Here is a 60,948-nt window from a genome sequence, read left to right on the forward strand (position 1 = left end):
TCTGTTGCATTACATGGAAGAACAGATACTTTTTGTTGGCTAATTATTTTAGTATGACAAAACAAGATTTGGATTTCCTTTATTTCTTTCCTTACGAACTGTTGTCACTTGCTGGAATTGTTGTTTCAGAAGATGTTTATGATAATAATCAAATATTCAAACAGTTACGGATTAATAGTTTGATGGCTTATCTGGATGTTGTATCGTATGGTTCTTGGTTTAGGCAAGCCACAACTTGAGCTAATGGTCTCCAAAGTTCAAAAGAAAGATGGAACCAGTGCCAATAAACGTAGCCAGCAAATTATTCACCAGAAAAATAAAACAATGAGAAAGTGCTGCTACGGAAATACAACTCAAGATGGCCTACCATTCGCCAGGATGTGGTTCTTCAGTGTGGTCTTTGAAGCAGTTTGTAGTTCTTCACTTCTCATCTGATTGACGGAACTGCAACTAAATCTTCAACGAATTTAATAGCTCAAGATAGTCTAATATTACTATAGTTCATAGCTGCTTAGAAATTATCTGCTAACGTGCCTCGAAATCTTGGCCATTCCACTTTAACCAGCAAACTTGAATGATACATACTTGAATAATGCAAACTTGAATGTTGTTTAAGCTTGTTTATTTAATTAATCTTATATATATTTAACGAACATAAATAAATTCTTATCAAGTAGAACATCAAATTTGTTCACAAATGTTCAGTTCATTTGCAACCCTAACCCCATGTACTCAAGCTTATATTATTTCGAGTTCTACAGATACACAGGTCATCTTTCACTTTTGGATTGTCTTAGACGTTATTCTCACTGCCAGTGGTTCTTCGTAGACAGACTGTTGCCTAGATGTGCTTATAAAATTTCTCATGGTCTCACACTTGCTTTCGGTTGAAGATTTATGATTCAAGATCAACATTGACTGCGTGTTTGATTCTCTACAGAATACTTTTACGGATAAGAAAAATCAATGGGCTTATGAAGACTTAATCTGTTGCGTTGCCAATCTACATGATTCTCCAATTGTTCTATCAATTGGTAAGGAAGATCTCTAGTTGATTTGGTATTGTTTATCTACTATGTGGCAAGTAAGTAATCATTTACTAACCAAACCAAGGTATTTAAAACCTTAAAACTAAGAATGCATTAGATTCAAGTAATTGTTAATTGATTCTAATAATTACTTGGAAAAAAGTTTCATATTGAGAACTTATGGCAGATCCAGTCTATAGGAAGAGACATTGAGAGAGTTCACAGAGTTGGAACTAAGGCTACATAGCTTGTTGATTGGAAGCCAAATTGCATTTCGACACAGAATATTTTTCTTGATAAATATTTCAAATATGGGTAGTTTACTAAATAAAGGAAAGAAAATTGGAAAAAAAGCATATCCATATTGATATAAATATATTCTTTATTAAAAATGTCTCTAGAATTGATTTAAAATTCTTACTTCTTTTCCTCTTCAATGATGGCCACGAGTTATCTCTATTTTTTTAATGATTTTTTTATTTGGTTTCAGTTTAATTCAAATAAGTGGAAGAGAGAAAAGTATTTTAAAAAATTGATATATAATTTGATAATTGATATAGTTAAATACATGGCCCAATTATTTTTTGCTATAATTGGATTGAATCAAATTCGTTCAAAATCCGGTCCGACCTGAAGTGGAAAAACAAAAGAATCCGATTTGACTCAACACCGCCCTCATCTTCTTCTGTACAGCCGTAAAATCACATTTCAACGCTTTGTTAATCTCCATCAGTAAAGCCGGTTCATAGTGGTCCTACATCATCTAGCCAATACCCGGGGTTGGGTAAGAAAGTGAGTAAAATGAGGCGTTGGCGAAAGAATTTAAGAAGGCACAATTTAACTCATCAGGTACGTGCGTCTCCCTCGAATGGTTTATCCCGATCCAAACCCTAACCGGAGGATCACACCGGAGGATGAATCCGTTCGTTTCTCGAGTTCCATGTCCTTTTCCTTTTCCCGCGGTGGCTTATCCCAATCCAAACCCTAACCGTTGCCCTTGAAATTCCACCTGCGAGCGAAGAGAAGCGGCAGCGGGAGGGCCTCCGGCGTTCGACATGGAGGACTACGCACGCGATCTTAGAGCCGCGGGGGACCGTCCTCCTCGGCCTGCTGCGTCGGCGCCCCCGATCATGGAGCGGTTCCATGCCTTGCTCCGGGAGAGGCAGGAAGAGCTGATGGAAGCTACTGGAGAGGACCCGCCCTCGCCACCTTCCGCAGCTGATGTGGTGCCATGCTACGAGGACGTCCTGTCGGAGCTTACCTTCAACTCGAAGCCCATCATCACGGAACTGACAATGATTGCGGGGCAGAAAATTCAGTTTGCCAAGGAGATCGCGGACGCTATATGCACTCGAGTTCTTGTGGTGTGGTTTCTGCACTACTTTGTATTTGTTTTTTGAATTTACAAGTCCTACTGTAGGCCTAAGTAATTGTGGAATGCATTGGTAGTTCATTTACATGGTCCTTTCTGGAAATTTTTGGTTATAATAAAAAGGGAAGTGTAACCTTGTCTCAACTATTAAAACAAATTATCAGTGAATGTTTCATATCCTTGGACATCTTTTTTTTTTTTTTTTTGCCATGTATTCATATTTCATGACATATCGTACCTGGTTTATCTGTTTCACTTAAGTCTACAACTGTGTTCCATAATAACCATTTAGACGCTCAATTGCCAAGGGATTTATACTTGGGCATTACATGCAGGTACCGAGGGAGCAAAAATTACCTTCCTTATACCTTATTGATAGTATTGTGAAGAATATAGGTGGTGATTACGTGAAAATTTTTGCTACACGGCTTCCTAAGGTGAGCATCATGGTGAATTCACATTCTTGCTCCTTGACCACTATTTTTATCTAATTTTGTGATAATTTGTAATGAAAACCATAGTTGGACAATAAACCATTTTTCACGTGTAAGAGAAAGCATTGATGTGCTTGTGCCTACTGATTCTGTGCAGAAGGCCCTTTTGATATGTGTTTTCTTCTAAACTATCCTGTCAAACCTAGCTATTGCTTGCTTATATCAAATGATGATCAGAAACAGGAATGCCATTTTAATTTAAAGTGGATTTATATTTTTATTGAAGGTGTTTTGTGTTGCATACAAGCAAGTTGATCCTAATCAGCATCCTTCTATGCGCCACCTTTTTGGGACCTGGTCACAAGTCTTCCCATCTTCTGTACTTCAGAAAATAGAGGATGAGCTCCAGTTTTCTCCATCCGACAGTCGAAGAACATCAACAATCATAAGCAACAAGCCATCAAAATCCCCATCACCTCGTCCCTCTCATGGTATTCATGTAAATCCAAAGTACTTGGAAGCACGACGACAACAATCTGCTGTAAGATTAATTACCTAGTTACATTTCTATCCATGTCCTCATTTGTAGTTGCTGGCTCAAGTGGTTTTATATTAAGTACATTGTTCATTTTATCACTTAGAGGAGTGCTTTTACTCTTTTTGTTATGCATCTTATCATGTGAATGCCCTTGTCTAGGTACACCTCAATGTTGTCTAATTGAGGTCCATAATTGTCGTGAATCATTGTTTTGGTGATTTTGTGATCCTGAATCATATTGAATTGTGAATCATAAATTTCATCCAAAAATATAAATAAATAAAAAATACTTCTGCTGTATTAATGATGTGTTGAATATCCTATTTAATAAAGTACATTGTCACTGATATTATAGTGTAAAGTGTAAAAGAACTAAAGACCTATTGCTAGTCTAATATTATCAAACTTGTAATTATCTTCTGAAATATATGAAAAAAGTAACATAAAGACATGTATGTATCACATTATGATAGTCAATATTGTGATATGGATTTCAGGATCTTATGATCTTACAAACTAGACTGGCCTAAATGGTCTAGTTTCCAACTAGGATCTGGATTTGGATCCCACAAATTTTATGTTTGTTAACCATTCCTACATCGGGTTTTGATCTCAACAACCTTGACAATCACTGATTTTTAAAACTCAATAAACCATACCAAAGATAAAATAGTAATTTGGAAGCACTCACCTGTGCACTTGGTAGCTTTTGCATGTGCCACCATGTTGATGCCTTGATTACGTGCTCAACTAAGGAAGGTTAGTAGGTCATGGATTAAATTTTCTTTAGTCTTTATAGAGGCAGGCACAACCAGGCGATGACAGTGGGTTTAGTAACTGCATTTTCGTGTAATACCCTATCCTACCTGACTAAATATCCGCTTCCCGAATTGGTTTAATTACATACGATAAGCAGTTATTTGGACCTGTGGGTACTGGACTTAAATGGGTGAAATATGTGAATACCCACCGATAGCTACAATTTCAAGTAAACCTGAACTTGACCCAAATCAAAATTTCAAGTGGTGTAACTGGGTACTTGAAGCCAACTTGAATGGATAGGGTACCCTTGGAATTGTGTACCCGTTGGCATCCTTATGCTTGATAGAGAACATGCTCGCTCTTTGGCTTAGGTTGCTGACGTTGAGGATGAGGTCTGAGGTATGTGTGATGCTGAACTTTCTTGAAGAGTCAAAGATGTTCAAAGAAGCCTGGAAGATTGGTGGTCGAAGAGATGAAGAGTTATGAAGCACTGTGTTGAATAATAGCAAGCAACAAAGTGAATCTTTTAACCCTAGAAAACTATGGGAGTGATTTTTTCTATTATAGACGAGTTTATGTCCTGGTTTTTACACTGTATGTGACTTGTGGATCTGTCAAGTTCGTATCACATTAAACTGTTTTTCAACCCACTTTGATTCATCCATTTGTTTTGAATGGTTTAGTGCCTGATTCAAATCAAATTGTGTGATTCTAATAATAAACCTCACAATTTTTATCACCCATGTACTTTTTCCAATTGCATGATTTTGATTACACCGGTATATTTTACTCCATAAATTATTTCCTGTTTAATAGTTAACTTTGTGTGAATGATTCAAAAGAAATAACTCATTTCTTATTCTTACATTGGTATCATTCAAGCCACAATGCCCTAACCAATCGGAACTAGCATTGTAATGGTCACAGCATTTCAGCATTTAAAGGTGCGTTTAACACTTTTTTAGGAAACTGCATAATATAAAAAATTTGTCTTGGACAACAATCCTTGTGAAATTACTTGCCATTGATGTAATGCTCACAATATTTCATCATTTAAAGGTGCGTTCAGCACTTCTTTAGGAAACTGCAGAATGTAAGGAATTCATTTTGGAGAATAATCCTTATGAAATTACTTGCCTAATACTTGGATGCAACTCCATATAAATCACATCCAAGATAACTGAGTTTGAAGATCTGTTGGAAGCAACTAATACGAATTTTCACAAATTATATCGGGATAAGGAAGCAATAGCAGAAACCCTATAGGCAAAACAGCCTAAAAATGAGGTGTTGACCATAGTTCACCATAATACTGCATAAGGATGCACTAGACATGTATCATTGAACTATCCTATAAATATATCTCTTTGAGATCATCGGAAAAAGTTAGATAATTGGTAAATCATCCCCTTTTGGTCACTTGATCTAGAAGTTATATTATCACTAAAGAAATTAGATTGTTTTTTTATCCCTCAGTTTTTTTTGTGTTGATATTATTTGAATTTTTTTTGTTCATTATTTCCTTCAACTGATTTTTGTCACAATACAGATACATGCAGTGGACACAAGTAACAGTACACAGGTTTCTGATCTTCAAGTTGAACACTTGGAACGGCGTGTTTCAGAAAATTCTGATGGATGGTCTGGGGCAACTCAAAAATTTCATGTGTGGTTCACCTCCTACATTATCCTTATTTGTTCTAAGTCTATTAAAGGGGAAACTTGTTATATTACTATTTTAATATGGATTAATTTTTGGTGAAATTGAAGATTAGAGTTCAGCAATTATCTTTATTTAACATATGTTTTATCTCTCTTCTTGATAGATTTTACTAAGTCATCTGATTGATCTCTCTAGGTGAACTTTCAGAAGCCATATAATAACTACAACAAATAATAATCTCTGAGTCTTGAGAAGTGATAATTTGGACATGCATTTCTGGATAAGTACAGGAAGGTTCTGTAGTTTAATGGAGTAAACTTTAAACATTCTAATGTGGTTGCCTATAAAGACTACTGTGGTTTTCAATATAGTCATCCCTAAAGAGCTTGTGGTCTTTTATCTGAATGTAGTCCTTAAAAGTTCTAAGATTTGGAATTCTCATCGTTTTCGTATACTCTTTTAATGTACTTGAACATGTGCTCTTGTGTAAACCTTTCTACTATAGATAGGAACTCATCACGGTTCAATCTTTTGGCAGGGTATACCACAAACAAGACTTCCTACTGGTATACAAGTTTATGGACAGAAACCTATTGCACGCCACAGTGAATATGATTTTGATCAACCTGAATTGCCGCTCCATCACCTTGATACAGAAGGGGAATCAATTGCCCATTTGAAGAATAAAATAACATTTCCTGGATCTCCTCCAAGAATTGGTCTGAAAAGACCCATATCACCACCTATTCTGAGATCCCATGATGACGCTTCAAAGATGATTGGTGGAAGGGCTTCTTCATCTCGTTCTGGTGGATATGCTTCAGGAAGAGTCAGTGACATGAGTAGTTGGATGGATAGGAATAGACCATCGAGTGAAGAACCCCGGCTTTACAACTTAAGTAATGGCTACGTTAAACAGAATCCTAGAGACTTGATTGATGCATATGGAAATCCTAGAGGAAGAGTATCTGCTCTTGAGAAGTATCCAAAGGTTCGGCACCTTGATATGAATGACATAGCAAGTGAAGCAGCTGCGAGAAAATGGAAGAACACTGATGAAGAGGAGTATGTGTGGGAGGATATGAGTCCAACTCTATCTGATCGAAGAAGGAGAAGTAGCTTACCAGCGTTTGAGCAGACTCCTGGAAGCTTTAGCATCAGAAAGAGCTTTTCAAAACCTAATCCTGCACTGTTAGAATCAGATTTTTCAAGGCGTAGTTGGCCTGGCCATGCTCAGCTGCCTCGTGTTGATGATCCCTCTTATAATGATGATAGGATTGCTTCCATTGGGGTATGACCCTTGATCTTTCCTTTTTGTTCTGTTTCCTTTGGTACTTGGTACAATTGATTATTGGAAAGATTAATTCCAAGTCATATATCTTGTATTAATTCTTAACCCCAGTAATTGTTTTGCGAAAATTATTTGCCCCAAACATAAGTGGAGAATAGTTAGCTGACATCTATATGTAGGATTGGTCTACCATTGTTAACCTAGGTTGAAGCATTTTGGATTCGCGCTCTTAGATCTACCAAGTTACTGATCATAGCTCCTATCAGATTGGTTTGTCATAATCCAAACATGGTGTTTCAGAAAAACTTGCTTTGAAAATGTCCGCTACGATCCACTCCTACATCCCATTTAATCTTTGCGGCAGAAGTATGCATATGTACATTGGCAAAAGCATGGAGGGATTCCTAGCATCTGGCTCCACAAGAATGTGGATGCATGGATGAAAATTTGGATATGTGGTTTTATCTAAATAGAAATTGCTCTATGAACAGTTGATTAATCAGAATCTACTCTTTAATTAGGGTGTTCACATTTTTTTAGGTATAGCTTGTGGTTTATTTGCTTGGGTTGTGATTCAGAATTGATCTGTTTGAAAATTTCTATACCTTCAAGTATTCTGTCTATTAAGGTAGAAGATGCTTGGGCAATTTCTAATTGCCTCTTGTTTCCTGTACTATATTGTTCAGGAACAAACGGAAATAGTTTATTTAAATTTCTACAATAACTTGTGCAGATTGAGACACTGATGATTCCAACTGATAAACCTTGAAATATCTAAATTTCTTGTCATTTTTATGGTTACTAATAGATGCTATGCTCCTTTACTTTTTTCACTAGTTATTGTTGAGAATGAATTTAAGTATTTTAATTGACTATGTTGGGTTTGTATCTATTGCAGTTCCAACATGGACTAGTGAAATCTACAAATGCTTATGCAGATCGAGACACTACTTCCAACTGATAAACCTTCAATATTTAATTTCTTGCCATTATGATCACTACAATTAATAGCAACGCTATGCTCCTTCAGTTTTTTCACTCGTTATTTATTCACAAAGTTTTGTTGACTGGTTTGGGTTTGTGTCTGTTGCAGTCCCAACCTGGATTAGTGAAATCTCGGGATGCTACAATAAGTCAGATGGACATGCTGCCTCATTATCAGGAGTCTAACCATATTCGAGATGGTGGGAAATTGAATTACATGTTGCCACCACCTTCACAGCAGAACCTGAGCCCAAGGTCACGAAGCAAGGTTGCTGAAATGCTTCCTCTTGCAGCAAGGGGACTGACACCAGTGAGTGGTCAGAGACTTCTTATTCCAAATGACACCTTGCCTGATATTGAATTTCCAATGCTTAGATCATCAAATGATCATGCCGATCCCTTTAAAATAGATAATTCTATCATTGATAGGCATTCAGTCCAACGCCCATATTCACCTGCTCCAACAGTCTTGACTTCTGGTCATATATCACAGTCACTGCCTTTGCTTCCTATATCGCAAAATCAAAGTCCAAACAGAAGTTCACTTGATGTTCCAGAACCTAATAGGCCAACACTGATTCAAGGATCTCACTCATCTGTGCCCCAACGGCAATATGACCTAGCTAGCAGTAAGGACTCAGATCCATTTAGGGTGCTTACTTTGCATTACCAACCTCCTGGTGTACCCCATCTGAGTCAGCAAGGTAAGGAAAAGGGGTTCCCTATACCTCTACAGTCTCAAGGAACATACCTAAACGTTCTTTCACCTGGCCAAGCTAATGCTTCTTCTCACTCAGTTGGCCAGCCCTTGAAGTTGTTACCAACACTAGGACATGGGGTTGCTAAGGCTTCTGCTTTTCCATTTTCTAAAACATATAGTGCAGCTGATGCATCTTTACATGCTAGGGGTGGCCTTCTACCTCCTTTGCCTCCTGGACCACCTCCTGCCTCGTCTCAAGCAGGACCTATATCTCAAAGTATAAATTCCTCAACGTCAAGTTCTCCTGCTAGTGCATTTTCAGGTCTTATCAACAGTCTCATGGCACAGGGGTTAATATCATTGAATTCAAATTCTCAACCTCAGGTACTTCAAACTCTTAGTAACCGTCTTTTTCTCCTATTATGGATGAGCAACTTCTTTTTTGTTGGAAAATGATATTACATTTTTCATCTCTTTAGTGTAACTTTGTAGGATTCTTTGGGTGTTGAGTTTAATCTGGAACTTCTGAAGGTGAGGCATGAGTCTGCAATCAATTCCTTGTATGGTGATCTTCCAAGACAATGCACAACATGTGGTTTGCGTTTCAAGTGCCAAGAAGACCATAGTAGCCACATGGATTGGCATGTAACTAAAAATCGGATATCAAGGAATCGTAAACAAAAGCCCTCTCGCAAGTGGTTTGTGAGCGCAAAAGAATGGCTTAGTGGTGCAGAAATACTGGGAAATGATGTCATTCCTGGGTTTCTTCCTGTTGAGTCAGTTGCAGAGCAGAAGGAAGACAAAGAGATGGCAGTTCCTGCAGATGAAAATCAGAATGTTTGTGCATTGTGTGGGGAGCCCTTTGAGGATTTCTACAGTGATGAGACAGAGGAATGGATGTATAAAGGGGCTGTGTATTTGAATGCCCCAGATGGATATATTGAAGGATTAGATAGGTCTCAACTGGGTCCTATTGTCCATGCTAAGTGCAGATCTGAGTCTAATGAATCTGCACAATCATAAAGGTAAGTTTTTTTTTGTTTTATTTTGACATTATATTATAGTTTATATCAATAATGAAGGATAATGAGCATGGAATTGCTGCCTTTTTTTTTTTTTAGATTCTAGATGATTATGTGTGCTTCTTGATGTCTTTAAAGACTACTGTATAGATTTCACGAACACTAAGTTTGTCGACGTCGATGTTGCTTGTGCGACACACGACTGCCTGTGTCAGCCATTCCTTTGTAGTTTCCCTCCTTGTACCGCCATCATGGAGGTTCACTCTCCTCCCAGAGATCCATCGCGACCATGACCATGCTGGCTATTGTAGGTCGCAACCAGAAAGGAGTAGCGACCAGTCGATTAAATGGACCTTTGACGTAGTGAAAATTATTGAATTCGTTGATTTACGTATAAATATAAAAAATAATCTTCTACAACTTATTGATTCTATTGAAAAATACCAAGAAATAAACCATCAAACTCATGTTGGGAGAAGAAACGACGCTGGCATAAATAACATTAATAAAAACTTATCTTAAAACTCTTAAACATGCGTTAAATAAATTCAAAATAAAATTCTAATTTATAAAAGTCAAAAATACTCTCAAACTCAAAAATAAAAAATTATTATAAATAGTAAAAAAAATATTCGGAGCCTCCGAAAAGGCACTAAACGATGTCTGATAGGCTCGAAAATGGATCAGTATGAGTTTCACCCTATGTCAAATAGAGGTCTCTAAAAGAACTTTGATTAGCAATCAACCACACCTAGTTCTAATACTCGACCCGAATCTACAGTTATGACCTCTAAAAGTTTGCTCTGCTGAATCCTCATAAACCCTGAATCATAATTGGCCCAGTAAGAGTTGGCCTAGTTATAGTTTAGGCCCGACGAACAGGATCAACAAGTAATCGATCCATTGACCCAATTATGGGCCCAAGTAAGATCCGATTAGGACCCAGCTCGTGGGCAGGTCTAGCGGTTAGGGGAAAATCGTGGAAGAAAATCTCCATGTGAGATGTTATGTATCTATAAGCAATTAGGAGATAGTCATTGAAGAGATTTGCTATTTGTATGCCACATTTTCACTGACAAAATTGTCTATTTGCGGGGTGGTTAGGGCACCAAGAGGCGATAGCCGTTGAGAAGGATCACCATGTGAATGATGTATATATATCCGCTAGACCATCAAGAGTTAAAGTTAAGTATCGTTTGACGAATTCCTAGTTTCAAGATGCATCTCCCGAATTCGAATGAGTTGTCATTGAATGAGTGCTAAGTATTGAGAGACAGATCCTAAGTGACTTTTCCAAGCCTGAGTGAAATGTAGCTGAATGGTAAAGTGCTCGGGGATATGCTGACCACACTTAATACTTAGGTATGTTACTAAGAGATGGATATTTAGTGTTCGAGTTTGTTGACCACATTTAGGGTGCGTTTGGTTGAGGGTCATTCGTGATTACCTTGGTTATGTGATTACCAAGTAATCACATAACCAAGGTTATAGGGAATAAAACATAACCAATGCTGTTTGGTTTAAACCTAGGTAATGAGACAAAACCTTGTTTGTTTGAAGGTTTTAATACATTACTTACTTGAATATTTACTATATTACCCCTAGTACAATTATAATCATTTTTTTACAACTAAATTAATTTAATATTTAATTTTTTTAAAATTAAATTATTAATTATAGGACAATCATAATCATAATTATACATCAAATTATAACTTAATAAAAGAAAGATGAGCTTCATTTGTAATATAAAATTTATATTTTCGTTATAATTTGTTAATCTTCTTTATCATCTAAATTTATAGTTTATAAATAGAATTAATTATAGTTTATAAATAGAATTAATAAACGTCTAGTCTAATCAGTTCATCTTAATTATTTGGCTCCAGAATGACTTAATCAACTAGTAACAAAACAACAGCAATTTAACTCCAGCTTAAGCATAATTAGAGGCTGATTAATCAACTAAAGTAAATTAGTAATTTAGTTGTATCACTGGGAGAATATAGTTTGCAAAAGAAAATAAATTTATCAGTAAATCATTTCATATATGAAGTACAAATCATGAAACTATGTTGGTATGGAAAGATTTATTTTCTTCTCAAAAATACTAAACTTCCAAAGAATTTCAAGAAGCCTCTATGAAAAAGTATAGAAACAACCATCTTTTTGAAAAATCACGACACTAAGAAAAAAAAAAGTTGATTTGAAATGTATCTTCGTCAGACACTCGGTAGGATTTTTACGAAACGCATACAGATCAGACCGTAACCACAAAAAAAAAAAAAAAAATGGAGATCCTAGTCCTAAACATAATTGAGGATTTGAGCGGGCTATAATTTTGGATCTCTAGCTAAACAGGTCCAATTATGATCAGATCCCAAGCAGAACGAACAGATCGCATAACTAAATGAAAAGAATGGAATCCGAAAACGAAGATCTCGACGTACCTGGCTCGCACGCCGCTGGAAAGGGAAAGGATCACTGGCGACCATGCGAAGAATGAAGTCTTCGTATTGGATAGTACCGTCGGGGCCGACCTCCACCTCGCGGATCCACTCATCAAACTCAGCGGGCTCAAGTTTCTCGCCGATGCTGGTGAGGACGTGGCGTAGGTCAGCAACGGAGACTTTGCCGGTGGAATCCTTGTCGAGGACGCGAAAGGCATCGCGGAGCTGGCGGTCGAAGGGCTCGGGGCGGAGGATGCTTGCGCGTGGATCGAGGAAGCGGGGGAAGTCGAAGGCGTCGGTCAGGCCCTGGGTGGCGGCGATCTCCTTGAGCTGGGCCTGGGTGGGGTTGCCGCCCAGGGAGCGCATCAGGATGCCGACTTCCGATGCGGCGATCCAGCGCCATCGCCGTCGGTGTCGAACAGGTTGAAGGCCTTCGATGTCATATGTTTTTGCTCGGGACGGAGAGGAAGGGCTTCAAATGTTGTCGCTCGAGACGAAGAGGAAGGCCTCGCGGAGAGGAAGGGCTTCGAAGAATGTTGTCGAGACGAAGAGGAAGGCCTCGGACGGAATCGCCGCCGAGGGAGACGAGGCCTCGCTAGGTTTCGGGTTTCGCTCGGGACGGCGGGCTCACGGACGATTTTCGCGGACGGCTCGGGGTAATGGGGTAAACGAAATTACGATAACCCCGGAATCCAGCATAACCTCGATTTTTCTTGGTTTTGCAATTCCGGGTTAGATGCCCTGATTTGCTGACGTAGGCTGACATGTCAGGAATATAACATTACTAGGGAATCATCGATTAACTAAACCAAACAGGGTTTTAGTTGATAACCTTGGGTGGATAACCAAGGTAATCATGGATTACCCTTAACCAAACACCCCCTAGCAGTCCTAAGATCCTCTGTGAAGAGATAAATTGAAGAATTACAGTTGGCCACGATGGAAGAGAGTATTACCTGAGATTCAAATTTTTACCCTTTTCTACAACTCTGTTCTGTCATAATCAACTCAGCTATGTCCCAGAGACAATTTTATTGATCTTATGAACTATATAAGTGAGGCTTATGCCTTGGGAGTTAGAGATGAATTTCAAAAAGCTATGTCAATTTAAATAAGATTTTTCATATTTAAAATATTTTTTCAAAATGTAAAGAAAAAATATAAATCATTTAAATTTTTTTCATATTTATTTTTGGATCCTTTAAAACATTTGAGAATGGAATACAGCCTTGCTCTATTAATAATGAGTTTAAGTAAGGATGTCAATGAGTCATTTTTGAGTTTCATTCAAAAACAGTTAATCTATATTACCTATTTTAGGAAAAACAGCTAAACGCCCACCGTGGGGCTCGAACCCACGACCACAAGGTTAAGAGCCTTGCGCTCTACCAACTGAGCTAGACGGGCAATTCAACATTATTTTCATTAAAATGATCTAGTTTAATAGACACAACTATCTAGATAATTTAACCTTACATTTATGAATTCAAATTGTTTTCAAAAGGATATTTCATAATAATATTGATCAAACTGTTATATACATTTAAATTATTTAATAAATTATTATATTATGTTTCTCGAACCTTAGAAAATTATAAGAGACTGTATAAATTGTATTTTGACCAAAATTATTCTATCATTATCGAACCGGCTAAGTAAAAAAATAGTCATAAGCATTTATTTTTTTAAAATATTTTTCAACGAGATATTCCCTTTGAAGATTTTTTTGTTAAAAAAAAATTGTTCTTCTCATTTTTGGATAGATTTTGTCTTTCAATGATCCTAGACTTGGTCAATAGAGAGTTTAGTAGATCCCTTGACTTGATCAACATAGAAATCATGTGACATGATCACGGGCGAAGCCATATTCATGCCTGCTCAGACTGTAGCCCGGGGGCTCAACGGCATTGGAAAGGATATAAACTCCGATTTACTGTGGGAGAAAAAAAAGAGGAAGATTAGCCCGGGTGACAGTATCAAAATTGACGTTCGTGGCCCATAGCTTGGGATCAGCCTAGGTAAAGAGCCCGAGCTGGCTCCACCATTGGACATGATCTAGGACTTAGTCAACATAGACTTCACGTGATTTGTCAACAGTCTCGACTGATCAAGTCAAGCTAAGTCGATTAGATCGGCCAACCTCTCGAGTTGTTGGCTTCTCGAGCATTATCGATCACTGTCAAGCAATCCAACTTCCCAACCTCCCGAATTCCCAAATAAAATGACGCAATGGTTATCATGACACTAGTTACAAAGAGATATATTCTTTAAAGAAGTACATCTGTTGAGTCTCCCTATATAAGATATAAGAGAGGCGAGATTAGTCTCTCGGAGGTATCACCAAACAATCTTACTTGCTAACCTCTTAAGTTTTTAACTTTTCAACCTCTCGAATTCCTTGGCAAAGGAACACAGTGATTATCATGGCAGCTTAATTTACAATCCATCATAAATTTTACATACAAATATATAAATGGGGCAGGAAAACCAGTAAATAATGGTTTCATGCCAACTCCCAAATGGGAGACGATACCACAAAATTTAAAGAGTAAAAATGAAAGAAAGGGAGGGAACTGTTCTTTGTTCTTCTTTTGTTTCCTATAAGCATGGCGACAAAGACTCATGATTTCCAGATACTATTCCACCATTGATTCTGACTCCACAAGACGACGCAGAAACGTCAAAACCTATGGACAACAACCCAAACATGTGACTCATGAACTTGGAATTGAGGAAAGAATGGCACACAAGTTAAAGATGGAGGTTTGTGCTCACCTCAGCTGGGTCTCTGAGAGAAAAAGCAGCATTTGTTTCCTTTGCAATCTTTGAGACAAGAATGCCAAATCCCTGTCCTCTATCACGCAACACCTAGTTAAAAGAAAAACAGATGTAATTGTTTCTCTGTTGGCTGGACGACAAATAAGGATAAATGCACGATCACACGCACCTTGAAAGCATCTTCATCAGTACGATCATCTCCAATGTACAAAGGCAATGCGTCATTGCGGTTATTTAATCCTGGATGATCATGTTTCCATTATGATGAGCTGAGCAGCACAGATGAAGATAATTTTAGATGGTATTTGGTAGAAAAGCATACCGAGAGATTCTAACAAGAACTCAAGAGCCTTCCCCTTGTCCCATTTAATTGTCGGTCGAATCTCCATAACCTAAAGTTTTAGGAGCAATCATAAAGTCATACACAAGGAACAGCGGATTTCCAATTCACAGAAATGAAATGTGGCCAACTTTTATGTGTTAACCTTTCTTCCATGAGTAAGCCTCAGTTTGGGGTAATCCTTTACAACAGATCGGACTTTGTCAGATAGTAAATTCCATTTCTGAGATTAAGATGGCAAAAAACTAGATTAATTTGTAAGAAAGTTGCTGGAGAATCAATTGTCGCAGTGGTTTATCACACATTTACCTTCTCTTCGACACATCGGAAGTGAACGGAGAGGCAGAATTTATTGTTCTCCACTCGTGATCCCGGAACACTACTTGTTGTCTCGACCAACTTCTTGTAGACCTTGAAAGAGAGAGAGAGTAGAAACAACCAAATTATCGCTTAGCCTTGCGGTAAAACAAATATTTCTTTTCCTCTTTGAACAAAATAGGGAGAATTTTTAACCAGGATCCGGGAATGAATAAGCTCACCTCATCAATCATGGGAAGGTATTCACTGGCGGGCTGAAACAGAACAGCTTTTGTCTGTATCACCAAGAAGATAAAATAAGGATCCTCCCTCAAAGAAAAGTTAGAAAGGTACTCGGTGAACACAAGAAAATAGAGAGGAAAGCCACCTTAGCTTTCGTGTGCTTGTGTCCAAGAATGGGGCCTTTGATGTCCATGCCATGGCTTCCAGCGTAGTACAATTCTGATAATCTCACAAAGTTTGAGAGCTGATCCAGAACAGCCCAAGCAACAAAATTTAAGTGTTAAAAGCAATGGAAGACACTTGATTGCAGGAGCAGCCTAATTCTTGTGCTAGGGCAGGAACGTACCTTTTCTCTACACCTCCCACTAACGATAGCAGTGGGGAAATGGCTTGCTACATCTCTCACGGCCTCCCTCATCTAGTTGCAGCAAGTAATTAACCAGGTCAAGAGTTAGAAAAGCAAATTACCAACCTAAACAATTCAATTTTTTTTTTCTTTTCCTGGCAACAAGCTCACCTCATCGGACATGAAGGCGCGGTCAGGGTCGTCGACGATGGGAGACAGAGTGCCATCATAGTCGAGGAACACCACGATCTGCTTCCCCTTGGATGCGTCCACGAGCTCATCGAAGTTGTGCAATGCGGACGGGTGCGATTCCTGCGCGCAAACTCCGCCAATCAAACTCCCGAGATCAAATCCACGGATGATTTAACCCATATCCAATAAACCCTAACAGTAACACTCACCATCCATCTTTCGTAGTCTCTGCCACAAAGAGTGGCCGTCAACGCCGCCGCCGATGATTTGATCTGAGTCGGAGACGCTGCTGCGGCCATGAACTCGATCCACGAACTGGGCTTCCCGCCGCCACCGAGGTCGATCTGGCAACGCATTTTCTTGCAACTGGGATAGCTGAGGATGGCGGCGGTGGTGGGCTGATAGTGGAAGTTAGGGAACGTGGTAGCGGCGGCGACCACCGCGAAAGCGTGCTCCTCCGTCAGCATCAAACTCTGCTTCGTCATCTGCTCCAGCTCTATCGAAAGGCTGAGGATCGAGTCGAATCGAGGAAAGCAGAGTGAAATCGATCTCTTCTTCTTCTTCCACCTCCGGACTCTGCTTCTGGTTTCGGATTTGGGACGGTGCGGAGGGTGTCGGGCCGTTAAATAGGGGGAGGCGTGTGCTCCTCTGATTCCATGGGGCCCGACACGTTAGCGCGGGGCCCGCCGGACGGGCGGAGCAGCAGCTAGCACTAGGAGGGTGATGCGTGTGCGCGCTGGATCCAGGTAGCGACCGCGGTGGGGCCCATGATGGACCGGACACGTGGTGTCCGTGTCCCGCCCCACGGAATGGGCGTGCGACGGGTTGCTAGCGTCACGTTCGACGGCACGTCGCGTCACGTCGGCGGCAGCACGTCGTTTCGGTTGGTGGATTCGCTGCGGGGCCCACCTATACCCCGGGAGCCCGCTCCCCCCTCTCTAAAACCACCAAAACCATTCATCAAACATTTAATTATTAGAAAAATTAAATTCAATGTCTAGAAAATCTCTAAATTCTTTAAATTGGTTAGTAATTAATGTGTTTTTTAGATTTTTTTTTAATACTATTCTCCAACGGAAGTAACGGTCAACGAATAACTTGCAACTGTGGGCTAACGAGCTAACTGCAATTTCACAGTCAAGAAGCCTCAATCATAATTTTACGACTAAACTGGTAAAGTAAACTCTTATATCCTCAAAACATTCTAATCTTAAGACTGTTACATTGCTCTACTTAAGATCAATATTTGCCAATTGCCAAGATTTTAGTTCGAAGATAAGGTAGTAGCACGAAAACAAGCCACTATTTAGATCTAAAATCCAAATAACATCAAGACAAGAGTCGATGGATTGATAGATCGATCATGAACCTCGCAGCTTCTCTGAGCTCTAACATTATCATTCCTCTTCCTTCCAAAGATCTGCAAACTCATCAGGCTCCAAGGGATTCGCTTCTTCGTGCAACTTCCTCCTCATCTTGGCTTTGAGTTTCTTGGTGTACTTTCCAGCTTTCTTTCTCTTAGCCATCGCGCGGATCTAGTTACAGAATGAGGCGAGTCAGCAGGAGAGAAAGGCAGTCAGTAAATGCAGAATTCTAATGATCTAGATGTGGAAGCTGGAGTTGCAGCACATCATCCAGAAACGTGGTAGTTAACCTTCCTAAAACTAGCAAAAGGTTATTGTTTCGAACTGTGATTACCTGGTTTGGTGACACGTAATATGGATTTTCGTAAAGGGTCGGCCCGCCAAAAGTTCCTCCAAATATCTTGATTGTGTTCAAACAAAATCTTGGGCCAACCTGTGCATAGTAGTTTGCATGTTATCCCTGTAGAAAGAGTATGCAGAGTTTGCAGCTCGAGAAAGAAAAATCATGAAAGAAGATTGGGTACCTCTACAAGTGACATTTTGTCTAGACCACCTCGATCCACCTTATTTGTTTCATTGTGAGGAACCAGTATCTGCAACCCAAAGGAAAATGTATCAGAATGTCAGAAAAATATGAAGCAATTCTCGATGGTATATCTCGACTCAATGCCACTTAGTTCCCTTAAAATGAGAAGTCCCATGCGTTAGATCTATAAACTACAGCATATAAAGTCAAAAACCATACGAAAAAAAGTATACAATAAAGGAAAAACAGAAAGATCGGGAAAATAAGGACCAGGGTCTTCACTCCATGAGCAATAGTTTCCAGCTAGAGACAAGGGTCAGCTAATTGTGTTAGTATATAAGTTTCAATTATAAAAAATAATTTAAAAAATTCAACAATGACTTGCCGCCTAAACTGAAATTTGACTAAAATCATGCTATGCAGCAACTTGCGTTATTAAGTTAACAAAACTACTTTGCGCCTTAAGATTCATTTCTTGGAGTCACATTGATGTATTCATCAAAGATAAGAATGCAAGTGCAATCCATCCAAAACAACTAATTGTATATCGAATTTTGCTAAAACATATTCATGGAAGCTTGCAAACTTGCATAACAGATGGTGATTAAAAAAACAAGATTTACATTTTATTATCGGCCTCTTGTTAAGACTAGCTGACCACTATCCAAACGCTTAGACTCTTACAATTAGGATAAATACATTCATTTACATAATAATTTTAAAAAATCCTGCAATAGGAGGAATGGAAATGGACGTCGGTTAAGAATACCATATTAAATTTTCCTGGTTAATCACTTAACCATAAACCTTAAGCCATTAGGAAAGGTCTTCTATGTATTCAATATTGTCAACACCAAAAATGGTGAAATTCACATGTAAAGAAGCAATCATGAATATTGAATCAAGATATAGCAAAAAGTCATTAAGAGGCCAGTTGTCAAAATGTATGATGCCTAATGCCATTCATATCGAACAGGAGAAACTAAAAGAGAAACAAATAGTATTGCTATGCTCGCAGAATCCAGAATGTTGTGTTACTTGAACATAAATAGGTAAAGATACTATACTATTTAGGATAACTCACCTGGTAATTCCGAAACCAAATGTGATCATCCACAATTGAAAACACATAGACGTGATCATGAAAAGGTTTAGCTTTTCTATGGTCCTTCGGGGTACCAAAAATCTGCATATGAAGAAAAAGATATGAATGTATTGCCATACAACAACAATATAGTCTTTAGTATAAAAAAAAAAAGGCATACAAATTGAATCACCTTCACCAATAAAACGATCAATGTCTAATAAGTTTGACATATAAAAGATTTTATAGCCTTAAGGAGAAATTGTAATTGCACGTATTCATTGCTGTAGACAGAATATTAAGGTAAAACTCTTGAAGCCACAAAGCAATGTGAATCATTGCAATTGCTCTACTAGGAAGCTTTACTGCACATAACTATACAATTCTTATTAAATAAGTCACTGTATATCAGTCTTACGTTGTGATCACTTTGAGGAAGAGGAAAGGGTTGGAAAAAAATTCCATTTATCTTGCTTAGACAGGGAGGAGGAGAGAGAGTAGTGATGAAAAAAAATAGAAAAATTATTCATGGCTGATAACATTGCATTAGGCAAGAGCTTCCTTGTCTTTCCACCCCACGTTTCCTCATCAAACTTTGAACATAATGAAATGGGCAGAAAATGGTAGGACCTCCCCCCCCCCCCCCCCCCCCCCCCCCCCCCTTTTTTTTTTTTTTCCAATTCCTAGCTAAAAGAATTCCTTTTTACCTCCTTCAACCCCCATGCCAATTGTTCCACCCAAGTATGCAATCTTAAAGGATTGTGGCACCAGTGTTAAAGAAACCACTAAAAATTCAAAAATCATGAAATTCAGTAATATAAATCCATTATTGATTCGTAGATGAAATTTTATTTTTCAACCATCACTTAGCTGAAAAGAACATGAAGAGTGAGAAGAAATAGATGGCCAATTTCAGATATATAGAGCTTGAAACATATAATTCAATATATATACTGTTCTGTCATATGTTTCAAGTGTATTCTAATCATCCACACTGAAATTCTCATGTGTGCTAAGGATAAGAAACAATGTAAAAATTGATTGCTGCAGAAAAGAACTTGGTCAAGAGACAAGGACACATAAAGAATGGCAAACCTGCATAATAATTTCTTTCACAAGTTTCCAGCGAGGTTCATTGTCAAAATTTGAGGAAAATGTCAAAATTGGGCGTGATCCTTTTAGATGATTGCCAGTAAGCTTTAGCTCTTCCATTGTGTGCACTTTACAAACAAAACAAGTGCACAAAGATTCATAAAAAAAAAAAACTCAATTGATACCGTATGACAGTGTGGAGAATGCTTACCTGCATTAACTAAGAACTTCACAGAAGGTCCTCCAGGAGACTTCACCATCCAGAGATAAAGATCTTTTTGCTTCCTGCACTGATATACATTATAATGCAACAATTAAACATAAGATTATGAGAGCACAAAAAATAGAACTGCGATCAGAATTTACAAATGCATCTCATCATTAATTCTTAAGGTACTGATAAAGATTATATAAGGAAATTGAACAGGCATCCATTATCTCTTAGAAAATGTTCATATGCACTCGCCTTAGAAGGAACACCTGAAGAGTACTGTGTTTCAGACTGTTATCGATTCTTTTTTCTGAATGTATGCTACTAAGCTATATACAAAAGAATGATCACCGCAACTTCACATCATAACAATGTAATCATTTAAAAAATAATAGTAGACGCATATCTAGCCAACTTCGTCCATGCACCTAAACTCTTCTCTGAATGAATCAGTGGTATATTAACAAGAAACTTATCAATTTATATTTATTATACAGCTAAAATTCATAAAGGATTTTGAAGTTATCTTATTTATATGTGGCTCTTACCTCAAAGAACAAGCAACCAGAGCAATTCCAGAACTCTACCAACTCATTCAGAGTACTTCCTTTGCTCGCTCTAGACTCAATTTTGCTTTCTTTCTTGCAGTGTGGAAGGAGGGAAACAATGTTCACCATCAAATGCCGGTACCTATAGCCCCAACATACTAAATTCAATCTACAAACCAAAAACAAAATTTTCCTTAAAAAATAGCATAAAAGGCACACTCTGATACCAACCTGTAATTTATTCGGCGGGAACAAGTGACAAGGACCTTCTCTTTGTTTCTAAATGTCGGAGAATTATCCTCCTTAGGAGCTTCACCATCCTTCCATCCTAAAAGAGTGCGCTTGGGTCTCTCTTGAGCAACTTCCTCCTCCTTCAGAGCTTTCGATGCCTCCTCGTGTTTTCGCTTCTTCCCCATTTTTTACTACAATTTAAAAGGTAAACAGTCGTAAAAATCAGACAAGACCCTTCATTGCGAACGCCTCCACTTGCATGTAAACCACATCAAACGTAATAAAATGACAGAAAATCGAACAGGAGAGGAGATTAAGTTAAAACCGGCGAGACGAAACTGTTTGGCGAAAAAAAAAACAATTTTCAGAATCTAAACGGACATTCTAGCAGCATAAGCTCCAAATTTAGGTTTCGAAGGGACCAAACGGCAATCCTGCAGAATACTGCAGCGATCGCAATATACCTGGGATTAAAACAGAAATCCTTAGGGAAGGAGACCGACACGCCGAGGAGGAGAAGGCGGCGGCAGCGTTGCCGGGCGGAGCTGCGAAGAAGTTGAGAATAGGTTTTTGCTTTGTGGAAAACTCTAATCCAATTTAAAGTGCATAAGGCGGCCCGGCCCACTTAAGGGTTGATGCTGACATTTAGGATGGCCCATGTATTGGGAAAATCTCTATTTTTTATTTTTTATAATTTAAATATTCATACTTTTATCCAATTAATTTTAGAGTTAAACGGCATAGTTCACCTATCAAATAAATTCGGAATACAATGTATATGGATTGGAATTCAAACTTTGATTGTAATTTTTTGATTTATCTTCTCACAGGTGATCGTAAGATTAACCGTGTTGGGCTGCTAGGGTGGCGAATTCCATCTTTATTGCAGAAGAATTCAAACTTTGATCCTCTTGCGTATTTATTTTTCTAAGTGCTTTATCACTATGTTACATCCATTAGGATAAAGAATTTATACTTTATGATTGAGTCCAAAGAGTGTAGTATAGACGATAGATGTATGATATTTTTGGTATAACAATCAAGAGTCAAATTTTACAAGAACTCATGATCTATTATTCATCCCATCATACATTTTCTATTTGTATATCTGAATTTACCTCTCTCTATATTTGTAGAATCAGCTATGTAATGAGTTGGATCTAGTTAATTTGCTAGGATCTAGTTGCATAGAGGGTATGTGCTCAACGATTCAAAGTTTTAGATCAGAGTTGTAGGTATGAGCAACACATAAATTAAATTAAATTAACCGATCGAACCAACCGAATTCGAAAGTTCAATTCGATTAATTCAGAATTTTAATTCCATCGATGACCAATGATGTTCATTTAATTCAAAAGTTCGGTTTGGTTCGATTAATTCATACCAAAACCAAAACAGATGATGATCCTTCTGTTCAGTTATACACACTTGTACACAGAATCTAGATGCAAAACCAACACTGCATTTGCAATCAGAAACCAAATCGAAAAAAATAAGGAGATTTGTTTCTGTCTCAAACTAAAAGCTTTGTTCTCCAAGTAGGTCAGACTTTACCATCAAATCTGATTTATGCTCATTGAATCTTACGATCATAATCTTTTCAACAAACGCAAAAACAGTATCACTGAAAATGATATTTTTCAGTCTGTTCATCAATTCAGTAAACTTTTCAAAGGTTAGAGAATTTTTAGGTGGCCTAACTTCAATCTCAACAAAATCATATAACAAACCATCAAAATCACACTTATCATCTCAATCTCTACAACACCAATCTATAATCAAACATTATTATAACAATAATTCCACACTTGATCAGCTAACGAGTCTTGGAAGAACTCTACCTCAAAACTGTTTTCAGCTACATGAGAACTGGAGAAGCAGGTCGAGCCATGGCTGTGATCTCCACCAGAGTTCTTACAGAACACTCTGCAGATCACCCAGACATTATTCTGGCAAGAACATGTCAGATTAGTAGAAGAGAGAAGATAATTAGTAGCATCATTAATGAATACTGAAGAATGAAAGCACATTAATGGCTGTAGGGTTTGGCCCGGCTCTGTACTCATGCATGATCCAGTTTGTCTTCTCTCCTTTTGGTGCCCTGCCTTTGTAGAAAACTAGGGTTTTCTTCGATCCGATCAAGTCCCTTCTTCTGTGGATTTCCTTGTTTTTTCCTGTTGCTTTCCAGTAGCCTGAATCAGTGACCCTGTTGGTCCTCAGTCCTGTAGGGTTCTTCCTGTTCTTCATGCAGAAGAAATACCACTCCTCTCCCAATTTTGTGATCGCTGCAGGATCAAAATAAATCATCAAAAGGATAATTAAAAATTTTAAAGTGGAGAAGAGTGGTCGAGGAGAGTGAGGACTTGCATGGCAGATTCCATGGCTCGATCTTGTCCATGTCGAGCTCAGTGATCACGGTTGTTGCAGAGAACCTGGAGTCAGAAAGCTTGGGAGTGAGGTAGTGAGTGATGAGTTCTTCATCAGTTGGATGGAACCTGAAACCAGGTGGCAAGTTCATCTTCTGCAGAAAGAATTAAGTGAGATTTGGGAACAAGAACATGATGGAACACAAACTTAATAACAAAAAATAAAAATAAAAGAGAATCGAGGAAGAAAGATTGTGACCTGGTGTGATTCTGTGAAGAATGAAGATGGAATTTGGAAGATGAGAGAAGTTGGTCTTAGTAGTAGTAGTAGTAGTGATGATGAGGTATAGAGGAATATGGTTTGAAATCTCAATTTTAGTAAATCATCATAACTCGATACCATTTAGCACAAAGGTTCAAAATCTTGAGTCGTATCATAATTTCGGTCTTTGACTGAAAGATACTGTTCTACTATCGTACCGACACTTTGATGTATGGTACTAATGATAAATTGGAGGAATGAGACATTGTCTATGCTGAGTAGTATCAAATTTAGATAATTTATCAAAATGATAAATTTCAACTGTTTCGCCGAGCATAATTACAAGAATTAAAATAATGTGCACTTATATATGGTTTGAAATCTCACACCTTACCGATGAAACAGTGGAAACGTATCATTTTAGTAAATCATCAAAATTCGATACCACTTGACACAAGAGTTCAAAATCTTGAGTTGTGGCACCCGGGGCTACGATGCAATGGCAAAGCACTTCCATAGTTAACCAAGTATTCATGGGTCGATTTCTAGCTATAGCACATTGCGGATTAATTTCCTCTCGTGGGAAGATAACCTTGGAATGCTGGTTACGGAACGACCCACCGTTCACACTTCCCGATTTACCCTCGGTGACTGATGGGAAACTTCCGTGAGATTGGGTCGGTCACCTATAGGATTAGTCGGTTCAAATAGCTGGATAGCTGAATTAAAAAAAAAATCAAAATCTTGAGTTGTGTCATAGCTTTGGTCTTTGACTAAAAAGATATTGTTATATTATCGTGTCAACGCTTTGATGTATGGTGCTAGTGATAAATTGGAGGAATGAGACATTGCCTAGTTGAGTAGTATCAAATTTCGATAGTTTATCAAAATGATATGTTTCAACCGTTTCGCTCAGTATAATTATAAGATTTAAAATCATGCTTAATATAGATAATGTCTCTTTTATCTACTTCATCTCCTTTCTTCTTTAATTTCAATACATTATCTTCTGCAAAGGTGGAATCCGCCATCCTAGCGGCCCCACACGGTTGGCCCCACGACCATCTGTGAGGAGGTAAATTGAGAAGCTGCAGTTGGCCACGACAGAGGAGGGTATTGCTCGGCTTCATCGAGATTCGAACCCTTGCCTTTTTCTGCATGTCTGCTTCGTCGTAACCAACTCAGCTATGTCCCGGGGGCTAATTTCAATCCATTATCGACACTATACATCGAAACATCGACGGCACAATACCAAAATAGTATTGTTCCAATCAAAGATCAAAATTTTAGCACAGCTCAACATTTTAAATCTTGATCTAGACATCAATGAACTGATTTCTATTTTATTTTTTTTCAATAAAAAGAATGCTGCAAAGAGAATAGAAAAGGATAATCCAAGCAAATAGAACCAAATGGGATAAATTTCATTTCAGATATCATTTCTTAGCAAGAAAGAAACATCATGGCAATTAGGCAGATCAGATTAATAAAAAAAATAGACCCCATTAAACAATAAAATGTGAGCATTTTTTATTATTATTAATGAGATGTTAATAATATATAATATTTAAACTATAACCTAATAAAAATATTTTAAATAATCACTTAAATATTAATTAAATTTTCATAATTAAATTGTTTGATTATTTTTTTCTCAAAGAATAAATATAATCAATCTTTCAAGTGACATAGTTGATCGGAGATAAATTTTAACCTGGAAAACTTCTCTCTGCATATGGAATTGTAACTATTATAGTTAATAAATTTTTATAGGCCACATAAGTATTCATTTTTTTAAATAATTCAATATATCATGGTGTGTCTGTTTTGTAAATTTTTTTAATCTATTTTTTTTATAACTTATGATTTAAAAGGACTCAATTTCTTTTTTTACCTTCTACATGCTTGGTTTAGCTCTACATGAAAATAGTTTAGGATTTAGAATTCAAGATGTTACTACTTTTTATATATTGCATATAAATACACAAAATTATACGAGGGTATTAGCTCGTGCTTACGCATGATCTAGAAAGACGTGAATACGTGAATACTAACTGAATATCTATTGCATAGGATTCAATTGTCAACAATCCCCTCAAGTCCCCTTCAGATTCTTCATTTTTGTAGCGTAGAAGTCTATTAAATCATTCTCATCTTATAATTTCTTCAATGATTTTTCATATAAACTTTGACGGTATTATACTTATAGATGCTTATGTCCAGGGATAGATGCACGTATGAGCTATCTTGGACTATAGGCCAATGAATCAGACACAAAGTGAAGGTACTGAAATAAAATCAGGTTGGAGTCAAACAAAATCCATCGAGTAAGCGCGGAGATAAAGAGTATGTTGGTCTAAATCGAGATTAACTTGAACTTGATTTAGTTAAGGTATAGCTAAACCAAATTTAATTGGTTAAATCGGTTTAATCAATTTAAAATTAGTTTAAAAAATTTTGAGAAAATCTATTCTCTCCTCTCTTTTATTTTTATTCTCTTCCACGTACACAGTTTTGCTCCCACATCTCACATGCAAGCCTCCACTTGTGGCCACGCCCACTCCTTCCTTGGTCAGGCCCTCACCCCCACATGCGTAGTCGTCAACATGGGCGCCCTTAGACGTAGTTGCAATGGTCATATAGATGTGTCCTCCATGCCAACATACCCTTCCAAGCAATGGTAGAGTCAAAAATTATATTCTACCCGGGCTAAAAAGGCCCCGGGGTTGATACTAGATTGATAGCGGAATTTGACTTGAGAATTTAAAGATGATAAAGTAAGTAGTTGACAACTTAAAATTGTTGGGTTGCAAGGGTGCAAACATAGTCCCACATCTAAAACACATGGAAAAAATCATGGGTTTAAAAGGATGAAAGATATCTTCATTAGTATGAGGCCTTTTGGGGAGAGCCCAAGAACAAAGCCATGAGGGCTTAGGCCCAAAGTGGACAATATCATACCATTGTGGAGATATTTTGATTCCATCGGTACTAACAAGTGATATCAGAGCGAGACCGCTCTTCACCGGAGTAACCGCCGGAAGAGCCATGATCCAGATCTAACCATGTGGGTTGAACCTTAAAAAAACAAAGAAAGTGGTGCTCCCGTGTCTGAATCAAGAGGACCAGACACCAGGTGAGAAGTCCTAGTAGGTCGGGTGGACCGAGAGGCAAAAAGTCCTAGTTGCGGCTAGGTGAGAAGTCCTAATAGGTCGGGTGGACCGAGGGGCAAAAAGTCCTAGTTGTGGCTAGGTGAGAAGTCCTAGTAGGTCGGGTGGACCGAGAGGCAAAAAGCTCCTTTGTTTGAGGGGGGGATTGTTGGGTTGCAAGAGTGCAAGCATAGTCCCACATCTAAAACACATGGAAAAAATCATGAGTTTAAAAGGATGAAAGATATCTCCATTGGTATGAGGCCTTTTGAGGAGAGCCCAAGAACAAAGCCATGAAGGCTTAGGCCCAAAGTGGACAATATCATACTATTGTGAAGATATTTTGATTCCATCGGTACTAACAAAAATGACATCCGAGTGGGGCCTCGGGCTAAAGCTCGGATACATTAATCCATGGCTCCGCCCTTGCTTACAAGTTATGTCGACACCAAAGGCGAGCAACTGTGGATCGATGTCCTATGCAAGACACTCGAGCATGGCTTCGCACCGTACTCGTGGATCGACTACCTCTACCTCACCATTAGCAGCATGCTCTCTAACACTGCATCACTGGCCAAGCCTTCAACCATGACCCCCACATTTCTAACGTCTACAAATTAAATATCATCACCGATAAATTAATTTAATAATTTTATAAATAATGAAAAAAACCATTCGATAAAAATTTTAAATTCGGTGATATATAGAAAAAGACAAGATGGTAACATGCTCGCATGAAGTGAACTCGGACCTCTTCTATGACGGACTCAGCCAACTTGAGATTAGCCCAGTCCATCTCTAATTCCTGGATATGTCCCTGCTTATGTCGTTTCTTTACTTGCAGCTCCTCGTTATTCATCACTTTATTAGTGATCTCTTACTAATTCAATTAACTCGGGAATCTATAATTGATTGGTATAAAGATTATTGTTTATTAAACAAAAGTGTAGTGTTTGATGCCTATGAACACTTAGTATTCAGTTAAATCGTCGTAGATATATTTCTCATGCTTTTATGAATGTCAAATTATTATTATTATCCTCCCGGACATGATATAGTGATAAAGAGTTCAACAAACTACCCAAGCAGTACTCATGGTTTGAATCTCAACTATGATGTACTGTAAGATATTTTCCTCCTCTAATGGGATGAAAAAATCTCGAATACTTAGATTTTAAAAAAATGAATTGTCAAATTATTTTAGTTCCGGAGCTTAAAGCCTCCATTAATAACTTTTTTTTATCAAATTTATTAATGTGATAAAAAGAATTTATATTTTTATTTTATTAATATATATATAATAGATGTTACCCTGCACACCCATCCATAGAACCCCGTAAGCATCTAGTGTTATTTTTTTTAAGATTTAAGATTTAGGATTTAGATGAAAGAAAGTGAAAATTAAAAAAATAAATAAATAACACTAGGTGCTCACAGATGGATGTGCAAGCTAACAAAACATATATATGTGTGTGTGATTTTGATATGCTGGATATCATCTGTGAGCACCAAGTGTAAAAAAATATATATTTTTTTTCTTAGGGTTTAGGCTTTAGGCTATAGGGTTCAGAATTTAGTGTTTAATTTAAAGGAAGTGAAAATAAAAAAATATTTTTTTTCCACTTGATGCTCACGGATAGTGCTAACATTCATATGTGTGTGTGTGACCTAGTTTTGTTTTATGGTGACATCACAACAACTATATCTTCCTCCCACTCCCACCAACTTCAGCTTCAGAGCAACTTGTCAAATCCAAAAATAACGTGACCTTTTTGCTTAATCACAATTGATATGCAAGCCTAAAAAAATTTTAAATAACTCATTAAATCAAATAAATAAATTTAAATATATATAATTAATTTATTAATGTTCACAAATAAATATATAAATTGGTCAGGAATAATATTCATAAATAAACTTATTAATTATGTTTTATTTTTAAATTTATTAACTAATAAAAAATAAAATGTAAAATTTTAATTAACACAATAAAATCTAAATTAAGAATTGAATAATATTTTTAAAAAAATCAAACTCAACTAAACTTAAAAGAAAATCTAAGTTAAAATTGAATAATTATATTCAAATCATTCTAGTTGGACATAGTTTGACATTAAGCCCACGCGTCAAGACTTAATGAATGAACCACTAATTATGAAATTATTGATTTATCTAATTTTTTATTTTTTAAAATTTTTGTCCACATTAGCTGTGATGGAATGTTAAATTACAGCTGGCCTTCTTGTTTTCTCACGTGTGAAACTATTTGTTAAAATGCCCTTCAACGTTTATCATAAGGAATTATGAACAAGTCAAATGAAGAGAAGGATTAAGTCAAATGAATTATTCCAACCCTAAGGATAGATGGTAGATTCATTAGTTTGATTGGTTTGTGATTATCAACAGGTTTAAACCTATCAATTATTTTACTAACTTAAATAATGTGTAACCACTTTCTAAGTAGCTATTACAACTATTTTAAAATAATTTTAAATAACTTAATATGAGTTTGATGAAGTTTCAATGATTTTAACTAAATTAAATAAATTTTGATTAAAATAAAATAATCAAAATTTCATATTGTAATAATTATAAAGTAAATACTATAACAACTCTTACCAGAGTGCATCGTCGTTGACTTCACTGCAGCTTCACGATGGTCAACAGTCAAGCTGCTTCAGCAAGGTCGACCCTCGCCACGCAGCACTTCTCTTCCCATCTCCAGTTGAAATCGTCAACCGCCGCACAGATCGACGCCAGCTCACTGATGACGCCAGCTCCTTGTTTGAAACGGAATCGCCACAAATATTTTTTCTATCGTTATCACGATTGATTCATATCCCCGCTGAAAAGTCTCGGCGAGGCCATTGATTGCTTGGTTTGCGTCTGTGGATTTGCATGCAGATTCTCTGCACCTCCGCTGCTCTCTTCTTCCGCCTCAAGAGCATACAAAATTCGCCAGATGGCGCACGGCGACTCCTCCGGCGACAAATGGCACCTTTTTGGCCCTGCACAGGTCATGCGGGAAGTCAACTCTGTTCCAATCCGCCAATTGAACAGAAAAGTCAACTTCTTCTTACTACGGTAACAGAATTTGTTTCTGCTCTCTCTTTCTTTCTTGGAATTGACCGTCGAACGGGACACCATTTCGTTTTTAAGGTCCGTCCTCGTTTTTTGCTTGGATTGCGGTCATGAGACCGTCGTTTAGCGGCGACTCTGTTCGTCGCCTGGGTCTCCCCTCTCGCGTTCCTCTTCTTCTCTTCCTGGAGGATAGGAGGAGGGGGCTTTAAATAGGGGGGAGAGGAGGTCTGATTTTCCGCCGCCGACGTGAGCTTCTTCGTCGTCGCTGGCGGTGGGTGATGGGGAACTGCTTTGTCCGTGCGTCGACGGCCGAGAATGCCGGCTCCTTGCGCAGCCGCGGCTCTTCTTCGCGTACGCCTTCCAACGGTTTGTTCAATTCCCTCAGTGAGGATTTTGTTTATCGAAGTTCCTGTTAGAGTAGACAAATTTTGCATAAGAATTTCAACCTTTTTCCATCATGCAAATAGACCCATATTAATCACTATTAATCATGTTTAATAATAGTTTTTGATTCTTACCTTACATGAATTCTGTATCTACATGACAGAACCTTCCAAAGTTGTTGCCAGTAGAACAAGCTCATCTTCAGTTCCTTCTTCATCTTTGACAACTTGTTCCACTGCCTCAACTTTTACCATGCCTTCGTATGGTGAAAAAACTTACTCGCAGAGGACCGAGGATGAAATCTTACTTGCCTCGAGCTCAAAGGCCTTCACTTTGAATGAGCTGCAGAGCGCTACAAGAAACTTCCGACCGGATAGTCTCATCGGTGAAGGTGGATTTGGTTGTGTTTACAAAGGTTGGATAGATGAACAAACTCTCACTGCCACGAGGCCCGGCCATGGAATGATGATTGCCATCAAGAAGCTTAAACTTGAGAGTTTTCAGGGCCACAAGGAATGGCTGGTTTGTGCTATGAATTCCAATTACTAACTGCATCATTGACTTTGTTAAGGCTAGTTCATTGAATACTTATGACGACTAGTAATCGCAGACAGAAGTTAACTATCTTGGTCAGCTTCAGCATCCAAATTTGGTCAAGCTGATCGGCTACTGCTCCGAGGGCGAGAATAGACTTCTAGTCTATGAATACATGGCGAAAGGCAGCTTGGAGAACCACCTATTCAAAAGTGCATTTTCTAAACTGAATTATGAGTCTTCCTTTTCCTTGTCACTTGTCAGCTCGATTCATTCTGCGTTGCTTACCTCTGGTTTGATTTGCTTTCTAGGAAGTGCTCAGCCACTAGATTGGGCTACAAGAATCAAAGTTGCAGTCGGTGCGGCAAGGGGGCTCTCATTTCTGCACAATCCAGAGTCTCAAGTAATATACCGAGATGTTAAGGCATCTAACATTCTCCTCGATCAGGTATTTGCGAAGAATCTGCCGGAAGATGCATTCGATAAATTGGGTTGTAGATTTTCCAGCTTATATTGTGTTCATGTGATGTAGGATTTCAATCCTAAGCTTTCAGACTTCGGTCTCGCAAAAGCTGGTCCAACCGGGGATTTAACTCACGTCTCCACTCGGATCATGGGAACTCAAGGATATGCAGCTCCAGAGTATCTTGCAACAGGTCTACTATACTGATCAACTGGACCTTATCGATTAGATAATTAAACAGGTTGAAATAATGCATACCAAATCTGCAGGTAAACTGTCTGCGAAAGCCGATGTCTATAGCTTCGGAGTCGTACTGTTGGAGCTTCTATCAGGACGACAAGCCCTGGACAGAACAAAAGCAGTCTCAGATCAGAATCTGGTGAGCTCTTTGAGACCTTGGTTGAACACGCTAAAACTGCACAGAATCATCGACCCAAAACTGGAAGGTAAATATCCGAAGAAAGCAGCTGATGCTTTTGCGCTGCTTGCTTCGAGGTGCACTGCCGATAGGGCCAAGCTACGACCACCAATGTCCGAAGTCTTGGCAACTCTGGAGCAATTGCAAGATCCTAAGTTTGCAGTCATGCAACCACGGCCTCACGGTGATATGGGGAAAGCTTCAAGTAGCATACCCAAATCACCACTGAGGTGCCATCGTTCGCCTCTTCGACAAACTGGGAATGCCATTTCCAACCGCTATTCAGCCTCTAGATGATCCTGCGGCAAGAAATCAGTACCTGCACTGGAAATCAAGCGAAACAAGATATGTCTAAAACAAGACCTTTACTGCAATTACATATTCAGATTCAGTAAGATACAGGATTATTTACTTTTTGGGACTCTTAAAGAGTTCAGCACACGTTTATGAACAAAGTTTGTTTCAAGAAATCTTATATGTACAACTCATTTTTCAACAAAAAAAAAACTCTATTTTAACCCATCAAATGACTCATTTAATCAAAATCTTATCATATGTAAGCCACATATAGTTTACATCTATTTCATGTGCAAAAGAGTTGCAGGGATCAAGCTTTCTATCAAATCACAAGCTAAAAGAACATTTCAAGGTTTCTATACACAAGTGTTCAAAAATATACAATCCACCATTCATATCATAAGATTTCATTGCGATTCAACTGTCATAATGCTAATGATCTTGCATAGAATGGGAATTTGTAGGAACGACGACAGTTTGATTCAATTCAATACAATTCAATATTGCAATAAATTAAATCCAATATATTCATTAGAAGTCAAACTAAATCATAATAAAACGCAAAAAAAGGATAAAATTTATGATATACATGTCAAGTCAAAGTCATTGATCCACATATTCAAACCTCTTTTTTCTCTCTTAATTGTGTTGATCCTATCAAAAAGAAAATTCTAACAATGCATTATAATCACAAATCTAAACAAATAAAATATAAATATAATATCTTAGAATCCTTCATTTTTTAATAGTACACTTTCATTAAAGATGGCTAATAGGTGACTTACTAAGTATGCAATTAAATTTTGAGTAAAATATAACATACAAAATTATTGTTGGGATATGTTGAGTTAATTGGTTTTGTGAACTAGATATCCATATCCAATTTCAGTCTGTGAATCAAAGCCAAACCAAAATAATCTGATTTTGTGGATTAAAGTGGATACCTAATGGAATGAGATTTTCTCTCATCTCTTATCACAAGACTAACCTTCATCCTTATCAACAATATCAGTCAACTCATTAACTTCATCATAATCAAGTTCATCATCCGTGCAGCCCATATTCGACTTCTGCACATTTAAATAGAGATGATATTCTACAAAAAAAAATATTGATCAACATTTTCCCTTGATAACAAGTCAAGATTGCATACCGAGAAATCCATGCCGTCAAGTTTCATACCCCCAACTGCACAAGCAATTATTAACAAATCATGGAATGGAATTCCAATAACAGAAACACAAACAAATCTATAACTAGGAATAGAATTTCAAAGAAGAGTAATTACGTTTATTTTCTCTCTCACCATCTTCATCAATCCACTTATCCCAATCAACTTTCAAATAAACAGGAGGCTTCCCTTGCTGCTTTAACAACCGGCTCCACCATTTCTTCTCAGTTTTCTTGATGCGATAGCATGTGGTCCTCAAACCGACAGTAGCCTTGCTCTCCTGTAGCCTTTACATGTACCAGTTAAATAACTATTCCTAATACTTACATCTAAATCAACCTTAGCAAACAACTCAAAATCGAGCTCCTACAGAGTGTTCCCTGCCTCAGCAGTTGCAGAAGTAGAAATGGCCCTCTGGCTCCAATGTGAGCTTAACGTCCTTTGCATCAGGCAGTTCCACTGTAACAAACACCACATCAGATCTTCAAGAATAGAAATGCTAGTTCAGAATCATAATTATGACTCTGATTGCTTTTCAACACCAGATGCAGCAAGGTAGAGTGTAGAAATTCAGGTATAATGAGTTCCACAGACAAATATGAGTTTTTTTTCACTGACAGATGTAGATAAATCCACTACGTAATTTCAGTTATTGGAGGGGAAAAAGTCAAATGCTGGTCTAGCAAGCTGCACATCACACCAGGAAATTGCAATTTGCTACCAAAGTCTTATCCTAAACCAGATGACATAAATAACCACCGTAAACAACAAACAAGCACTGAGCTCATGACAATTAAATTGTAATTTGTTATATAGAATTGAAGTTTCTTGAAACTTTTCTGCCAAAAAGTCAGATTTTTTTCTTCCAAAAGTCTAGCAAGGAAATTAGACAAATCGTTAAAGAAAAGTCTACATTAACAATTGTAACATGTAGTGACACCGTCGTCAATACGACAAGCTCTGTGATCCCCAAAAAATCTACCAACTCTAGAAATCACACTACGTAAAGAAGTATTAGCATACTGGCGAATAACTGTAATCATTAAACTCAAGAAAGAATCGAACATCGCACAAATTAGCCAATTCTTCAAAGCGTGTCATCGATTAAAAAAACCAAAAGCCCTAACTCGAAAACGGAAATCAACGTAAGCAAAAATGGAGCAAGGATCGTACTGAGCAATCTAACAAACAAGCGACTGTTGATGAAAAATTCCTCAACGGTTATACAAACAAACTGAACACTAGCACAGGATGAAATGAAGAAGATGTACAAAAAAAGTCAGACGAGTGGTAATTTATAGTGACTACAGCGTGAATCCGGAGAGATGACTTACCTCGTCCTCGCAAGGAGGGATGGACGGTGGCCGCGAGAAAAGGGAGGGAGTTTTGGCGGAGTAGAAGGCGAAATCTAGCACGAGAGCAGAGAGCAGAGAGCGGAGAGCAGTGTAGAAGCTTCGAGAACTATTACCTGCTTCATCAGAAAATCTCAGCCTTCCATTAACTCAGTAGTCAATCCCTACCTCTATATAATGCTCGGCTTGGACGGTTTTCCCGCCCTCTGATCCGCTATATGAAAACCCTAACCCTAGCGGAGAAGGAGGCGAGCCACCGGGCTCCGCCGCAATGACGACCCCCCCCCCCCCCCCCCCCCCCCCCCCCCCCCCCCCCCCCACCCCAACCCCCCAACCACTCAAGAAAAATCGGAAGAAGAGGGGCCACGTCAGCGCCGGCCATGGCAGCGTCGGGAAGCACCGAAAGCACCCCGGTGGTCGCGGAAACGCCGGAGGCATGCGCCATCACCGCATCCTCTTCGACAAGGACCGCCCGGGGTACTTCGGCAAGGTCGGCATGCGCCACTTCCACCTCCTCCGCAACAAGTACCACTGCCCCATCGTCAACGTCGATCGCCTCTGGTCGCTCGTCCCCGACGACGTCAAGGACGCCGCCTCCAAGGATGGCCGCGGCGCCAATGCCCCACTCATGGACGTCACTCAATTTGGCTACTTCAAGGTCCTCGGCAAAGGGAAGTTGCCGCCGGAATGCCCCATCGCGGTCACGGCCAAGCTCATCTCGAAGATCGCCGAGAAGAAGATCAAGGCTGCTGGCGGCGCCGTCGTGCTCACTGCTTGATCCTGTCGGTCAGTTCCATTTCTCGAGTTGCGATTTACTTCGCTCTTGGATTTCCATTTTGCCCGATCCCAAAAGTATGTTCGTGCAATTTTCTCGCTCATCTTTGGACGATCATTCTACGTAATGAAAACTTCCAGTAATTCAAAACACCTTCCATTGCATTACAAATCTACACTCTTCTTCCACTGAAGACCAATCTTTGAAAAGAGACTCAAGTTTGAACAAAATCAATAAGTAAAAGCACAAGTTTTGAACTCTATCTAGCACATGAACAATTTCAAGGCTCAATAAACATACATTGGCACATTTCTTCGCCATGAAATAGCTCTCTGGATTTTGAGAAATGCACTGTTTTCACGGAGTAGTCTCAGTTTTACCAAGCTCACTTGGTGGAGGAAGAAGCAGGGCGAGTCTCTGTTTGCATCGTTGAATCCTCCGAAGTCGCTCTTTCCGCATTCTGCTTAAGATTAAGAACATTCCTTAGTAAAAGTTTTTTGCAATATTTATTTTCTAGAGAAACAAAATATGTGTTTCTTCAAGAAAAAAAATAAATCGATCAATAAATAGGAAACAATTAATTTATATTAAAAGCTGATTTGGGTGAAACTGGCTACAATTTTGACAGAATTTTTATATTACCTGTTATAAAATGTTTCATCAAAATTATTATACATAGAATATTATTTATATCAAAATATTTTTTTTATCAATTTAATCAAAATTATTTAAACTTTATTAAATTCATTTTAACATGATTAAAATCATTGTAAATTTTTTGCAACAACTATTTGATAGCTATTATAACAACTATCTAGATAATTGCTACAATTATTACCAACTACCTTAGTACCTATACAACTAATAGAGCATTGTAAAAGCTATTTAATAGTTATTATAAAAAATTTAAAATGATATTAACCAAATTAAAATAATTTTAATCAAGTTGATAAAAAATATTTTAAGATATATAGTCATTTTGATTAGAATAAAATATTATATTTTATCATGTTATAGCCACTATTGAGTAGTTACTTATAAGTTGTAACAACTATCCTATAATTACTATAAGGTGTAGTAACTATTAGTAATTGTTATAATAAAGTTGAAAGTAATGATATTCTTAAGAAAAAATATATGATGAGATATCCATTTAATTATGTTTAAAAAAGAAATGCTCATTTGATAATTCGTTGAATGTAAGAAGTCTTTTTAATTTTTGCCCAAAAATATAATATATATATATCATGAACATACCGTGCCCGGACACTTTTGGCATGTTTTACATGTCTCTGTAGCAAATCTTCCATAGGTAACTCCTCGATAGAGCCACTAAGCTGCAAATTTAATTTACATGTCAGTAAAAGTTTGCTTTTTCATACTACAATTCTATCATTCTGGTCATCAGCATAGAAAACCATCAAGTTATTAAGCAAATGATGGTGAGCAATAAAAGCACCTAGAAAAAAAAAGAACAAACGAATTAGAAATTAGTATTAGTACTTGAAATTGGTCTTCATTTTTACTGTTTTAGATTTTAGTTAAGAGTGCAAGTCGACAATCCTGGTACTTAACATAGCTTGTATGGCATTGTAAATGGTCCTCTGATTTAAAACAAATAAAGATTGTAGTTAACCAAAGTTCATTGAGATACACTGTACAGGCATAATAAGATAGGATGACAAACAAATTGAAACAATTTGTCAGCATATTCACAATGATCTGTCTAGCAAAGAACAAATGGTAAATCATTGCTCAAATGGAGGTTGTTGAATGTGATTCAATTGAACTTTATATGATAAATAAAATTTTATTTAATTTCTTTTATACCTCACGCATTCAACTTTGATGCATTATGCAATCTTGTTGTTTTTAACATGTTCATACCTTTACATATTTCCTCTCATTTTCTTACCAATAAAAGTTACATCAAACTGCTATGGTATAATATTTCATCTTATTAAATTTCTTTTGGTAAACCCCTAGATCCATGTCATTCTAATGTCTGATGTACCATTTTTCTGTTGTGTTGTTTCCTATCTGTTGAATACTTTGAATCAAAGGATAACATTTTCAAGTTTTTTAGTAACTGGAGAAATATACCTCGTCCTCCTTGGCATCGTCAGCTTCAGTATCATTTTCATGTTGCGAATTCACTTCAGAATCAACCATAGAGGCAGGCAAAGGCCTTGGAAGAAGCTTCTCAGCATCTCCAAAGTTTGTCTGTAAACAAAGAGAGAGAAGTTGCAAATGCTTGGCAAACTGTATCAATCCAATGCACCTTGATGGATTCTAACAACCAACCTATTCACTCGTTATAATAGAATTTTGATTTTTTCTAAAGCTGTCAGTCTTTTACATGAGATCAAAAATAAACAAATTCACAAACTACACAAGAGAGATCCTTTTGGAGAGTATGGCCAATGGGTATTAAGACGAAAACTCGACAAAAAATGATAAAATGGCCATCAAGTTATAAACTACTTATCAGGATAATTTTTATAATTTCAAGCATAGAAGCTCCAAATGGCAAATGCACAAACAGAAAAATGATAGGATAAAGTTTTTGTTAATACAGGAGATTACCCAAACCTGAATTTCAAGAGGCTGACCATTCTGCACCCATGATCGGCAAAGAGAATAAAGGGAGGATGAGCAACCATCCAGTAATTTGACCTTAAAGAGACAAAATTAGCCATCATCAGTGATGAGGTCTAGAATTACTGCATAGCCCAATTCACTATAATACATTTCATCAAATCAACTACTGCCAATTATGAATTTAATATACATCACATCTAGCATAATTGATCAAAAAAGCAAAGTTCTAAAAAATATTAATAATATAACTTCCATGGAAGCGCCAGGTCAACACAACCTCCATTGTAATTGTTAATCTTATATCCAATAACCTATTGGCCATGCATCAAACATCCAAGAGCAAGAAATACTTAGCTATAAATGTCCAACATTTTGCAAAAGTTTTGAGTATTACTTAATTAATCATCAAATATATAATGACTGATTTTATTATGAAACTGGAATAAAAACTAAAATAGAAATGTGAAACCCATAAGGAAATACGTTGTGCAAAGTGCAACACTATAATTGTAACATTCATCATTCATGTTCCACCAAACTTATTCTATTGACTAAGGTTTTTATCACCTTTCAAACCTAGATATTTGCTATAACTCTTCCCATGGAAGAACATGTTATAACTTATAGCATACAAATTGTATTTTTATGCACTTAAAACATGGGAAACATGATGATTTCACTTAAAAGGCTTAATCCATATGCCTAAGGTACTTAATAGTTTTTTATTTCTATTTGACACAGCATATCCTTCAACATATGATGACATTAGGTTTACATATTCACTCAACCCAACTGACTATTTACTCCTATGCAAATAGTTATCCGACTAGAGTCGATACCAGGTCTGTTTCTTAAGAAGTTACCAATGGCACGCCACAATTCTAATATAGTAACACTAATACAAAAAATTAAAAAGGAATCCAACAGAGTTTGATATAGAAACATAGCCACAAAGATAAATATGAAATTGTGTCTAAATTCCTCTTCTACAACATAGCAAACAAATTTTTTAAAAAAAACGTGTCCAATGCCAATGCTTACTTTACGATCATTAATCACCACAGTATCATCTTCCCTGTTCCTTTCCCTGCACAGCTCGTTCTGATCGGTGTTAGGAAAAAGAAAAGCATGGGGAAGTTAAACTAAATCATGCAAATAGTCATTTACCTCTTCCTAAAATTCTTGTCGTCTGATGCTGAAGACACTGAAGGATGTGGCGTAACCTGGGGAGTAAGTTTAAGAGCATGACTGGTGTGGTAAAGATCAGAGTTCAATCTAGTGTAGCATGTTCTGATTGAGATAAAACAACAAACGAAAGTATGAAATTATAATAAAAATGAACCTTTGGATGAGCCCCTGACCGAACGGTCTTAGTAGGGCCGGTGGGAGCGACGACAGTCCGGGGGACCATCAACGGAGACAACGGTGCCGTAGGCGGCCTCAAATGGTGGACGGGCAGTTGCATCTGTGTGACCATCGGATCGGCGGGGCCGTACACGAAGGGCCTCGCTTGAGGAGCGGCAGCAAACGCCATGACGGCGGCCGCTGCCTGCGAGGGGCGAACGGAGGGGAGCCTGGGGAAGGCAGCGCGGTGTTGGTATAGGAAGCTCTGGGTGGGAGGGGGAGGGGGAGGGGGAGGGTTCAGGGGTTTGCCGAGGAGGGGCTGGGGAGAGAAGAGTGGAGGAGGGCGGAGGGTCGGGGAGGCGTAGGGACGCGGTTGAGGCAGGGGATGGGAGGAGGAGGACGGTGGATCGGGGGCGGGCGGCGCCGCGGAGGCAGCGGCGGTGGCGGCGGAGGAGGTCGGGGAGGCCATGGCGGGCAGATTTGCAGATTTGGGGGAAGAAGAGAGAGAGAGAGAGAGAGAGAGAGACGGCCCGAGAATTCAAGGACGGTTCAAAAAAATAGATATTTAAATACATATGAATTCTCAGTCTTTAAATATAATTTTTAAATTTTTTATAAAATTAAAAGAGCCGTTTTTTTATTTAATTTTATATAAAACGTATTTTTTAAATTTTCTATCAATTTATTATTATTTTATATTAAATTTGAGTTAGACGTCAAGTTAATAATAATGATCATAATTAACCGAATTATGTTGTCTTAAATTTAGTTACTTTTTTAATGAAAATAGATTTGTCAACTAATTTGCCACGTAAATAAGTAAATAAAAAACATGCGTGTGATGATTATAGTTTCTTAATTTATCATTAACCCCATGCATTATATTAATCTTCCCCAAATAATATGTTTGGTATATATCAACAATATATTAGAGTTTATAATTATTGTGTTTTTATGTCTTTCATAAAAAAAAAGATAAAGAATTGAGTGGGGAAGGGATTGTTTATGTAGATTTCATTGAAAAATTCACCCAAATATTTTGGTGGATAATGACACAATGATTAGGGAAATAAAAGATGGAAATTGATGATAATTAAGCTCATGATTTTGGAGCACAATGCGGTGATAAGACGCAAGGATGATTCACATGTAACAAGAGTTTAAATTTCATGTTGGATATTTTTTAAATGTCCGAGGAGTCTGAATCATTAGTGAGGATGTCATATCTGTGGGGTCTAAATCGTCCACCTCTAAAATAATCTATATTAATAATAATAAATGATTAAAAAAAATTAAGATATTTAATTTATTAAAATCAATATTTCTATTTGATTTTGTATTCAATCTATAATGAAATATATATTAAGAATTTTGAATGAATTATCAATATCATTATAAAAAAGATCGATACTGTGAAAGCAATAGATTTGATACAAATATGTAAACACTAACTTCAACATATAAGAGATGATGATTAAAATTTATTCTTCAAAAATATTTAATGTTTTATTAATAATATTATATTAATGTTATACTTGCATTGTAGGTTTTGATGAAGTTTAAATAGATTTGAATGAGTATTTTGATTAAAATAAAATAATTAAATTTTATATTAGAGTAATTATAAAGTAGCTATTTAGTATAAAATATACGACGATCCATCTTTTTAATTTTATTTAAAAAAAAAAGAGACGAGCTTGTAATTTTTATCCAACTTTATTTCACTAAGTAAGAGATTTAAAATTCTTAAAATGGCATTATAATGTTTTTTATTTGATGATAAAACAACGATGTGATAGACTATCGGCTCTAACAAGGAAGAAATAATTTAAAACTAAATAAAATTTAAAATTTTTGAATATTTATTAAATGATAAAGGGTAATTTCGTATCAAAATGGATAAAATAAAATTTCCTCTCAAATTTGTTAGGGTAAAAATTTAAAAAGAACTTCTATTTTTATTAAATTCAATATAAAACATATCAAAAGATATATCATTTATATATAAAAAATCTTAAATTATCTATTTTAAAATTGAAGCAATTTTAACTAAATTATTTTAATATATAATAGTTTTTAATTAAAATTAGATCATTTAAATAAATATAGTTTTTTAACAATTAAAATAAAATATTTATTAATATTTTTGATAGAAAATTAAAATAACACTACTAATTATACATATGTTAAGATTGAAACATTCCTTTGTGATTGTGATGCATCTTAATTAAAGTTATTCTAAAACAATATAATTTTTTATTATTGGTTAAAAATGCTCCAAAGGAATGTACAAAGGGGTTTTCAGTTATAAAATTATAAAGGGAGTATTATTTTAATAAATATAAAAAGTGGGTAGTTAGATATGTTTAAAAAAAAAGATTCTGCCTATTTTTTAAATATAGGTATCTTTTATAGAATAAAAATAAAATAAAATCGCATTTTAAGTTATTTCTTTCGCATACCGCAACTTTCATAATTCTAAAAATACCCTCATTTTGTCCTTAAATTTTTTCTTTCTACGTTTAAAAATTCATGATTCTCAATTTACATTATAAAATTCAAATTTAAAATCATGAATACATTAAGGATTGTTACACTTTTATAATTTTAAAAATACCTCTCATTTTTTTTAATTCATTAAAAAATTTATCATTCTTAATTTATATTATCAAATTAAAATATAAAATCATGGATACATTAAGAATTATTTTATGATTACATTAATTTTAATTTAAAATAATCACTGATCATAATTTTTATAATTTAAAAAATACCTTTCATTTTTTTCACGTTTAAAATTTTTTAACCTATTTAAAAATTTTTTTTTTTCCAATTTACATTATCATTTATATTATCGAATTCACGTATAAATCTAGATTAATAAATTTTTAAATAGATAAAATAATATTTTAAATGAGAAAAAATAAAAAATATAATGGAAATGTGATACATAAAATATTACGAAATTATGAAAGTTAAGTACGATAATATTTAAAAAGTTTGTACGATTTAATAAAATATCGGAAAAAAATAAAAGGTGTTTTTAAAAAAAATTAACTGGCCTGCCGATATTTAATATTTGGAAAAAACAAGGAGAGGGGTATATGAGTCATTTAATTTCTCAATTATTTCGCCACGTCTTAAACTGTGGTCGGATGCAGAGATACTTACCCCGAGTGCGACTGGATGCCACCCGGTGGGGCCCGGCGTCGTACGTGGTGAGTGAGAAATTCGAGTCGCTTTTAACAGTGTTCCGGACGCCTTTGCTGTCTGCTGCTGCGCTCTCGCGTCAGTATAAAATCGGGTTGCATTTCCGAGGAGAGACAGAGGCAGTTCAACAATTATTTTCCTTCAATTTCGGTTTGTTTTTCTCTGTTTGTTCTCTTGTTTGGAGCTCGAGATCGAATGGTTTTGGAGATTCTGCGCTTTTGATCGCCATTTCGGGTTGGACGCTGCGCTTTTTCGGAGATTTCTTTGGCGAATTGAGTGCAGTTTTGTCGAGAAATGCCTCGTCTTTGTAGTTTTTGATCCTGCAGATTTGGGAGCTCTGATGTGGTGGCTGGGAGTTTGATGGCGCTTGCTGCTTGCGTCGATCGAGGGTTTGCGGAGGCGGAAGGATCGCTTTGAGCTCAAATTGCTGGAAAAAATGGCGTCGAGATCGTACTCGAACCTCCTCGAGCTTGCCTCAGGGGAGCCGGCCCCGATCAGCCAGATCCGGCGGCGGATCCCTCGAGTGATGACCGTCGCGGGCATCATCTCCGACTTCGACTCGGACTCAGACTCCGACGGCTGCTCCTCGGTCCCCTCTTCCCCCAGAGACCGCACCATCGTCGTCGCCAACCAGCTCCCCATCAGCGCCAGCCGCCGCACCGACGGGCGCGGATGGGAGTTCTCCTGGGACAAGGACTCCCTCCTCCTCCAGCTCAAGGATGCCATCGGTGACCACGGCGCCGACATGGAGTTCGTGTATGTCGGCTGCCTCCGGGATGAGATCCCTGCCGCCGACCAAGAGGAGGTCAGCCAGGTCCTCCTTGAGACCTTCAAGTGCGTGCCGACGTTCCTGCCGCCGGACCTCCTTGCCCGATACTACCACGGCTTCTGCAAGCAACAGCTGTGGCCCCTCTTCCATTACATGCTGCCCCTCTCCCCTGACCTTGGCGGCCGATTCGACCGCTCCTTGTGGCAGGCCTACGTCTCCGCCAACAAGATCTTCGCCGACAAGATCCTCGAAGTTATCAACCCCGACGACGACTTCGTCTGGGTGCACGACTACCACCTTATGGTCCTTCCCACCTTCCTCCGCAAACGCTTCAACCGCGTCAAGCTTGGATTTTTCCTCCACAGCCCCTTTCCCTCCTCTGAAATATATAAGACGCTCCCCGTCCGCGAAGAGCTCCTCCGCTCGCTCCTCAACTCCGATCTCATCGGCTTCCATACCTTCGACTACGCTCGCCATTTCCTCTCCTGCTGCGGCCGCATGCTTGGTCTCTCCTACGAGTCCAAACGTGGCTACATTGGGCTCGAGTACTACGGCCGCACCGTCAGCATAAAGATCCTCCCCGTCGGCATCCACCTGGACCAGCTCAAGTCCGTGCTCAGCCTTCCGGAGACTGAGAAGAAGGTCCAGGAGCTTGTGGAGCAGTTCTTAGACAAGGGACGGGTCATGGTCCTCGGCGTCGACGATATGGATATCTTTAAAGGCATCAGCTTGAAGCTGCTGGCCATGGAGGAGCTGCTCAAGCAGCACCAAGAGTGGCGGGGAAAGATAGTCTTGGTCCAGATAGCAAATCCAGCAAGGGGGCGAGGCAAGGGCGTGAAGGAAGTTCAAGCCGAGAGCTTCGCGACCATGAAGCGCATCAACGAGGCCTACGGCGAGCCGCCGGGCTACGAGCCCATCATCCTCATCGACGAACCGCTTCCGTTCTCCCATCGCATAGCTTACTACGTCGTGGCGGAGTGCTGCCTGGTCACGGCCGTTAGAGACGGCATGAACCTTATACCTTACGAATACATCATTTCCAGACAGGGCAACCAGCAATTAGACAATCTCATGGGTTTGGCCTCACCGGCACAGAAGAAGAGCATGTTAGTAATCTCCGAGTTCATCGGTTGCTCTCCATCCCTGAGCGGAGCTATCCGTGTCAATCCATGGAACACTGAAGCTGTGGCCGACGCCATGGTCAATGCTTTGGAGATGAAAGAGCAAGAGAAGCAATTCCGGCATGAGAAGCACTACAAATACGTGAGCTCGCACGATGTAGGCTACTGGGCAAACAGCTTCTTGCAGGATCTGCAGAGGACGTGCAGAGATCATTCCAGGAGGAGGAACTGGGGAATTGGCTTCGGATTGGGATTCAGGGTGGTTGCTCTCGATACAAACTTCAGAAAGCTTGCAATGGAGCACATCGTCTCAGCCTACAAGAGAACAAGAACAAGAGCCATCCTTTTGGACTATGACGGCACATTGATGCCACAGGCATCGATCGACAAGAGACCCAGTGCGAAATCGATTGAGATTTTGAACAGTCTGTGCTCTGACAAGAACAATGTGGTGTTCCTTGTGAGTGCAAGAAGCCGTGCCACTTTAGGCCGTTGGTTTGCTCCTTGTGAGAACTTGGGTGTTGCTGCAGAGCATGGCTATTTCTTCAGGTTTGTGGTACTCCTTCCAATGAATTCTTCCATTTTTTGCCAAAGTGAGATTAGCTTGGCAATGACATTAGTTTGCCTCCAGGTTGAAGAGGGATGCAGAGTGGGAAACTTGTGTTCCAGTGGCAGATTTTAGCTGGAAACAGATAGCCGATCCTGTGATGAGTTTGTACATGGAAACCACAGATGGTTCCATGATAGATGACAAGGAAACCATGCTTGTTTGGTCATACGAGGATGCGGATCCTGACTTTGGATCTTGTCAAGCTAAGGAACTTCTTGATCATCTGGAGAGTGTGCTAGCCAATGAGCCTGTATCAGTGAAGAGTGGTCAGCATATAGTGGAGGTCAAACCACAGGTAAGATGCTTGTTTAGTTTAAAATATATGTTTCAGTTATCATAATCTCCAAATTATGAAATTCCTGTCTGTAATTGTATGCATATATTAATGTTGGATTAGATTAAAATATATGCTTGTTGGAGGTCAAACCACAGGTAAGATGCTTGTTTAGTTTAAAATATATGTTTCAGTTATCATAATCTCCAAATTTGAGCTATTATGAAGTTTCTGTCTGTAATTGTATGCATATATTAATGTTGGATTAGATTAAAATATGTGCTTGTTGGAGGTCAAACCACAGGTAAGATGCTTGTTTAGTTTAAAATATATGTTTCAATTATCATAATCTCCAAATTTGAGCTATTATGAAGTTTTTGTCTGTAATTGTATGCGTATGTTAATATTGGATTAAGAGAGCACAAAAAAAAACAATTTCAGAACTAGGAAAATAGTAAAAGAAATAGGAAGAAATGGGTGGTTTCAGTCTCAAGAGTTGATTATGATACTGTTACCATAACTCTAGAAGCTTAACCATTCAGGGAGGATTCAGTTTATCTATTTTTTATTTCACAACTCAATAATCATGGTCTTGAGCAAACAGGCATACAAGTAACAACAAAATTGTCGATAATTCTTTCAGGGTGTGAGTAAGGGCCTGGTGGCTCGGCGCCTTCTTTCCACAATGCAAGAGAGGGGCTTAACACCAGAGTTTGTTTTGTGCATTGGAGACGACAGGTCTGATGAAGACATGTTTGAGGTGATCACAACTTCCATACCAAGCACTTCTTCCCTCACCCCCACAACTGAAGTGTTTGCCTGCACTGTGGGTCAGAAGCCAAGCAAGGCAAAGTATTACTTAGACGACACAGCCGAGATTGTTAGGCTGATGCAAGGACTGGCTACCGTCTCCGAGCAAGCACTGAGAACCCAGCAAAATGGCCAGCTTGGTACTTGAACAAATTTGGGGCAACATTTTTTTGTTCTACAGGAGACAAACTTATTAAGATCAGTATTGTTCTTTTTAGTAGGTATTTCATAGCAGTTTAAGGAAGATCTTCAGTTAATCTTTTGTTGTGTAATATTTAGGTTGCTGCTTGAGCTCCATTTCAGAGACAAAGATGAAATATATGGCCATGTTGTTGCTGGATTGCCTATTCAAGTTTTGATTTCTTGTTTGAAACTGAATTTCCATCAAGGTGACTTGTGACTCACCATCCATTGATTGATTCCTGCTTCATGATAAAGATTTTCCAGGTGCAAACAGTGAAATATGAATCTTGGTCCTGTGTTTCTTTCACCTTTACTTTGAAAATATCTTTATTTTTAATGTTGATGTAACAACTACAGGGTGGTTACTACTAAAACTTGTAACAACTATAAAATAGTTGCTACAACATTAAAAAAAATTTACTATTTCACACTAAGATAAAAAAAGGATTTATCCAAGGAAAAAAATAATGGGAAGACATAATTGGATAAAGTTATTGAAATCATTGTTTTGACAGCTCGTGAGTTCTCCTCGATCAGAAAGAATAATGCAATCAATTTAAATCAATTGTCAAGATTTCAAATCATATTTAAAATATGATTAAAAGTTCAAAATTAATTAGGTTGCCAAATTTTTATAATGTGACATTTCTTTTAAACAAATAGCAGGAGAATTTTTATAATATTATTTAGTTTTTAAAATAAGACAGTTAGAATTTCTATTGAGATAAATGAAGTTTTTACCAGGATGATCGAATATATAAGAAGCTTTTGAGTTAATAAAGTTCCTCCGGATGAGATTTATTTTCTCTTCCACATATTTATTTCCTTTTCCTGGCAAGTTAATTGTATCATAAGCATTTTGAATATTTAAGATTAAAAAAAAGTCTCAACTTGACCCTCCCACCTTTCGAACCGACTCAAACTAAATATTAGATCCATATTTAAAATTATGAAATTCGAATTGAACTCAAATGTGTTCAATAATTTTTTAAAATTAAATTTAAATCTATAATATTTTATTCGATTATTAATGAATAACTCATGTATCGAATTAGAATTTACATAATTTTAATTTATATATATTCAAATTAAAATTTAAATAACTTAAACTGAATTTGAATTTAAATCATTTCAAATGATAATTCAATTTTACTGAATCAAAATTTAAACAATTCGAATTAAAATTCAAATTTTATTTTTTTTGAACCAAACTCAAATATACATATTTTTCAAACTCAAACTCAAATATTAATATTTTTATATTATTTAATTTGATTTGATTCATTTGCACCCCTATACTCAACCTAGCCCTCGGACAAAAGACTCATCCTAACTCATCACAAATATTTGTTGTACCCAACTCAACGGAGGCCTATGTCATCTCCAACCAGATTGGGTCAATGTCAGGCCCAACATGGCCCGAGCTAAGGTGAAGCCTGGCACTTCTTAAACCGACTCTTGCATTGCCCTCTAAAATGAGTAATCAGGGAGCAAACTCTGCTATAAAAAAGCATGGTTGACTGGTTAAGTCCATCTATCCCACGAAATCATATTTTATTACATTTTACTACCATTGAAAATAATAGTAACGATAATACTCGCAGCGCCAACGTAGGTATGACAATTTGATCTACATTGACCGATTGTACATTAATTTTTTTATTTTTTATTTTGATAACCCAGATTTTTAATTTTTACCATCCAATTAATATAGGAGACAACCGACTCCATCCCACAAAATTTTCCTACAAATCTCCTAGGGCAAATTCCAAAAGTGCAATAGCAAAGTATCGATAGCTGACCCCTACAATCCCGGTAAGACCATCCAACATCAAATCAAAACTCTACTCGTGAACTTTTTTCGCCCATGATTACTTCGGCCCATGGTCATGCCACTAAACTCAGTGCCAACCGTGGCACTTTGAAAATCCCTATTATGTCTTAACCGCTACACCAAAGCCAGGGCACCAATTGTACATTTATAATCATTATTGGTAGGGCAACATTATGCAACAATATGCAGCATATTGCATGGAGCAATTCAACCTCAATTTTTTTCTGTATTTTCCATAAAGCCCTCTAAACAATAAACACAGCTTATGCCAGACCCCATGACATCTTTGTAGAAACGATCAATAAGACCAAAAAACAGTGCACCATAAAGGTGCGAACAAATAGTACAGGCTCTTGATGCCAAAAGAATAACAGTTATATAGCTGTAGTTCAGTTGTTTGAAAAAGGTACTGATGAATAAGGAATTGCCTGCTGCTTGTGGTAATGGTATAGAAAAAAAAAATGCTCGACACCAATCAAGTAATGGAAATTTGTGGAACTGGATTCTCACCTATGCTTTCTCATTCTGATTTTTGTTGTGGCATCTGATGTTTGTTTAGCTTGTCATTTCCATGCGACAGAATCGATCTCATCTCTAGCTGATTTATAAAGCTCTAGTCTCTTTGCAATTGCATTCCTCTTCTCCATGAGAGATGGGTCCTCGTCCAACATGGCACTAAGCTGTTTCTTCTGCAGGGTAAAGATGAAAATGTCAAACTGAATTGTATTTGGATTTGTATGGTCGTGAAGGTGCAAGTAAAATGCATTCGAGCTAAAAAACATGAGCATTCATGTGGAGGTCAATCCTTTGAAATTTTAGATCAAATGAAGCCAAAGAACGGGACTTAATAGAAATTAATACATTTAAGATATAATTTGTTATGATTCACTAGTGCTTCTGTTACAGTCCTACAGATGAATTTCCTAACCAGTTAGTAAAGATCTATATAGTTTACGGGAGGAAAAGGGTGTGATTCTGGCTGGACTGCAGTTGATGTAAGAATGAATCAGTCAGTCCTGGCAATTTTGTAAACACCAAGTTTCAGGAAGAATAGTTTCTAATCCGATTTTTGTACATTCGATACCCAGATACAAGTGCTACAGATCATCTACTTGTACACCTCGATACGTGCATTTACCCGAAGATGTTCAATTTCCCAATGAGAAAAAGTAACTACGTAGAAGATATAAACTAAAAGAACTAAGAGAAAAGAAATATCTAGTACTCTTAGCAGAGAACCTATTGCATAACTAAATGACAAGTAGGCATCATTTTAGTGCATCTCAAGGATTTCATGTGGGTGTGGTTTTAAAAATCACAACATAAGTATGGTTAATGAAGACACACCTCCCTACTCCCAACATGGGCATAGAATTGATTAAGCAAGGACCTCTTTGCTTCTCGGACTTGACAATGAACAATAGCCTTCGGGATAGTATTCCTCAGCGTGTCGCATACCATGGCCACATATGCATTAACATTGGAGCCTGAAAATCAGATGATAGGGATCTCCCAAAGTCATTGCAAGGACCAAAAATTTGAGCATTAACACTACTGGGATAAAAGAAAACCGCAATATGAGAAGTCAGACGTATGCAGGGGAACTTGAGAAAATGCAAATTTTATAACTACAAGGAGAATGAACTTACCAATCCTCCTTAAATGGTTATCGCCGTATCTATCTGGTGCTTGAGAATTTGGTGTGGAACCAGGAGCCTGACCTTTCTCAGGTTCAAGAGAAAGTTTCCTGAAGAACTCCACTGTAAGGTAGGCGGACTCCATTTCTACGAGACGAAGAACTGTTTTACGGCCCTCATCTCGAAATCTTTCCAAGGCTTCATTTGCTGCAGCTGCTATGTCTGACTGAAGAGTTGGGAAGCGCTTCAGTTCCTACCAGTAAAAAAAACAACCACCACTTCATCACAATTGGCAAACAACAAAAGTTATGTTGCTGCAGAGCAAGTTCACACAGAGAAAAGACATGTCAGTGAACTTGTAGGAAAATGCCGCATGATAATTAATGGATGATAATGAAAAAGCATTTAGGCAAAAACTTGAACTTGTAGACAAAAAAGAACCACTATGGCATGCATTATATACATTATGTACTTTCTAACATCTCCTAGAATGATGCTTACCTCTGTTTCGCCAATGGACTTGCGAACAAGTTCTTTCAGGACAAAGTGAACCTGGAAAGTAAAGTGAACATAGAATTACTCAGGCTGTTGATAAAATGAAATAAAGTTTATAAATTCTCATGAACCATATTTGAGGTTACACTACCAAAACTAGTTCATGTAATTGATCTACATCAATATCCAGACAAAAGGAATACACATCGGTAAAGCAATTGCATCATACAATAAGCAGAAATGACGCCTTCATAGAAGCTTAGAAATGCTATCAAAGGCATAGGAGTGTAGGCAAAGAGATTATACAGCATCGACAGAAGCCTCTCCAGGACCTTTGAAATAGCTTAGAGAACTGTCTATAAGCCTTCTATATCCTTGCTCAGGAGCAATCAAATGGGGCTGATAACCATCTGCCTCTGAAATAACCTTTTTAACATTCTGCAGAGACAAGTGTCTATCAAATGGGAGTTTCTTTAAAGCTGCAGGTAGTTGGTTGTCAAAAACCCCATATATCCGATCTCCACCAGGTCGCCTAGCACAGAAGAATGAAAATCAAAACAAGCATAGAATCTCAATCACGAACTTGGAAAAGCATGCCAATGAAATAGGTTGTGTTTGCTAAATAAAATGAAATTTTTTGCCAACATAATTTTTGACAACAAAATAGGGCAATCACATTTTACCACAAGGGAATAAAAGGTAAAATCATAACTACTACTAGTTTAACGAAGGAACATTACTCTGAAAACACCGACTGTGTCAAAAAATACATACTGAAAACACCGACTGTCAAAAAATACATACATTCTTTCTTTGAGTGGAATCAGAAAATAGACTGGGGGATTGCCTTAAACCAGCAATTGTATGAGCGAGGACCAGAATCAACACTCACAGAAGATGTTAAATGTGCCATGACTATAAGAAAAACAAGTGAAAAATAGATTACCCTCCATCCAAATGTTCTTTGAAAATTCGATCAAATGCACGGCACATCTCCAAAATTGTGTAAAGTTGTGCCTGCATATTTTAACAAGCAAGAACATTAAGTGGGAAGAAAGGATTAGCTACACAGGATTATTGTGTTCTGTAACTTACTCCTCCATCAGCTCCAATTGGCCTCCCTAGCCGATCCAACTCAGCTTCAAGTTCATCGATTGTTTTATTAATTAAAGCTATTATACTAGGTATTCGTTGCCTGATCACAGTTTCCAGATGCTACAAAAGAGAAGTCATAAAATATTTCAAATTTCCAAAGTTTTCAACAAAATGGGAAAAGACAAGAGCTAAAATGAGAATGGAGAAGAGGATCCACCTTGGATAGTAGTTTTGCAAGATACTCTGAACCCATTTTATGCACAAGATGTCCATAATCAGGGCTAGCTGCAAAATACTCTTGTTCCTTCCGCCGTGCATCAATCATGTCGACATTCTTGTTGATATCAGCTTGTGAGCGGTTGACTATTCCTACCCAAGGATGTTGTAGCCGATATGATCTTCCTTCTAGTACCTGGAACAACCAAAAACAAAGTAAGCTTTCAAAGGCAGGTTGCTTCGTAAGATATAAATTTTTTACAAGTTTTACATCACAGCTTCATTGTATTGCTTACATCCAGAGCATTAGTACCCTTGTCCATAAGATCAAGCTTTGTTAGGACACCGAAAGTTCGCTCGCCTGGATAAATGAACAGAAAACTTACAACAATTTTCTGTATATACATGTAATTCAAAAGCCTGGGTGACTGAAAGAAAAATGCTAACCATCCAGTGATTTCCACAAAGTAAACATAAGTAAATTCTCTACCTGTAGGATCCACCTCCCTTGCAAGTTTGATGGCATCTGAGGTGGCAATATCTTGGTTAGCAGGAGAAATGGCCAGAATGATACAATTGGGCTACAATTATGGAAAAAAGAATCCCTCAGTGTCAAAATAAGCAAGCTAACATTATAATTTCAATAGAATTTGGTAAATACTAAAGATTTCCTTGAATAGAGAATACCAAACATGGATTTTCTATGGCAGAAATAATGTGTTATGCAAGGAGGCAAGTACCCTAGCAGTTAGTATGAATTTTTGGGACCTAAGGGTATATATAGGTACAATGTAAAGAAACAGAAACCTAGGTATTTGTTGTTTGATTGAACTCAAAATTCAGTGCATACAATTAAATGCGATGACATTTGAAAAGCAGAAATCTAGAGGCACTTTGTTTACCTTTTGAACATAAGACCGAACCATATCTTCAATATCTCTCACAATTGATTCAGGTTGTCCCTCTGCATACGCAAGATGATTCAATAATTTCCTCATGATAGAATAATATTGTTTGCTGAACTAGGTAGAGATAGTTGACAAACTTTAGGTTTAGATCTTTACCTACGGCAACCTTGGTCAAGCCAGGAAGATCTATGAGTGTTAAGTTAACAACTGCAAAAAAGCAATATGATCAAACAAAATGGTCTGGAAGATGTTGAAACATTTTTTTGCTGGAAACCAGAATATCCATATATAACAAGACATCTAAAAGAGCACGGAATATCCATATATAACAAAAGATCTAAAAAAGCACTGATACCAGCGCAAGATCTGCAAACCGCAAGTTCAATAACCCATTCGGGTTTCAGAGTTTGGTCCTCTATAAAAGATTGCTATGGTATGAAACCCTAACTGGAGCATTCTTCTTCTACATGCTTTTGTTTTCTTGCCTTGATCCCATGATGACTTAGGCATCGGAGGAGCCTCGCCGGGACAACTCCTGGCGAGCCCTCTAATCCGTGTTAATCCATGTAGGAAAGCTTTGTCAATGAGGTACAGGGAACTGACAGATTTTGACTATAACAAGCGCTATAAAAATATAATAGCTTGCAGAATCTCCAGAAGTTCTAGCAGAATTTAAATTATTACAGGCAAAAAATAATTTTCCATAATCTTAAGACACTACATTTGTGGATCTTAGATGTGATGAATTTTTATCGATATCAGCTTTATGTATATGCATGAGTTACATTATTTTCATGAGCGTCCACAAAATAAACGAAAATTTACAGCATTTCTACTGTGTCCACCAGTGTTCCTCAATCAATTGTATTAATCAAATTTTAGTTCAAGTTCTATTTATCTTTGACAATCAAATCCTATTTGCGATTTAAACATCATCAACCTTTTATCAGTATACCTAGTCTTTATATAGTAGCATAAAAGGAACTCATGGAATCAGTATGACATGATATAGAAATTAACTTCAGATTCTCTTCTGTCAAAAACTAACTTTATGTTTCAACATTTACATAAAATTAGGCTGCCCATTTTAATCAATATCAAGATCACATAGCTGCAATGTAAAAAAGCACCAGTAAGTGTAGGCATAGTAGGCTTGAGAAGGCAAGAATTTCTACAAAGGACAGAGGAAAGCCACTGGCTAAGGTAATGCATGCTGGTGATCACATGCAATTCGCCAATAGCTTTACCTCACTCAACAATTCCCTTGATGAGCCATCATTGTCTCTCTAGGCTCTTGGCACAGCTTCTGGAACAATTCCCTTGATGAGCCATAGAACGATGTGGTATAGCAGCCACTTTTGGCTCACCTGTTGATACACAGCTAGAAAGGTCACTCTAGCAAGTCTTTTAGAGGCCTCATGTACCACAAAACCAGTCTAGTCTACTGCCTGAAAGAATAGATAAAAGAAGAAATGGAGGAGAAAGAAAATGGGCATTTCAAGGAATGGTCAAGAAGAAAGTGTGAGTACAATTTTACTCTTCATTTATCTCAAAATTTATTCATCCAAATTGGCAATTGCCTTGCCTACCCTGGCCACTAACTTGGAGGTGGCCCCCAACTCTGAGTTCACTTATCATATCTCTGGTTATCATCAGGTCACATGATTTTCTCTTTCCAAACAAAACCTATCTAATCAAGTATGAATCGACAAAGGCCCTTGGTTGTAATTGTATTTCCTTTGCTTGGAGCATTCATTTCATCTGAAATTCAAGTAATGGATTGTGAAAAACAATCGTCTTCAGGAATGAAATATAATTTTTCCTCCTTGATTTAGTCACCCTCACCATATAAGTGATTTATAATTTGACTGAGAACAACAGAGGTAAAAAATTTACAAGATATTGATTTTTCCTTTCATGAGAACTTATGAAAACATGAAGGAAAATAAATAAAAGGTAAAAACCAATGTATATAAACCATTTGATGTCAACATTTGTAAACAATAGTTTCTTGCATGAAAACCTAAGCAACAATCAAGCATTATGTAGGCATACTAACCATGTGGTGAATAAATGCTCAAATGGATTGGAACATTGGATATTTGTTTTGATTTTCCAGTAATGCGATCAGTCTCATCTGCAATCTCCTTCCTAACAGCAGCTGAAGATATTCAAAATTCAGACAAGCTCATTAATCATGGTAACTAATACAAATAGTTTTCAGCAAAATGAATGAAGTAAAAAAAAATAGAAGACAAAATTAGAACACTTTATTGGAATTGTCCAATTTTAAATGAAAGAGAAGGCAATTTTTTTTGTTAGCAGAAAGCCAATATTTCGTCCATCTACATAGCAAACCAAATCAAAGAATCACTGCAAATGTGTATAAGCAATCCATGCAAACAAAAGATCTTTCCGCTTAAACAAGAGAAAAAAAACATGAGAAAATCTAAATGTGAAAATATACTACTACATAAACGAAAGGGTCATTACAAGCTATGATGCCCAAAAACATGAGCTACAAATACCCTTCAGAAGAACAGAGCCAAAGTAAGTGGTTCAATGAATCCGATCATACCAAAGTCAGAATACTTCCTTCTAGGAGCATGAAGAAACTCTGCGTATTCCGACCCGCTGTCCGTCTTGTGAAGCTGCAACACCAACGGCCTCCTGGTCACAATACCTAATCCAAACACACAGATCCCAAACCGTCACTCATGGAACACGAAGACCAGAACATGGATCGACAAATATCCTTTTCTAGTAATCACCAGATCCACGGGGCAAGAAGTCCCTCCCCACGATGCTCTCTAGCACGGACGACTTCCCCGAACTCTAAGATCCCAAGGAACCAGATCAAAAAAGAGCCGATGAGAAATCCAAAATCGGCCGGATCCGAGCAATAAGAAAACTGGGTGCATTAGATTTAGGAAGGCAAGGGAGGCATCTCGTTACCTGACCGCCGACGACAGCGACGGAGGGCAGGGCTTCCCAGAGGGATCCGCCCTCGCCGCCGTGGTCCCCGAGGACGGTGCACGCCCTCTGAATCCGATTCACAAGCCCGATCAGGCTCTCCATGGTCGCCATTGCGGTGGAGGAGGAGCACGGCGAGGGTGGAAGGCAGCGAGATCCGAGTAAAGGATATTAAAAAACAGCTTTCGAGGAGTCTCCGAAATGCCCATTTAAATAGGCGTGTCGGCGGTTCCATTGGCTGGATCCAGCCCGTCCACCGCAGCGGGATCCATGAAACTTCAGTCCAATGGACGGACACGATTGGAGATAGCTAGAATCGGTCCGACGAAATAAGAAATGCAAATGCCTGATGGATGAATCTCCACTAACCGCCTAAGTTGTAAATCGGATCAAGCCCTATGAACCCAATCCGACCCAGCCTAGTTTGGATTATACCCGGCACGTCCGTTAAGGACTGGATGGCTCTCGTGCACTACTGAGTTTTGTCCACTGGTAGAGCTTACGTTACGTGTTCACCTCGGATGTTTTCAATATTCATCTTATATTAATTTGAAGAGAGTAAATTATGACGATGGATAGAAAAAATTTTATTTTCCAACAAATTATTTGTTTATAATTTGATATTTATTCTTATATAGTAATTTATCATTTGAGAATCATTTTGATTATCAATTATGTCTGTAAAAACTAAAAGAGCTTAACTTAAACTTAACCGGTAGTTTGAACAATCAATTCGTCTTTTTTATTGTAACGACCCGATAGGACTCCTATTTTTCTGTGGGTCATGGGCTGTCGAACAATCAATTTACCCCTGCCCAATGGATCAAATTTGAACTGTAATCGAATAAATTAAAACTGAATTAATTATTAAAAAATAAATCGATCAAACTTTATGGAATCCATCGAGAAGGGTTAGAATAAATTGAATCAATACTAAATCAATTAGATTAATTTTGGGCATAAAGATTCCACTGATTAGTCTTTTTTAATTAGTCGAATCTCATATTGTACATTTAGATAGTTAATTATATATATATATATATATATCGATTTGATTATATATATATATAGTTAAGTTTTTTTTTTAAAAAAAATAAAATTTTAAATAATAGAATTAAACTTTTAAATTTGATTAATACTTTCAATTTTAGATATTTTATTCTTATGTAAAAGGTAATAGATAGTTGCAACTACTGGCCCGGGTAAGCATGATCATCTTGATGCCAAGTCAAATTTCTAATGTGTGAACTTTGCTAACATAATAAAACGTAACAAAATGTCACCTTGGCGCCAAGTCAATTTTTTTAATGACAATTGGACAAAAAACAAACCAAGAATAGATTGTACTATAGTTTTAAAATGATAGATAGGTATAGAACTTTTTAAAAGTTTAAATAAAGTTGGAAAAAAAATAATAAGTAGACAGATGCATGCTTGCTTACTTGCATGAGAAGCATGGTTTGAAAGCAATGCACAGCTCATTCCCATCAGCCAAATTAATGAGCCCACAGTAAGACCTCTGATAGATAAACAGGAGCGTGGGAACCAGTCACCCACCTTCCACTACAAGTACATAAACCATTTAAATCTCATGAATGTGGTTAACTAAATTCCCACCAAACACAAGAGTTAATTAATATCACCACAAGAAGCTTACTCCTTCCATGCATGTAAATTACTAATTACATAATTAAGAGAACCTATGAATGGCTTCGACGCAGGTAAATCACCCTCCACTAGAAGAGGAACAACAGTATGTGCTTTGGAAATGCTGGGAAAGCAAGGAACAAACACCATGTAACAAATTGATCAATGACAAACAACCAAAGAAAAAATTGACCAGAAATCAGACTTCATCCAGCTGCAGGTTTCTTTGTTGAGTAAACTAAAGATTCAGCAGGGCTTGAAGGCTGGATGCATCATGGATTTCTCTGCTGATCTTGGTAGGAGGACGATAAGCTTGATTTCTGGATTTCGTCAATCCGAACCACCACCTCGGGCATGGAAGGCCTCTTGTCTGGATAGTGTGCCACGCAGTCTATGGCCAGTTGCAGGAGCTGCACCATGTCTTCCTCCACATTCTGGTACCTCAGCAGCTCCTCGTCGAACACCTCGGCAGTCCACTCCTCTCTTACGACCGACTGCACCCATCTCGGGAGGTCTACTCCTTCCTCATTCATGAGGGCCTGGGCTGGGGCTTTGCCTGTGAGTAGCTCAAGGAGGAGGACTCCAAAGCTATAAACATCAGCCTTTTGTGAAACTTTTTGGGGATCAGTGACCTCTGGAGCTCGGTACCCCGCTATGCGAGAAGAAGGGGTAGCTGATCCCACGAGAAGAGCTAGACCGTGATCAGAAACCCGTGCTTCATATGACTTGGTGAGGAGGATGTTGGAGGATTTTATATTGCCATGAGAGGCTGAAGGGCTCGTGGAGTGGATGTACTCCAGCCCTCTTGCTGCTGCAAGGGCAATGCCCGTTCTTGTTTCCCAGTTGAGGGGTGTTCGACCAGATCCTTTGTTGCCTGAGAAGTAGATTAGTGAAAAGAAAGAGGGCACAGTCAGATTCAAATAAAGGGCTCTACCATCAATTCTAGCAAGGGATCAGAGCACAAGAGTAACTGCATTGTTATTGAATTAACTACAAAACTTAAAACATTAGCAAGAACAGTGACCACGATGGTAGTGTGCTACAACTGTGCAAAGACAAGGCACTCAATATAGAACGCAAGATACACTGGAAACCAACCAAATTTGAACACTACCAACCATGCAATGCAATGCGATGATGTCCACCATGGTTGTTGGTATGTCTATCTTGAAATTTATATATAATTAATGCTCACAGAGAGAATTCCAGAACCTGTTTATGTTTTTTTGTTTTTTTTTTAAATTACCAAATCCGGAGTCAACATCACAACTACTGATTCGATTACAAAATTTTCAAAATGCATGTTTCTGCAAAGATAAAGTGCACTATCAGTTTTTTTTTCTTTCAATTAATTCAATTTTTCAATCTAGCTAAAGCAGGTTATGGGCATACCTTGGAGAAACAGATCTTTCAATACTGGTAGTTTTAGAAACAAACTAAGGATGGTCGAAACAGGCAGACATTCATAAAAGGATCAAGGATCAAGGATCCTATTAGCAGAAGAGAATAGGCAACACAGATCTAGAAGTAAAATTCAATGGAGATTTCATCACATTTAACTATTAACATGAAAAAAATCAACAGAAAGATCAGTTGCGAGATGATTGTATGAAGAAGCAGCTATTCAATCGAAGAATTCATCAATTTTGAACCAAGCACATAAAAATTTGAAGAAGAATGGAGATGTACCATGCATGAGAGCTGAGAGGCTTCCCATCGGCAAGTATTCATAGACCATAAGCTTCTCATCCTTGCTGAAGTAGTAGGCCATGAGGGGTACGAGGTTGGGATGGTCCATTGCGCCAATGGCCTCGATCCTCTCCTTGAACTCCGCCTCCTGCAAGTTCACGTCTTTGAGCCGCTTTACAGCCACCGCCATCCCCGACTCGAGCACCGCCTTGTAGGCTGTCCCAAATGTTCCCTTCCCCAGCACCTCCGCAGACGCCCGCAGGAGATCCTCTAGATCGAACGATGCCGTCGCTCTGCCGCTGCCAAAGAACACAAGCTTCTTAGCCCCGATTCCGGCACCGGAAGTGGACGAAGATTTTGCAGCGGCGGTTGCCGCAGTTGCGGCCACAGCCGCCCCGTTTCCGTTCACTCTTCCGTCACCGAGACCCTTATCCCTTTGCTCTGGAATATCCCCCATTTCCATCTGCTTCGTGCTGGCAGACGCCGCTCCCGACCTCCTACCTCGGCAGAGTAGGACGAGCGCAACGAGCACGATCAGGAAAAAGGCGGCGGCGCCAATCGAGATCCCAGCGATCGCCCCGCCGGAGAGTTTCTTCTTCTTGCCACTCTCTGGCACGCCGCCGCCGGCATTGCTCGCAGAAGGACCCTCACTCGATGGAGTAGGCGCGACCTCACCGGGACACAACCCTAGGGGGCCGCCACAGAGACCCGTGTTGAGGAACGAGCTCCTGGGCTGGGAACGGAGGCGGGCCGGTATAGATCCGTTGACCTGGTTGTTAGACACGTTGAACTGGACCAAGCTGGGGTTGTCAAGGGTCGGAATCTCGCCGGTGAGCTTGTTGTTCTCCAGGTAGAGCGTGCCGAGCCGGCTGAGGTTGTTGAGCTCCGAAGGGATCCCGCCGGTGAATTGGTTGTCGGCAAGGTTGAGGCGGACGAGGTTCTTCAAGGTGCCCAAGAAAACCGGGATCTCACCGTCGAGGCGGTTATTCTGGAGGTAGAGGTTGCGGAGCTCGACGAGGTTCGCTAGCTCATCAGGGAGAGGACCAGAAAGGGCATTGAAGCGGAGGCTGAGGGTGTGGAGGGCGGTGAGGTTACCGACGGCGGCGGGGATCTGGCCAATGAGGCCAGCGCCGGGAAGGCGGAGCTCTCCCACGCGGCCGGCCTCGCAGGTGACGCCCTGCCAGTTGCAGGTCGCGACTGAGGCGTTCCACGTGTGCAGAGCAGATCGGCCGACGGCATCGCGCAGAGCGCCGAGCGCCGCGGCGTCGGAGGCCAGATCCGGCCTCCCGCCCGGGAGCGCCGCCAGGAGGAGAAGCATCCCGGCGACGAGGCGGAGCAAAAACCGCGAGGGCCTGGCCATGTGCAGGAGGTGACCGCACTCACTGTAACGCCCTACTCCCTTGCAAAAATAAAGCATCCCCATCGAGCACGCACTCTCTCACTGAGTCGCTCCTTTTCCCCTTTACCAAAAAAGCATCCAAATCACTCGATTATTATTATTTTTATTATTATTATTATTATTATTAGTTGGTTAGAATTTTTTAAATTTATTATACATGGATTTTCGATATGATCTGACGGCGTGAGATTTCGTAGCCAACGTGAATCGACGGTCGATACCGTACGGCCGTCGTCGTCGTTTTACCCAATTCGAATTGCTGACGCGGCAAAGCGCAATTGGGTACGCCGACAAACGGCGCTTGCTGTCGTACTTTAATAATGTATCGCGCGATCGGGACCGTCCGATGGGCATTGGGCAGACGAAAAAGTAGAAAGAGGAAGGC

At 38.3% G+C, this 60,948-nt stretch overlaps 11 protein-coding genes, 1 long non-coding RNA gene, 1 other non-coding gene and 2 pseudogenes across 16 annotated transcripts in view; 5 read left to right on the forward strand and 10 right to left on the reverse strand.

Annotated features, from left to right (window-relative positions):
• The window catches only part of LOC141827514 (UDP-glucose 6-dehydrogenase 4-like), a 2,605-nt gene extending 2,523 nt beyond the window's left edge, over positions 1-82 (forward strand). Inside the window, exon 2 of the mRNA XM_074714778.1 lies at positions 1-82. This exon is cut by the window's left edge and continues 1,619 nt beyond it. The gene's annotated coding sequence lies outside the window, so the exon portion shown is untranslated.
• A 1,820-nt stretch (positions 83-1,902) lies between these two features.
• LOC141828242 (polyadenylation and cleavage factor homolog 4) lies at positions 1,903-9,830 on the forward strand. The gene is made up of 7 exons (XM_074715632.1): positions 1,903-2,392; positions 2,736-2,837; positions 3,121-3,375; positions 5,684-5,800; positions 6,336-7,088; positions 8,182-9,156; positions 9,265-9,830. The coding sequence occupies exons 1-7, from the start codon at positions 2,084-2,086 to the stop codon at positions 9,793-9,795; spliced, it is 3,042 nt and encodes a 1,013-aa protein (XP_074571733.1). The 5' UTR covers positions 1,903-2,083; the 3' UTR covers positions 9,796-9,830.
• A 2,337-nt stretch (positions 9,831-12,167) lies between these two features.
• Positions 12,168-12,687, reverse strand: LOC141827073 (putative calcium-binding protein CML7; annotated as a pseudogene).
• An 891-nt stretch (positions 12,688-13,578) lies between these two features.
• Positions 13,579-13,651, reverse strand: TRNAK-CUU (transfer RNA lysine (anticodon CUU)). The gene has a single exon. It is a non-coding gene; the product is annotated as a tRNA-Lys (tRNA).
• Positions 13,652-14,662: 1,011 nt separating this feature from the next.
• On the reverse strand, positions 14,663-17,020 carry LOC141826499 (putative trehalose-phosphate phosphatase 6). Its single transcript, XM_074713754.1, has 11 exons — positions 16,650-17,020; positions 16,420-16,560; positions 16,249-16,320; positions 16,048-16,146; positions 15,902-15,955; positions 15,672-15,773; positions 15,508-15,585; positions 15,345-15,414; positions 15,192-15,262; positions 15,020-15,112; positions 14,663-14,931 (listed from the first exon to the last, which is right to left on the reverse strand). The coding sequence occupies exons 1-11, from the start codon at positions 16,923-16,925 to the stop codon at positions 14,881-14,883; spliced, it is 1,107 nt and encodes a 368-aa protein (XP_074569855.1). The 5' UTR covers positions 16,926-17,020; the 3' UTR covers positions 14,663-14,880.
• Positions 17,021-17,606: 586 nt separating this feature from the next.
• LOC141827599 (ribosome biogenesis protein BRX1 homolog 1-like) lies at positions 17,607-22,049 on the reverse strand. The gene is made up of 9 exons (XM_074714888.1): positions 21,961-22,049; positions 21,497-21,687; positions 21,266-21,407; positions 20,718-20,796; positions 20,510-20,634; positions 19,415-19,516; positions 18,329-18,397; positions 18,139-18,237; positions 17,607-17,975 (listed from the first exon to the last, which is right to left on the reverse strand). The coding sequence occupies exons 2-9, from the start codon at positions 21,679-21,681 to the stop codon at positions 17,838-17,840; spliced, it is 939 nt and encodes a 312-aa protein (XP_074570989.1). The 5' UTR covers positions 21,682-21,687; positions 21,961-22,049; the 3' UTR covers positions 17,607-17,837.
• A 1,160-nt stretch (positions 22,050-23,209) lies between these two features.
• LOC141825902 (NAC domain-containing protein 100-like) lies at positions 23,210-24,174 on the reverse strand. Its single transcript, XM_074713169.1, has 4 exons — positions 24,122-24,174; positions 23,864-24,017; positions 23,525-23,781; positions 23,210-23,445 (listed from the first exon to the last, which is right to left on the reverse strand). The coding sequence occupies exons 2-4, from the start codon at positions 24,012-24,014 to the stop codon at positions 23,275-23,277; spliced, it is 579 nt and encodes a 192-aa protein (XP_074569270.1). The 5' UTR covers positions 24,015-24,017; positions 24,122-24,174; the 3' UTR covers positions 23,210-23,274.
• Positions 24,175-30,204: 6,030 nt separating this feature from the next.
• LOC141826384 (uncharacterized) lies at positions 30,205-30,943 on the reverse strand. The gene is made up of 3 exons (XR_012601637.1): positions 30,873-30,943; positions 30,354-30,763; positions 30,205-30,281 (listed from the first exon to the last, which is right to left on the reverse strand). It is a non-coding gene; the product is annotated as an uncharacterized LOC141826384 (long non-coding RNA).
• LOC141826381 (putative serine/threonine-protein kinase PBL18) lies at positions 30,604-32,680 on the forward strand. 2 transcript variants are annotated; one of them, XM_074713620.1, is made up of 6 exons: positions 30,604-30,720; positions 30,902-31,260; positions 31,349-31,484; positions 31,584-31,720; positions 31,805-31,928; positions 32,005-32,680. In XM_074713620.1, the coding sequence occupies exons 1-6, from the start codon at positions 30,633-30,635 to the stop codon at positions 32,448-32,450; spliced, it is 1,290 nt and encodes a 429-aa protein (XP_074569721.1). In that variant the 5' UTR covers positions 30,604-30,632; the 3' UTR covers positions 32,451-32,680. The 2 variants fall into 2 exon arrangements, with proteins under 2 accessions (XP_074569721.1, XP_074569722.1); XM_074713621.1 differs by having other exon boundaries at positions 30,607-30,705.
• A 655-nt stretch (positions 32,681-33,335) lies between these two features.
• Positions 33,336-34,068, reverse strand: LOC141827075 (co-chaperone protein p23-1-like; annotated as a pseudogene).
• Positions 34,069-35,329: 1,261 nt separating this feature from the next.
• LOC141826383 (large ribosomal subunit protein uL15y-like) lies at positions 35,330-37,922 on the forward strand. The gene is made up of 2 exons (XM_074713624.1): positions 35,330-35,759; positions 37,835-37,922. The coding sequence occupies exon 1, from the start codon at positions 35,410-35,412 to the stop codon at positions 35,749-35,751; it is 342 nt and encodes a 113-aa protein (XP_074569725.1). The 5' UTR covers positions 35,330-35,409; the 3' UTR covers positions 35,752-35,759; positions 37,835-37,922.
• LOC141826382 (uncharacterized) lies at positions 36,050-40,186 on the reverse strand. Of its 2 annotated transcripts, none has more exons than XM_074713623.1 (7): positions 39,692-40,186; positions 39,517-39,572; positions 39,391-39,436; positions 38,341-38,424; positions 37,852-37,971; positions 37,006-37,085; positions 36,050-36,208 (listed from the first exon to the last, which is right to left on the reverse strand). In XM_074713623.1, the coding sequence occupies exons 1-7, from the start codon at positions 40,160-40,162 to the stop codon at positions 36,106-36,108; spliced, it is 960 nt and encodes a 319-aa protein (XP_074569724.1). In that variant the 5' UTR covers positions 40,163-40,186; the 3' UTR covers positions 36,050-36,105. The 2 variants fall into 2 exon arrangements, with proteins under 2 accessions (XP_074569724.1, XP_074569723.1); XM_074713622.1 differs by having other exon boundaries at positions 38,335-38,424.
• A 2,833-nt stretch (positions 40,187-43,019) lies between these two features.
• Positions 43,020-46,839, forward strand: LOC141826546 (alpha,alpha-trehalose-phosphate synthase [UDP-forming] 6-like). Of its 2 annotated transcripts, none has more exons than XM_074713798.1 (4): positions 43,020-43,137; positions 43,215-45,342; positions 45,425-45,698; positions 46,321-46,839. In XM_074713798.1, exons 2-4 carry the CDS (start codon positions 43,340-43,342, stop codon positions 46,633-46,635), a joined length of 2,592 nt encoding a protein of 863 aa, XP_074569899.1. In that variant the 5' UTR covers positions 43,020-43,137; positions 43,215-43,339; the 3' UTR covers positions 46,636-46,839. The 2 variants fall into 2 exon arrangements, with proteins under 2 accessions (XP_074569899.1, XP_074569900.1); XM_074713799.1 differs by having other exon boundaries at positions 43,230-45,342.
• A 1,904-nt stretch (positions 46,840-48,743) lies between these two features.
• On the reverse strand, positions 48,744-55,975 carry LOC141826079 (phragmoplastin DRP1C-like). Its single transcript, XM_074713335.1, has 16 exons — positions 55,811-55,975; positions 55,627-55,690; positions 55,434-55,538; positions 54,915-55,016; positions 53,012-53,062; positions 52,850-52,911; positions 52,438-52,528; positions 52,244-52,308; positions 51,949-52,143; positions 51,732-51,851; positions 51,583-51,653; positions 50,943-51,168; positions 50,643-50,693; positions 50,154-50,394; positions 49,852-49,991; positions 48,744-49,193 (listed from the first exon to the last, which is right to left on the reverse strand). The coding sequence occupies exons 1-16, from the start codon at positions 55,940-55,942 to the stop codon at positions 49,068-49,070; spliced, it is 1,842 nt and encodes a 613-aa protein (XP_074569436.1). The 5' UTR covers positions 55,943-55,975; the 3' UTR covers positions 48,744-49,067.
• A 1,486-nt stretch (positions 55,976-57,461) lies between these two features.
• LOC141826867 (putative inactive receptor kinase At3g02880) lies at positions 57,462-60,581 on the reverse strand. The gene is made up of 2 exons (XM_074714181.1): positions 59,165-60,581; positions 57,462-58,349 (listed from the first exon to the last, which is right to left on the reverse strand). Exons 1-2 carry the CDS (start codon positions 60,579-60,581, stop codon positions 57,748-57,750), a joined length of 2,019 nt encoding a protein of 672 aa, XP_074570282.1. The 3' UTR covers positions 57,462-57,747.
• Positions 60,582-60,948: the final 367 nt, after the last annotated feature.

The sequence above is a fragment of the Curcuma longa genome, chromosome 4 (genome assembly GCF_044706935.1).
Source record: "Curcuma longa cultivar G26 ecotype Majalengka, Jawa Barat chromosome 4, ITB_CL_G26_1.1, whole genome shotgun sequence".
Taxonomy (NCBI): Eukaryota; Viridiplantae; Streptophyta; class Magnoliopsida; order Zingiberales; family Zingiberaceae; genus Curcuma; species Curcuma longa.

What these genes read in the sequence shown, in the direction of transcription:
- LOC141826382 (XM_074713622.1), bottom strand. Translation starts at nt 40,162, where the DNA reads ATGGCCTCCCCGACCTCCTCCGCCGCCACCGCCGCTGCCTCCGCGGCG. An exon ending in GACAAGAATTTTAGGAAGAG is followed by an intron (nt 39,437 to 39,516) that starts GTAAATGACTAT and finishes CGAGCTGTGCAG; the next exon opens with GGAAAGGAACAGGGAAGATG. An exon ending in TGGTGATTAATGATCGTAAA is followed by an intron (nt 38,425 to 39,390) that starts GTAAGCATTGGC and finishes TGTCTCTTTAAG; the next exon opens with GTCAAATTACTGGATGGTTG.
- LOC141827599 (XM_074714888.1), bottom strand. Translation starts at nt 21,681, where the DNA reads ATGGGGAAGAAGCGAAAACACGAGGAGGCATCGAAAGCTCTGAAGGAG. An exon ending in TTTGGTTTCGGAATTACCAG is followed by an intron (nt 18,398 to 19,414) that starts GTGAGTTATCCT and finishes TTTGGGTTGCAG; the next exon opens with ATACTGGTTCCTCACAATGA. An exon ending in ATTACGTGTCACCAAACCAG is followed by an intron (nt 17,976 to 18,138) that starts GTAATCACAGTT and finishes TTCTGTAACTAG; the next exon opens with ATCCGCGCGATGGCTAAGAG.
- LOC141826383 (XM_074713624.1), top strand. Translation starts at nt 35,410, where the DNA reads ATGCGCCATCACCGCATCCTCTTCGACAAGGACCGCCCGGGGTACTTC.
- LOC141826867 (XM_074714181.1), bottom strand. Translation starts at nt 60,581, where the DNA reads ATGCTTTATTTTTGCAAGGGAGTAGGGCGTTACAGTGAGTGCGGTCAC. An exon ending in CCTCTCAGCTCTCATGCATG is followed by an intron (nt 58,350 to 59,164) that starts GTACATCTCCAT and finishes TCTACTTCTCAG; the next exon opens with GCAACAAAGGATCTGGTCGA.
- LOC141826546 (XM_074713798.1), top strand. Translation starts at nt 43,340, where the DNA reads ATGGCGTCGAGATCGTACTCGAACCTCCTCGAGCTTGCCTCAGGGGAG. An exon ending in GAGCATGGCTATTTCTTCAG is followed by an intron (nt 45,343 to 45,424) that starts GTTTGTGGTACT and finishes GTTTGCCTCCAG; the next exon opens with GTTGAAGAGGGATGCAGAGT. An exon ending in TAGTGGAGGTCAAACCACAG is followed by an intron (nt 45,699 to 46,320) that starts GTAAGATGCTTG and finishes TAATTCTTTCAG; the next exon opens with GGTGTGAGTAAGGGCCTGGT.
- LOC141826079 (XM_074713335.1), bottom strand. Translation starts at nt 55,942, where the DNA reads ATGGCGACCATGGAGAGCCTGATCGGGCTTGTGAATCGGATTCAGAGG. An exon ending in AAGGAAGTATTCTGACTTTG is followed by an intron (nt 55,017 to 55,433) that starts GTATGATCGGAT and finishes GAATATCTTCAG; the next exon opens with CTGCTGTTAGGAAGGAGATT. An exon ending in TAACCATTTAAGGAGGATTG is followed by an intron (nt 49,992 to 50,153) that starts GTAAGTTCATTC and finishes TCTGATTTTCAG; the next exon opens with GCTCCAATGTTAATGCATAT.
- LOC141826499 (XM_074713754.1), bottom strand. Translation starts at nt 16,925, where the DNA reads ATGACGAAGCAGAGTTTGATGCTGACGGAGGAGCACGCTTTCGCGGTG. An exon ending in ACCTTCCCATGATTGATGAG is followed by an intron (nt 15,774 to 15,901) that starts GTGAGCTTATTC and finishes CTCTCTTTCAAG; the next exon opens with GTCTACAAGAAGTTGGTCGA. An exon ending in GGCTTACTCATGGAAGAAAG is followed by an intron (nt 15,415 to 15,507) that starts GTTAACACATAA and finishes CTAAAACTTTAG; the next exon opens with GTTATGGAGATTCGACCGAC.
- LOC141825902 (XM_074713169.1), bottom strand. Translation starts at nt 24,014, where the DNA reads ATGAACTTGCCACCTGGTTTCAGGTTCCATCCAACTGATGAAGAACTC. An exon ending in CGAGCCATGGAATCTGCCAT is followed by an intron (nt 23,782 to 23,863) that starts GCAAGTCCTCAC and finishes TTGATCCTGCAG; the next exon opens with CGATCACAAAATTGGGAGAG. An exon ending in CAAACCCTACAGCCATTAAT is followed by an intron (nt 23,446 to 23,524) that starts GTGCTTTCATTC and finishes TGTTCTTGCCAG; the next exon opens with AATAATGTCTGGGTGATCTG.
- LOC141828242 (XM_074715632.1), top strand. Translation starts at nt 2,084, where the DNA reads ATGGAGGACTACGCACGCGATCTTAGAGCCGCGGGGGACCGTCCTCCT. An exon ending in ATAGGATTGCTTCCATTGGG is followed by an intron (nt 7,089 to 8,181) that starts GTATGACCCTTG and finishes TGTCTGTTGCAG; the next exon opens with TCCCAACCTGGATTAGTGAA. An exon ending in ATTCAAATTCTCAACCTCAG is followed by an intron (nt 9,157 to 9,264) that starts GTACTTCAAACT and finishes GTAACTTTGTAG; the next exon opens with GATTCTTTGGGTGTTGAGTT.
- LOC141826381 (XM_074713620.1), top strand. Translation starts at nt 30,633, where the DNA reads ATGGGGAACTGCTTTGTCCGTGCGTCGACGGCCGAGAATGCCGGCTCC. An exon ending in AGGGCCACAAGGAATGGCTG is followed by an intron (nt 31,261 to 31,348) that starts GTTTGTGCTATG and finishes TAGTAATCGCAG; the next exon opens with ACAGAAGTTAACTATCTTGG. An exon ending in GGAGAACCACCTATTCAAAA is followed by an intron (nt 31,485 to 31,583) that starts GTGCATTTTCTA and finishes TTTGCTTTCTAG; the next exon opens with GAAGTGCTCAGCCACTAGAT.